General features: G+C 37.5%; 1 protein-coding gene across 2 annotated transcripts; it reads left to right on the top strand.

The window, feature by feature from the left end:
• Window positions 1-38,663: 38,663 nt before the first annotated feature.
• LOC149146749 (large ribosomal subunit protein eL43) lies at window positions 38,664-59,543 on the top strand. Of its 2 annotated transcripts, XM_089446555.1 has the most exons (5): window positions 38,664-38,782; window positions 58,372-58,411; window positions 58,513-58,601; window positions 58,943-59,025; window positions 59,170-59,543. In XM_089446555.1, exons 1-5 carry the CDS (start codon window positions 38,780-38,782, stop codon window positions 59,231-59,233), a joined length of 279 nt encoding a protein of 92 aa, XP_089302681.1. In that variant the 5' UTR covers window positions 38,664-38,779; the 3' UTR covers window positions 59,234-59,543. The 2 variants fall into 2 exon arrangements, with proteins under 2 accessions (XP_089302681.1, XP_089302680.1); XM_089446554.1 differs by lacking the exon at window positions 38,664-38,782 and having other exon boundaries at window positions 58,348-58,411.
• Window positions 59,544-72,089: the final 12,546 nt, after the last annotated feature.

Here is a 72,089-nt window from a genome sequence, read left to right as displayed (position 1 = left end):
AGTACCACACAACTCTCTCCGAGCTCCATCAACTTTTCCTCTTTCCCAAACAATTTCCAATACTCAAAATAGAAAAGGCAATACGGGAAACAACAACAAGAAGAAAACCATGAAAACCAATAACAACACGACACCACAAACAAAGCGGTATGGCCATACTCTAGACATAAATAAAGCTGCAAATCAAGCGCAAGCAAATAAAAAAAGACCAAAAGCACAAGACTAACAACAAACACCATGACTCAATCCCCATGGTTCCCAGGGAAACTCAACTAGAGCCTTCTTCAAGATTTCATGGCAACCTCTCTTTGCCATGCAATCCCCTACATCATATTCCCATAAACACATAATTATCAGTGTATAAATAAACATAACAATACATCATTTACCTTGTCTTGTTGTGCCAAACACATTGCTTGTAACTGAACACATTCACGCCATCTCTCAAGGGACTCCAGTCCTTTTACAGATCCACCTGCAACTAAAGACTAACTAATATACCTGTCAAGTACATTTTCATGAATCTAACACACATCCTCACAATGTCAACAAAATCAAGGTGAAGAAGACTCCTTATATGCAAAGCACTCGTTCATTTGGAATTATGGTTTCCAAACATAACCAAATGGATTCTTGTCCAATTCCTTCCTTTTAACGTTTTACCTTGTTGCAATCGAGACTTACTATGTACTGTCACATCACCTTGTCACGCTAATAACTAGCATGCTTCCTGCAACTGCTTACACATGTCAACCACATGTTCCAAATATCAAGGCAATCATATCCATCAATTTGAGATCAACTTTTACAAACAATAATGTCATAATCCATAGTCAATTCATAGTCATTAGACATAATGCTACAATTATCACCTACTACACTCAAGCACATATCAATTGTATCAACGCGTATGTGTTAGTAAAACCATCTTAAAGCAAGATCATTGGAACACATACTCATATTATGAAATTCATCAAACATTCAACCAACTTGCAAACATACCATGTTAAATAAATCAACTAGGCACCAAAAAATCAAACACCAAATAGATGTCATAATCAAACAACCAAGCACCAAATAGACGACATAAGAAAACTCATACCTTAGTGTATATCAGGGGAGGCTATATTGTCTACACAATAAAGCTAGGTTAGCACGATACAACTTCACAACATATCAACTCAAACATAAATCATAATATCCATAACAGTAACTAACTAACATGTTCACGTCATAAGCTCATAAGCATTTGTCTCTCATTTATAACAATCACATATGTACAATCAATTTAGATTAGTATGACACTATAGCACAAATATGTCGGCTCATACCTGAATATTGCAACCATAACCGTTTGCATAGGTCAAACCAGGTTAACACAATACATATAACATCAAGATCTTCAATGCAATGAACATAACCATCATGCATATGACCAATCCAAATTATAACATCAAGATCTCAATGAAATAAACCTAATCATCAAGTTAATAACACATAACAATAATAAGTTATCTACCATGCCCATCAACAACATAAAACCTAATCGTCAAGCTAACTGTCATATAGCAACAACAAGTTAACCTACAACATACTCATCAACAACATATCATATAACATAATCATCAAGTTATCTAACCTAACCAACAATAGCAATGCATACAACCACAAGTTACTACCATCCTTGACTATACGACACATGTGCATATAACTGCATTGATCAACTAACATCTATCATGAATGTAACCATAACATCAAAAGACATGTACATAAACCTAATGCACATAAATATCCTTAACTTAAATACATGCATGCCAAACATACCATACATGTATGGCGGTCTGCTCTTACCCCAAAGTATAATGTTGGAACCTCACTTTAATGATATGCATCTCCTGTTCTATCTCAGCCAACATATTAACATCATAACAACCAATAGCACCCTGATGACCTAAATTGCATACCATGACTTCATAGGAATATTTGACCTACTATTGATGCATAACTATGACCAAGCCCATACATACATAACAATTGCATATATACATATAACACATGAGTACCAAACCATATACACATCATTCTAGGCTAGAGTCCAATCATCAATGCATGACCATATCAAACTACACAAAACATGATCTCATGCATGACAACAACAACCATGTCATGTTCATTTGATAACATGTGAACACTGACATGCATAACAATGCATAATCAACCATACACACCTGAAGACATACTCCATGACGACACCTTCAACCTTCACATGGCGACATCAATACAACCATGATCAACACTATGCAAATGGAACAAGCACATGGACTACATGCTTAAGGAACACATATGCACCCAATCATGAAATCATGATCAACACGCAGCCCAAGGAGAGCACAACCACGCTCTGATACTGCTTTGTAACACCCTCCTCCCATATCTACCCAAGCAACTGGCCAGTTGGGGTAAACATGAAACGAGAGGCCATTATGAGATGATTTGACCTCCTAAGTAACCTTAAGGAAATGAAATCAACGGAAACACACCATATAGACATCCCTCATGTGCTTCAAGACCCCTAGGAGCTAATCCACCACTACAGGTGCCCAACCCTTGAGTTAACCTAGCATTTCAATGAATTAGACCTAGAGTTTCTCCCATGACAAGGCATGAGTGCGAATTTAAACCTATAGTTGATCCCACAGTGCCTGCAAGGGAGAGACTGCAGTCTATATCAACCAGTTATGTGCCAGAGACTACGAGATTTAAGCCACTTTTCAAGGCTTGTCTCCAAACCAATGCCTAGAACTTGATGAGACTCTCCAAGACATTAAATGACACCAAGGCAAAGTCTCTAACACAAAACTTAATCAAGGGCTTGACCTAACCAAGCCTAACCATGACAGACATTTTTTCAAACACTTAGTAAACATGCAACCTACAGGTGTAAATAACAGATCTGAGCATAGGGGTCTCATACTTATCTGAGATTCGCCATGAAGCAATGTCTCTTTATCACATTAGCTGTCATTTCATCCATTAGGTCATGGATACATTGATCATTCAATAACAAGTAAGAACATGATGAGAGCCAAACATAATTGTTGTAATAAAATATATACACAACCAACATAATAGGGACAGAAATATCAATGAAATCACAACCATATACACCACATATAATCCATCATAATACTGATAGAAATACAAGGAGAAATAACCTTTCACTAATGATGCAAAATCCAAACCCTGGATGGGACTTCCACGTTCCACTTGACCATAAAATGGCCGAGCCAAATCTCTCTTCAGCCATTCGCCCTCGTGCCATATTCCAAGCATGAATGTGGGATCTCATACAACACATCAATCAAAACTCATCCAAGGCTTCCAGAGGCCACCCACCTCAACCCATCAAACAGTGATTCCACCTCACAGCCAGACATCACAAAACCATCATCAAATTGGTCTCCATCCAAGCCTTCCAAGGCTTCCAGAGCATTTGTCCAACCAAGGCTTCCAGAACTAGTAACTCAACCCACCAAGGCCTTCTAGAGCATTTTTCCAACCAAGGCTTCCAGGACTAGTAACTCAACCCAAGTTGTTAAAAGGCTTCCAGAGCGTTTGTTCAACTGGGGTTTCAAGGACTAAGAACTCAACCTAAGCTAAGGAACATGAGAACCAACCAAAAACAAACAATGAAAGTAAACACATAATCACCGTGGCTATCCAGGAAATGGCAAGGCTAGGAAATCCACTGTCGATCCAGGCAATCCTCCATGCCAATGACAGATCACAACCCAAAATCCACATGCATATGCCATGCATTCCAAAACTAGTGAAGAAATCATACATGAAACTCGGTACCTGCAAGCAAATTTGATGTAGTTGTTGATCCCGATGCCCTCTTTCACTCTCCTTCTCTTCCTTTGCCTTCTTGCTCCAAGAATCCAAATACGCCACGACCTCCAAGAGTGCTCCAAGAAAACTCTCAAGTATCCAAGAGTATGAGAGAGAGCTCCAACACTGAACTGACCAAGTCCTGCCCACTAATCCTCATAAGCCTTTTTATTAATGAGGCCTCTATTTTCTTCAATTTCCATTATTTTCCTTCATTTTCCTCCTCACATGCAACCTTCCTTTTTTCCTAATATCCATTATTTTCATAAATAAAATGCCAATAAATGCCTCATGCCTTTCCAAAGCCTTTGCCATTGTCTTTGCCAATTTCCTTAGCCATAATAAACCAAATCAACAACCATTAGGATGTTTCCCCCACCATTCAAATTGGAATATATGTCCCATCACCATGGCCTTATATATTTTTATATTATGTTTAACTAGGGTTGTGTTGTGGTAAAAACACAACCCCCCATTATTGACGTCTTCACTTCAATATAATGGGGACCCTTTCTATAAAAAAATTTGGCTAAGCACCTTTTAAGATTTTTATTTTATTTGATTATCCTACGCGATTGTTAATTTTTCATTTTCTTTGGATTCTTGTTTTGATTGCTTTGTTAAAATCGATTTTTTATAAGCTTCCCATTGACACTTATTTCGCCTCATTTGGTCAACTGGTTTGAAAATGGTACTCCTTTGAAGTCCCATCATTTATCTAGTCTAGGTTAAAAATGTTATTTTTATTTATTTTCGGAGTGGCTATAGTTTAGAAAATTTCATAACTAAACTAAACATTCATAAAAACAGAACCAAAATAAAAAATTTATATTTAGTGTTAAATCTTAAATTAATTAAAATGTGTAAAATATAATTAATTTAATTAAAATAAAATTTAATACATAAAATATATATAAAATAAAAAACATATAAAAAGCAGAAAAAAAAAACAAAACTTAATCGCATCGGGAGTTTACATCGCATCGGGAATCCTTATCGCAATTTCATTTAAACCCCGATAGCCCTCGTATCCCCGATCGCCGATATGCGATGAGGACTCAGGACATTAACCTTAGTTTTCATAAAACTTGCATTCATACGAATAGGTGAAAAGGTAATGGAATGTTAAAATAAAATGATTTAATATTAAAATAAAAACTAACAATACAATGGATGCATCGCATCGCAAATTTCTTATCGGAACATTCTTGAAAGAACTACGATAACCCTCATTCACCGATATGTGATGGCGATAAAGTGAAAAGGCATGACATTAACTTAGGTTAGTTTTTTTTTAAGTTTTTTTTTTAAGTTTCAACACTCATACGTATGAGTGAAATAGGACAGTGGTAGGTTAGTTTATTTTTAATAGTTTAAATATTAATATTTAAATTAATTAATATATGTAATATAATTAATTTAAATAAATTAAAATGTAATTATTATTTAGATTAATATTATATAATTCGTAAATAATTAATTATATATTAGTTAGTTAGATTAATAAGTAATTTATTAAATAGTTAATTAAGTTTATTATTAACCATTAAATTAGTATTAAATATTAAGAATTAGAATACTAATTCAGGATTAGATTTTTAATTAAAATTCTGATTTTTAACCTAGCAATAGAATTCCAGACTTACGCCAGTTTTAACTCACCAACTTTGGAGGCCCATAGATTGAGTTTTACTTGGCCAAATGAGGTCCAGGACAGCTCATTGGAAAGATGAAATCAAGGAGAACATTTCTGAGGAGGTTTCACTAACAGATTTGGTCATTTATTAGGTCGAAAATCATGCAGAAGATCAAGCTCCGAATTTCTAAGAACAAAATTAATTTTCTGAGTTATTTTTTGCATTTTCATTTGTCCAAGCCTCTTCTAATTGCATATCCATTCGTCAATAATATCCTTGGCCAATTAAACCATCCCAGGGATCAATAGAGAGCTTATATTTTATTTTCAATTATTTATTTAAATAGAATTTGATTGGATTTGTTTTAATGCCAGAAATGGTATTTTGATTTTATTGTTACATTTTAATTCATTTTTATTTCTTTTTGCAGGAAAACAGTAGAAAATATATGGAGAAAAATATCTCAATCAATAAGAATGCTCCACCAATTAAAGATGGAAATTTGGAGCAAAAAAAATGGGATTGAACAGATTTCTCTTCAACAAACTTTCATCTCAAGAATTCTTTTGCAAAAAATTATAAATAGCAGATTGCAGAATGTAATAGAGGCTGCTCTCCTCTGCAATTCTGAAATTCTAAAAGCACTTTTGTAATAGGGATTTAGAGTTGTAGGTGGGAGGAGTGGAATCTCAGATCTGGAGATTATTGAGGTTTTTCTTTAACATCTTGAGTTATGTATAATAAACAGAGTTTGCACTATTGTAGCTCTGCTTTTGAAAGCAGAAGCCCAGGCATTGTAAAGGACTATTAGAGACCGGAGCTGGAGAAATGGATTTAATAAACTGGTATTTCGAATAATATTGTTTTAAATGCTGGTTTCATTTTATGATAACAGGAATGGTGTCAATTTTCTTACATATTTGTGCACTTTTGTCGGTATGGATAATTTGCTTCTATTTTATGTTGTTAATTATCTCTGCTCTTATGAGCCGAACTCTGATTTTTGAGTAACTATTTACCCATAAATCTGTCTTTTAATATTGGATGAATAAATAGTGATATGTTGTGAACTTCTTCCGCATATTATTGTTTAATTATTCAAGTTAATGATTAAATGATCAAGATCATTCTGTGAACTATTTCCTAAGTGTTGTTAATTGATTATTTCAGTTAAAGGGTCTCAATAGGATGTGTTTGGTATCCATAATGTCAGTTAAATGAACTACTTCATTAACTTTTCATTCATTATAAACGACATATTTCAATCCCAATATTATAAATACCTGCTCTTGTTTAGGTTAGATCTATATCTGCCTAATTAAGATAGAATTAGGATAGATTCTTTTGCTTGCATCTTAGAACAAGTTTGCATTTAGAGTAAATTTTACATACTTTTAAGTCCTCTTCCCAAAGAGGCAAACTTTAGTAGTGGATTGGCTGAGCCCTAAATCAGCTTAAGGATCACTTTCTTGCCTGATCAGCAAGAAGGACGATCTGATGTCTCTTTTCCATTGGTGAATGAAAGTCATACTTTGAAGCCATTGGAGATTGAGAGAAGGTAACTAGACCTAGTTGAACCAGTCAGAACCACCATTCCAAACAGAAAAGGAGCTGCTAACCAAGGTCCGGACCGGGTGGTCTCCCCCATGTTGTTGCAACGATTTTCGAGGCTTCAACATAATGGCGCTAGAAGGAGGGCCTGAAACTTGTTGTCTGTTGGAGTCTTCTCAATTTTAACATTGTATTTAATTATGATGGCTCCTCTTAAACTTCTAATTTGGAGTTGTATCCATGGACGTGCATCTTCCAATACTCCACCCGAAGTGGTAAGACTCTTGTCTCATGTAAATTCAATGGTAAGAGAAATTCTTCCGCTTTTAATCATGTCCTTCAATTTATTCAGAATGTTTCAAATTATGATTTTCAAGGAATTGATGAAGGCATATTATGCTTTTACTTTCACATTTGCGGCAGAAGCTAGAAACTGGTGTAGAGCTCTTCTGGTTGCCTCAATTCAGAGCTGGGATCAATTTGTTACAATTTTCATTTGTAAATTTGACCGCTATGATTATGATCAGGTATGTGATGAAATTGAATATCTACGAAATGAAAATGAGTCTGTTAGAGATTTTAATATTCGATTTCATTTGAATTGTTTAAAATTTAATGTCAAAAATGAACCTATGAAAGAAGAATCACTAGGTTGGTTTGAACATAATTATTTTATTCCTCCTATTCCCGATCCATATGAAATTAGTTCAAGCTTTGTTCCATCCCCTTCCAATATAAATGAGAAATCCAATTCGGATGTGGAAATAAATTGTGATGAAGAGGTTTCACAAAGCTTGGAAAATATTTCTGATCAAATACAAGAAGACAATAGCAGCAATTTTGGAGAAAGAGCCACCTTGAAATCTGAAAGCTACTTTGAGGTAATTTCATAAAATCAAATTGGAAATCAGCAAATGCAAACAGCTATACAAATTTCTGAATCTTTCCATGATGAACAAATACCGAAATCAGAGCAACAAAGCAATCTTCTTCAAAAGAGCATGAGCACACAAATGAATGATCTGGAATCTGAAATTTGCAATGATCAAGCCTTCATTCCTGTTCATAATCATAATTCTCTTTTTAGTTCACAAGTTGGAATTCGAAATTACTCAAATTCCATAATTCTGGCCAATCCTTGTGAAAGAGAAATTATTTCAAAACGATCCCAATTGTGCTGTAACATTAGTTGTACAAATAGTGATTTCATTTTATTTTTGTTTCCTCACTTATTTTGTATAAAATCAGATTTTTTTTTTTTTTTTTCAAATATTTGATACATTATGGTGGCATATTGAACACTTTACTATCAAACATTCAATTGATGCATTGCCCTGTTGGAACATTGAAGTTTTATATTATAATCATGAGCATCAAAAGCTATTTCAATCTCAATTTCAATCAATGCTAATGTTTTATCAAAAGCTTCTATCTTCTCAAAGGCAATATCAACAAGAGAATGTATTTTTAGAAATCTGCCAGCAATCTAATTTAATTAATAATTTTCCATTTCATTTGAAAGATTTCCATCCATTTTTCATTAATTCATTTGAAAAATATTTGGAAACTTTTCCTTCATGGAAGATTGTTAATAGCTTAACATTTACACATAACACTAACAGTTTCTTCCAGGCCTTTGAATTTAAAAGCTCATATCCACAATCTCGCCTGTTATCTCTTCCTTTGAACATTTCCCAATCCTTAATAGAAATCCATCCAGATTTCTATGATCCAATTGGTATTCAATTAGAAAGGAAATTTCAAGAGAAAGAGATTTTCAGTAAATTGCTAAGAATAACTGTGCATTCTACTTACAGATTTAATTTTTTCAGTTCAATAAGATTTCTACTTTTATTACTAACAGTTAAATTGTACATATATGCAGGAATAAAAATGAGAGAATGGTTACATTGGAAATATGACTATACCTAGTCATTTTTCATGTATATGGTTAGAATAGGAGTAGATTTAATGTAGTTAATTTATTTTTAATAGTTCTGCAGATTAAAAATAAAGGAAGCAATTAGCCCTTCTCATATCATATACATGTTCAAGGAAATATTTGCCTCTCATCAGAAAATTTCTAATTCTTCCTTCCCATTTTTAAATCAAAATCTCTTGCAGCAATACCTCTACCCATGAATACATCTCTACCTATTTCGAATAATGTATTGACAGAATATGCACCTAGCACACATCTAAATCTTTGTTGATATTCTTCCACAATTAGTGGCTTTATCCTATTCGGTCCTTTAGTTTATTATCTGATGTTGTAAAACACATCATATTTGTTTACTAAAGGCATTATTGAATAGTCACTATAACAATACAGATTTTTCTCAAGATTAATTCGGAATGAACAAAGGTAATAAATTGCTTTTTCAAGTCAAAAGGGAAGACTATTTTCATATTTATTTCTGCTAAATTTCAGATTTCCTGAACATGAATAAACAAATTTTATTTAGGCTGATTGCACACTCCGATTTAGAATAAATAATAAGATGATGTTGAACGAAGTCAGAATTTTGATAAATCCAAGGAAAGATTTGAAGATTTGTGAGGTAAGATCTGCAGACAATTTCCTTCAAGGTATGCATTTACAAGCTCGTTCTCATCTCTTATTAAGTTTCTCTTTTCCTTAGTTTATTTTTTATTCTTGTTCTGTTTTATTTACAGATTTTCATTTGTTTTCTCAAAACTTGAAGTAAGCAGCAAACCCATTTTAAATTTGCAACAGGTTCAAGGAAATTTTATTTTTGATTCATTAGAATTTGAACATTTTTAACTTTGCTTTCAGCCATCAGAAAACCCAATTGAAATGTCAAGCAATATCATAGCATTCAACTTGATTTTTGTATTGTTGATACTTCAGTGAAAATGTTTGCAATATTCTCAGCCCGCTCATCTTTGTCAATCACATCATCCATATCGCATTTTGCATATCGGAGGTTTGCAAGTGAAGTATACTTCCATTATCATGAATCGTCGATCTCCGATAAATGACTTTACCGATATTGTGATGACCACATAATTTCAGATCCGATATGAAATTCAAATCAAATTCATAAAAATATCGCGTCCACTCTTCATCGCATATCGACGTATTGAGAATTGTTACATCGTGCGCTTAAGATTGCCGATTGCGATCGCCGATTAGCCACGTCATTCATTGCATATCGGCATCGCAGGAATCATATTGTGTTATATCGGGTGCTTAAAATTGCCGATCGTTGATTAGTTATGTCATCCATCGCATCGCCAATATCACAATCGCTTCCTTGCATTTTTATTTATGGCCATATCATTATTCTAAGTCTGCGATGCGTGATATGCAAAGTACAAATTGCAAGATACAGTGTGCGATGTGCAATTTGTGACATAATTGTCCCCGATCCCTAATGTAATATTTCTTTAATAATGCGATCGCTTCATTCCATTGCACATGTTCTCATCGCATGTTTTCATATCGGCAATTTGCCATTGCAACATCCGATGCGATAACTTCCAATGCATGCCTTTGAGCTATTAATGTTTAATCGATATATGGCATAGCAACAAAGGTGAAGTCTTGCTGATTAAACTTGAAGCATGGTAAAGAAACATATGATGTGAATCATCCAATACGGCGATGTGTTAATTTAAAGCAAGCTTGGGTAACCACTATGGTAAGAAAGCAATTAATGACCAATTTGCAACATATTTAAATCATTTTGATTTCTCATATATTTCAGTTTTAAATATATAATTTCATAATTAAATAAGAAATTCAAGACCTTTCTATCTTCATATTTAAATTTTATCATCTTGGATTTGGTCTTGATTCTGGACAATTTACAAAATCATGGAGTTTATATGAAACTTATAATATTTTGAGAAATAATCATTACTGCCAATTTCCATTCTCATTTCTAATGCATTTGTTTTAATTTCGATTCCCTTGAACACTAAGCATTCCATTTTACATTTTACTGTTTGCTTTAGTGTAAATAAAATAAATAATGATTTTGGGTAGTTTGACTTCTTCATGTTTTCAATGTTAAGAAGTCAGCTAGTTTGGAGACACTGATACCTTTCAGGTAAGATCAAAAGTAATTATCCAATGGTAAGATTTTTGTACCCACTTTCATTAATTTCCATTTTGTTAGTTTAGTTTCAGTTTTGTTTTTCTGATATATAAATCTGTTTTGCAGCTCTTCATAAAAGCTTCCAATCCTCCGCCAGATCATATTTTCGAAGTCCATACTCTTCTCCTGGCTTAATTTCAAGAAGCAGCAATAATCCTCATTGAAACAGCTACACCAGGAAGTTTCTAAACCTTTAGTTCGTTTCTTTAAGCATTCCTTTCATTAGAAAATCATTAAGTTGATGCTTTGAAACAAGAAGATTGATATCAGACAAAAAAAATTCGTTGTGGCTGAATTTATCATCACTGCTATCCAAAAAGCCTAAAACACTTACAACCCTGCAAGGTATGATTTTTCTAAATCTCGACATAAGAAGGATTGATTACACGATTATTTTCTTTCTTCATATTGTTGAGACCTTGGTATAAACATTCTTGTTTGAGTTTATCTTGCGAGACTTGGATTTTCCTTTCACTTTTCAATTTTATTATTTTTGTTTGTTGATTTCTTTCTCATTTTAGCATAAGAATTCTTTTCCTTTGGTTTTCAGTTTTGATTTTGGTAATTTTGCCATGATTTATATGGAAGGCCTTCTTGTTACCTAACAATAGTCAGCATACATGGAGAAAAATCGTTAATAGTCATCTATTAGCTTTTTATTAAATCTCTTAGTAAAGTTTGATTTTCTTATTATAAAGGTGGACATACTTAAGGAAGAGATTACCAATCAAGAGAAGTTGGCAAAGTATCATAAAATCTGGCGAAATTTATTTTTCATCAAAATTATAATCATTTTGAAATTTCAATATTTGATTAGGATCTTTTAAAGTTATATTATCAGTCAAGAAAAGTTATTTTTAACCAAGTAAAGACACTTTACAGCAAAGCACCTTAAACTCTGAAACTGTCATTCTTAACTCTTAAGGAGTCAATGATTCTCCCTGTCCCAAAAAGTCTTATTTTTGTAGAGTGTGATCCAGAAATATATTTAAACTTAAAAGACAATAGGTCTCATCATGAGCCTGCTTACCATGATCATAGGGGAAAAATAGGCTGACATTACCAACACTGCTAAACATACCAGGGTAATGGCTTATGATTGCAAACAATTATAAGACAAGGGGTCTCATCACGAGCCAGCTTGTTCAGTCCAATTATAACCAGTGAATGGCGTTGTCAACTATCTGGCTACCAAACCAAAAAAAAAAAAAAACATATATAGATGGATTTATCTCTAAGTTAATAATTCTTAAAGAGATGGGATTCTGAATCATTGATGATTAAAAGGTAACCCTGTCAAGACTATAGATGTTTGCTGGCAGCAGTGGCTCTACCTGTGACAAATGAGTATATTTTAAAAGCTAAGCTGTAAAGTGACCCCTGCTTTATCTCTACAACTAATTAAAGACTGATATAGAGTTTTGAAATATTTTAATTTATGAGAAATTTTAAGAAAAATTACAGTTAGATGATTCTTGCTTTTATTCAGACTAATGAACCTAGTCAAGCATGTCAAGCATAATTCTCTCTTCTTTAATTATTTTACTTTGATTTTAGGAAAATCTTATTCATATCAAATAGAGATAATTGGTTCTTCTCCCGTGTGTCGCCATTGTTGTGGTAAAACACAACCCCCCATTATTGACGTCTTCACTTCAATATAATGGGGACCCTTTCTATAAAAAAAAATTGGCTAAGCACCTTTTAAGATTTTTATTGTATTTGATTATCCTACGCGATTGTTAATTTTTCATTTTCTTTGGATTTTTTATAAGCTTCCCATTGACACTTGTTTCGCCTCATTTGGTCAACTGGTTTGAAAATGGTACTCCTTTGAAGTCCCATCATTTATCTAGTTTGGGTTAAAAATGTTATTTTTATTATTTTTATTTATTTTCGGAGTGGCTATAGTTTAGAAAATTTCATAATTAAACTAAACATTCATAAAAACAGAACCAAAATAAAAAATTGATATTTAGTGTTAAATCTTAAATTAATTAAAATATGTAAAATATAATTAATTTAATTAATTTAATACATAAAATATATATAAAATAAAAAAAACATATAAAAAGCAGAAAAAAAACAAAACTTAATCGCATCGGGAGTTTACATCGCATCGGGAATCCTTATCGCAATTTCATTTAAACCCCAATAGCCCTCGTATCCCCGATCGCCGATATGCGATGAGGACTCGGGGCATTAACCTTAGTTTTCATAAAACTTGCATTCATACGAATAGGTGAAAAGGTAATGGAATGTTAAAATAAAATGATTTAATATTAAAATAAAAACTGACAATACAACGGATGCATCGCATCGCACATTTCTCATCGCAAATTTCTTATTGGAACATTCTTGAAAGAACTACGATAACCCTCATTCACCGATATGCGATGGCAATAAAGTGAAAAGGCATGACATTAACTTAGGTTAGGTTTTTTTTTAGTTTTGTTTTAAGTTTCAACACTCATATATTAATTAATTTAAATATTAATATTTAAACTATTAAAAATAAACTAACCTACCACTATCCTATTTCACTCATACGTATGAGTGAAATAGGATAGTGGTAGGTTAGTTTATTTTTAATAGTTTAAATACTAGCAATTGTCCCAAAAGTTGGGACAAAGAGAGGTCGATAGGATTATTAAATCAGAATTGTTGAATTTTTCTAGAAAAAGTAAGGTGATTAATAACAAATAAAATAATCTTATTAATTTTTCTAGAAGAGTTAAAGTGATTAGTAACAAATAAAATAACTTTACTAATCACTAAACTAATCTAACTTCATTCCTATGCGTCCATCTCATTCCCAAATATTCCAAAACATTTCTAAAAATGGAAATTCGAATTAAATTCAATTGGAATGATTATTTCTTTACATTTAAATACACTGCTCCCGAACTCATAAATATGGCATGTCAGAAGGAGATAAAACTAATATTATATAAACATGTACATGGACTCAATTTTTTTAATATAATAAAAATTAAAATATAACTAAAATCAATCATGTTATAATTTCATTTTAAATTAAAAATTATATAAATTTTAATCTAAATTGATGATACCCTAATTTTAACGTTAATTATGATTTATCAGCAAAGAGGGTTATAGGTTTTGTACTTACCTGGAAAAATTCGATGAATGCCTACTGCACATACAAGTAAACATGTACGAATAAGACATCTCGGAATACTTATTGCCTATTCAATGCTCTCTCCGTTGTAAAAATAAAACACTAATTGCATGTCACAATCGCTTTTATTATGATTTTCATAGGAGCGTTCAATAGACAACCCCAAAAACTGTCGGGAAATGAGAATGTGAAGTGAATTTTCCTGAGAAAAGGAATTGAAGCATAAACGGGAGTTAACAAACATTTATAAAGGCTTTCTAGGCTACCTCAATTATTCTCTGCATCGGAATCAATCATAAAAAGCTTCCATTATTATCGTGGAAATTCTCAGCGAGAATTGGAGCATGAGCGGGAGCCACCAAATACTTAAAGAGGCTTTCTCAGCTACCTCTACTCTGCATTACAAATCAATCACGAAAACCTTCAATATTACTTTGGAAAATTCTGATTACATGTTAAAAATTTTAACAGATCAAACCAGAATGAAAAGTATCCAGCCAAAAAGGACAGATCTGATGCTGCTTGAAAAACGGTCATTGATTTGAGGTTCAAAGGCGAGACAAAGTGTAAAGCCCGCGTGTTGAACACTTTCCACGATAATGAGCTCTATTGTAGAGTTGAGGCTTCTGTGATCCATAACAAGTTAATGATAGATTTTTCGGCGAAAATCACATGAGAAACCATTTGTCGACGCGTTTCGAACCAACCAATGTGGTTCATCGTCAGGACAAGTTGAAAAACAGATCCAGCTTAGCCTATTTAAATAGCTAGAGCAGAGACACCAACGGTTACCTGGGCAAAAAATTGACTTAAGGAGCAAGGTCAAATTTAGTTATATTAGGTAAAAAATAAATAAATAAATAAATAAATATATAAATATAAAATAAATTATAAATGGTATCATTAGTTAGGTAAAACAAAGGGAAGTAGTTACGTAAGGGAACATTTCTTATAATATATAAATATGTAAACAAATTAATGGGTAAATTAGTTAGAAAGGCTAAACCCCCTAAGAGCAACCTTAGCAAGGAAGAGTTAGCAGCTCTCAGATCCTTAAACCAGAACAAAGATATCATTGTTCTTAAGGCTGATAAGGGTGGTGCTGTTGTCATCCTCAACAGGGCTGATTACCGCAGCAAAATGTTGGATCATCTTCTTAATAGTGGTAGCTACAAAAAGCTTCCCAAGAATCCTTTAAAGAAGGTTTCTAGGAATGTGGCTCTTGCCATTAAATCCATTAATTCGTTGAGTTCCCTTCACCATAAACTCATTGAGAGCAACCCTATTACTCCAAGAATCTATGGTCTCCCCAAGATTCATAAGGAAGGAGCTCCTTTGAGGCCCATCGTCAACACTATTGGAGGTCCTACCTACCTTCTCGCTAAGTTTCTTGCGTTAAAGCTTAAGCCCCTAGTTGGTCATACGGAGTCCTTCGTTAAAGACTCGGCTTCCTTTATTGATGAACTTAAGGACATTAAGCTTAACCCTAGGGAGAGACTGGCTTCGATGGCTTCGATCCACCAATCACTAGGGGGATATAACCTTCCATGCCGGCTCCTGGATCCTCCACCTTCGAATCCCACACAGATCTGCAGGAAGATCTGCCACCTACTGCGCAGGGGGGACCATGATCACAACCCGCTACAGAACCAGAACCCAAAACAGGAGAACGCAGATCGGAAAAAGGACCGGTTCCATCCGAGGTAGCTGCGATCTCCAGAGAAGGGGAACCAGAGATCCCACCTGAGCACTCAGATAACCATTCCTTGAGTGCTGAGATTTGGCCTGATGAGACACGGCTACGGCAAACCTCACCTAAGGATCTAACAGAATTACCAGCAAGCCTTTGAAACTTAGAAGCCTGATTCAGCTTTCGAATCTCCTCTAACCGAAGGGATTTCAGAGCTGAACATGCATCTATTCTGGCCCAAAGGGAGGCTGAAAATAAGTTCCCAAGATCCAGATGCAAATCTAACAGAAACCGAGAAACCTGATTCAAGGACTTTCTAACCCTGCTGATTTCTACTCGTAATAACGCCAAGCTCGCCTTGAGGAAAACCTGTTGGCAGTGAGCGGAGTGGGACTACTCCACTTCAAACCCTTTGGTTCGGTTCTGGGAATGGTTTGTTGGTCACCTGCCAGGCCACTCTAAACCTATCAAGATAGTGGTCACGAGAAACGAGAATCTCACAAAAATGAATAAGAAGAAGATTAGGAATACGTGAGAATGACGATAAGAATGGGATTGATTGATATCGATCAATCCACTTGGAAATTCAAGCATATTTGATTAAAAAACAAAAATGCTAGAGACCAAAAAGGCGTAAAAATGAAGATCCCAGAGACCAAGACCAGGGAAAATGATATGCAATCCATGTTAATGAGAAAGGGCATGTCAATGCGCCCTGTAATGCTTGGGGGTGGAGTAAACACTGCTCATAACCTAGGATTCGAGGTTAACCGTAAACGTCGAGGATCCTAGATCTGATGACCTCAAGCTTTCTAATAATGGTTGCCAGCTTGACTTCAAGATTCTCAATTTTGGTTCCGAGCTTCCAAAATGCTTCAAGAAGAAGCCTGAATTGAAGGAAATTGATGAAGATGCTATTCTTCATGACGACGAGGCTAAAAATGCCTCAGTACAAGTGCACAAACCTGCAACAACCTTTTCATTTCTATTATGGAAGCAATTTCATTCCTATTAGGGAAAGCAAGACAGTTAAGCAATATGGCTAATAGAAAATAAAAAAATGTTAAACAGCCGGCCTAATTAACGATAAGCTAGTGCTTGCCAAAAGCCAGCGAAGATAGAAAAAACAATGAAAATATCTTGCCATGTCAAGAAGGCAATTTCACTGATATTTGGAAAAAGTTGTAAAAATATCTTGCCATGTCAAGAAGGCAACTCAACTGATATTTGGAAAAAGCAGTCACACTTCAAATCAATGGTTGAAAGTGTCTCACTTGATCCAACGGAGGAGGATGAAAGTGTTGACAATTGTTGATGCATAGGAAAGGCCTATCGGCCTAAAAATAAAAAATGTTAAACAGCCGGCCTAATTAACGATAAGCTAGTGCTTGCCAAAAGCCAGCGAAGATAGAAAAAACAGTGAAAATATCTTGCCATGTCAAGAAGGCAATTTAACTGATATTTGGAAAAAGCAGTAAAAATATCTTGCCATGTCAAGAAGGCAACTCAACTGATATTTGGAAAAAGCAGTCACACTTCAAATCAATGGTTGAAAGTGTCTCACTTGATCCAACGGAGGAGGATGAAAGTGTTGACAATTGTTGATGCATAGGAAAGGCCTATCGGCCTAATTAATATTTAAATTAATTAATATATGTAATATAATTAATTTAACTAAATTAAAATGTAATTATTATTTAGATTAATATTATATAATTCGTAAATAATTAATTATATATTAGTAAGTTAGATTAATAAGTAATTTATTAAATAGTTAATTAAGTTTATTATTAATCATTAAATTAGTATTAAATATTAAGAATTAGAATACTAATTCAGGATTAGATTTTTAATTAAAATTCTGATTTTTAGCCCAGCAACAGAATTCCAGACTTACGCCAGTTTTAACTCACCAACTTTGGAGGCCCATAGATTGAGTTTTACTTGGCCAAATGAGGCCCAGGACAGCTCATTGGAAAGATGAAATCAAGGAGAACATTTCTGAGGAGGTTTCACTAACAGATTTGGTCATTTATTGGGTCGAAAATCATGCAGAAGATCAAGCTCCGAATTTCTAAGAACAAAATTAATTTTCTGAGTTATTTTCTGCATTTTCATTTGTCCAAGCCTCTTCTAATTGCAGATCCATTCGTCAATAATATCCTTGGCCAATTAAACCATCCCAGGCATCAATAGAGAGCTTATATTTTATTTTCAATTATTTATTTAAATAGAATTTGATTGGATTTGTTTTAATGCCAGAAATGGTATTTTGATTTTATTGTTACATTTTAATTCATTTTGATTTCTTTTTGCAGGAAAACAATAGAAGATATATGGAGAAAAAGATCTCAATCAATGAGAATGCTCCAGCAATTAAAGATGGAAATTTGGAGCAAATAAAATGGGATTGAACAGATTTCTCTTCAACAAACTTTCATCTCAAGAATTCTTTTGCAAAAAATTATAAATAGCAGATTGCAGAATGTAATAGAGGCTGCTCTCCTCTGCAATTCTGAAATTCTAAAAGCACTTTTGTAATAGGGATTTAGAGTTGTAGGTGGGAGGAGTGGAATCTCAGATCTGGAGATTATTGAGGTTTTTCTTTTACATCCTGAGTTATGTATAATAAACAGAGTTTGCACTATTGTAGCTCTGCTTTTGAAAGCAGAAGCCCAGACATTGTAAAGGACTATTAGAGACCGGAGCTGGAGAAATGGATTTAATAAACTGGTATTTCGAATAATATTGTTTTAAATGCTGGTTTCATTTTATGATAACAGGAATGGTGTCAATTTGCTTACATATTTGTGCACTTTTGTCGGTATGGGTAATTTGCTTCTATTTTATGTTGTTATTTATCTCTGCTCTTATGGGCCGAACTCTGATTTCTGAGTAACTATTTACTCATAAATATGTCTTTTAATATTGGATGAATAAATAGTGATATGTTTTGAACTTCTTCCGCATATTATTGTTTAATTATTCAAGTTACTGATTAAATGATCAAGATCATTCTGTGAACTATTTCCTGAGTGTTGTTGATTGATTATTTCAGTTAAAGGGTCTCAATAGGATGTGTTTGGTATCCATAATGTCAGTTAAATGAACTACTTCATTAACTTTTCATTCATTATAAACGACATATTTCAATCCCAATATTATAAATACCTGCTCTTGGTTAGGTTAGATCTATATCTGCCTAATTAAGATAGAATTAGGATAGATTCTTTTGCTTGCATCTTAGAACAAGTTTGCATTTAGAGTAAATTTTACATACTTTTAAGTCCTCTTCCCAAAGAGGCAAACTTTAGTAGTGGATTGGCTGAGCCCTAAATCAGCTTAAGGATCACTTTCTTGCCTGATCAGCAAGAAGGACGATCTGATGTCTCTTTTCCATTGGTGAATGAAAGTCATACTTTGAAGCCATTGGAGATTGAGAGAAGGTAACTGGACCTAGTTGAACTAGTCGGAACCACCATTCCAAACAGAAAAGGAGCTGCTAACCAAGGTCCGGACCGGGTGGTCTCCCCCATGTTGTTGCAGCGATTTTTGAGGCTTCAACAGGTTGTTACAAAGAGATCTTACCCAGTGGTATTCAATCATATTAAGGGAAAAATATCTATGAAGCGGATTGAGCTCGAGACAAAAGGAGAGGGCCTTTAAAACAAAAAATTTAGCAAAGAGTGATGATGATTTAAACATAAGTGAATGACAAGAGAGAAAATTTGCAACATATGTATTTAGGAAGGGCCAACCAAACATCTTTGAGGGAATACTTGGTCTGAAATGAGGTTGAATAATGCCTATGCCAAGGTGTAAAGAAATATTGGACATTAGAAGGCCAACAAAGTCTATGGTATAAAGGGCTATAAGTAATAAACTAAATCACCTTAGCATATGGGCATTCCAAAAAAAGATGGGGCACAATTTCTTCATGCTTTTCACAGGGAGGAAATCTCAATGGGCCATAAATTCCTTTCTTCCTGAGGTTCTCTAAAGTTAGAATTTTTTGTGAAGAAGCAACCAACAAAGGATGTTGACTTTAGGAAGAGCGTTAAGAGTCCAAATTTTACTCTAGAGGGAGGATTTGGGAGGAATTTGATATTGGAAGAGCATATCCATATAACCCTCCTTGACTGAATAAGATTAGGCTTTCCATCCTAATTTGTCCTAATAGTATAGATTAATGGGGGCCCTTCTAACCAACCTTCTTTTTAAGAATTCACCAGGGGTCTAATGTGATTAGGGAGTTCCCCCAAGTTCTAATCAATCCAAAACCCATGAGCATTCTAATTGGATATTTGGGCCAGAGTATCTATTTCTTAAAGATGCATAAGATCCATAAAGGGACATAATTCTTCCACCTTCACTATCAAGGGATGATGAAGAATAAAATTTTCCCACAATTTGATATTTCTACCATTGTCGGGGATCCAAGTTAGATGGGAGTTGATCAAAGAGGAGGTAGATGAGATAAGTTTCCAGATAGGAGAACACTTCTTGGGATGATGATCATCCTTAGGGGATTGAAGGTATTTGGCCTTCAAAATTTGAACCCACCAAGAATTTGGTTTAGTCTTCAGCTTCCAATCTAATTTTTCCCTAAGAAAAACATTCATCAAATCAAAATCTCTAATACCTAGACCCCCATGGAGCTCGGGAGCTCAAATCGTGGCCCATTTTACCAGATGGAACTTTTTAGTGGAAGTCTTACCTCCATCACAAAGAAGTTTTCACAGATGGATTCCCAGCCTATGTAGTATACTTTTGGGTTGCATGAGAGTCAAGAATTGAAACAAAAGGGATGGAATACAATACAACTTTAGATAGGACTATTCTTCCTACCAAATAGAGCCAACGAGCTCCCCAATTCTCCATTTTGATTTTGATCTTGTCTATTATACCCTGCCATGATTTTGAGGGAGGATTTTTTAAGCAAATTGACAATCCTGAGTATTTAAATTTTGTCCAATCCTTAACCATTTTGAAACCAAGCACTTCTTCAATTTTTGTTTGGCAGATTGTGCTGACTTTCTAAGAATAAATTTGCTATTTCTTATTAGTAATCCTCTTGAGGCCGCAATAAAATTATCCAAGACCTTTTTATATCTTATAGAAATCACTACAAAGGCTCCTCCCAAAAGAATCGTGTCATCCATGAATTGTCGATGGTTGATGCTCATGATCTCTGCAAAGAATCAAATTCTGGTAATGCAATCAATGCTCTTTTCAAACTCCTATATCCTGCTCGAAGGATCAACCATTATGATATACAAGAATGGAAAGAGGGGGCAACCTTGTCTTAGCCCCCCTGGAGGCTTTGAAGAAACAAGTTCCTTTTCCATTAATAAGGGGGGTGATCTAAGTTGAACCAATACACATAGCTACCCATTGAATAAATCGGTCATGGAAGCCCATCTTTTTCACCACCTTGAAAAGGAAGCTGTGTTGAACTCTATCAAATGTGTTTTCCATGTCTAGCTTTATAACCATACCTTAATCTCCCCTTTGCCAACTAGAATCCACTGCTTCCTGAATCATGATAACATTATCAAAGACTTTTCTTCCTAGAACAAATCCTCCTTGGTTCTTGGTAATGACGTGAGGAAGATTTTTCTTGAGTCTTAGAGATTGAGATAATCTTGTAGGAGATGTTACACAGTGAGATTGGTCAGAACCTCGCAAAGGAAGAAGGATTATTCTCTTTAGGAATGAGGGCTAAAAAGGAGGAATTGATTCCTCCTCCTAGGCAGAGCTGCTTGAGCGAGTACCCTATAATTTTGTTCAGTTCATTATGAATAATATCCCAAAAAAGATGATAGAAGAGGGCTGGAAATCCATCTGGCCCCAAGGTATTGTCTGGATGAAAGGAAAACATCTCATGCTTTACTTCTCCTAGAAAAGGGGGAACAATGAGAGAAGCATTCATTTATTCTAAAAACAGCTTAGGAATGTGCTCCAACATATATATAGTTATCTTCCTATTCAGTTTACTGATTAGGGGCCTAGTACAATCTTCTACAGTGATTGATTATTGCCTCTTGAATCAACTAGGAGTCTTCAATTCTTTGACCTTGATGTTAGATTTGTGATATGTTGTTTTTTCTTTCTCTATTTTTGGCTTTATTATAGAAGTATTAGTGTTCATGTCTCCAAATTCTAACCATACACTCCTTGATTTTAACCTCCAGTGCTCCTCTTCATGTCTTAGGAGCTCATGATACGACTGGAAGGTTTTAACTTCTTGGTGCATAAGCTCCTTTGTAACGTACTCAACTTCAATCTAAGATTGAATATGTTCAACTTGATTCTCTAATGTTAGAAGCAAAGATTGATTTGTTGATCTCACCTTATTAAGCTAGAGTTTAATTTCTTGTTTGAGCCTTTTTACTTTGGTCTACCAAATACCAATTGGGATACCTTCAACCCACTGACCCTAAGAAGTAGCTACTACATTAGAGAAACCAGGAGATTGGAGCCAGAGCGTGGAAAATATGAAGGGTATTGGACCATAATTTTGAGGCATACTAATTTTCAAAGAGATGGGTCGCTGGTCTAATCCATTCTAGGGAAGAATAAAAGAGTGGAGTATGAGATTCAAAGAGAGAAGGTTATTGACAACAGAAAACCTATCCAGTTGAGCAACAATGTGTCCTGGTCCCAATCTCTTGTTATTCCAACTGAATATCATCTTAAAGGGCTTGAGGTCAATCGAGTGGAGGGCACTGATTAGGTCCTCCATAGATTCTTTATGGGGATCCCTGACCAGTGATCCTCCCCTCTTTTCCTTTTATGAAGGGTCGTATTAAAGTCTCTGTCGATGATGCCATTAGTGCCAAAGGGTGAATATTTTAGCTCCATTAGGGATTTCCATCAATCTTTCTTTTCATGAAAAAAATAGGCATATAGAGGTAAATTATGGTGCATACATGATTTAAAGCCTGGATACTGAAAGTAGTAGCAATCCAATGTTGTGTTCTCGTGCTTTCAATTAATTTAAACTATTTTGGATCCCAAAGAGTGCATAAGCCCCTTGAAGCACCCAAAGGACTAACCTTAAGATGGATACTATTATTCCATGTTTTACTGTGCTTGGATGAGAAATACTTCTCGTCAAGTTTGGTCCCCTGGAGGAGGCTACTGTTGGAATTTATTTCATTATCAATCATTTTTCTTTTGCGCTTCTCTTGGTAGAGCCAAGGGCCCTACAATTCCAAGATACAATATCCATTACTTACTTTTTGAGTGAGTTTCCCATTTCGAGGGGCTTGTTGTTACTCCCTTTTTTCCTTCTTTGTTCCCATGATCTGCTAATTGTCGAGGTATTGTGTTTTGATACCCTTGTTAGCACTCCTCGGTTTCCAAAGGCTGAGAAAGGAAGCCAAGAAGGTAACCTCATAGCACTTTGGACTTGGCAACTAGCCCTACCAAATCAGAGAGGGTTCTCTCTAAAACAACCTCACAGTCAATGGAAGTGACTGGAGAATATATGGATTTTAGGCTAGATATTTGACACAGTGGGGTTTGATTTAGGGTTTGCTGGATCAAGGTCATAGATCTAGGAACTAGGTCAGGGTTTTGAATAATTAATTTCAGGGATAAAAATGAGGCAAGGTAGGTATGTGTAGTGACATATTTGGTGTTATGAAACCAGCTCAAGAAAAGATAGAAAAGATAGATCAACGCCTTAGAATTCAGCCTCTTCGAGGGGGAAACCTCCTTTACATTACATAAATGAACAATTCTTGGATGATACAAATGACAAAACCTCCTTTCTATATATAGGAGTCTAAGGAGTCACAATATAATCCAGCCGACCTAACAATAATAACATAAAGCCACAAAAATAATAATAGAGGGATTCTATGGGGCACAGTAATAACAATATGGGGGCAATAGGGGCACAACAATATTAATAAGGGGTATAACTACAATATTAATGGGGTAATCACTAGTATTATAGGGACCCAACATGCCCCTCTCCTTCAAAAAAGTGTTGTCCTCAACGCTTGAGTAGTTCTGGATACTTCTGCATAAAATTCTCATCCTCCCATGTGGAATCTTTAGCGGATAAGTTCTTCCACTTGATAAGATACTCTGAAATTGATCGATTTCGTAGCTGTCGAGTTCTTGTTTCTGTGACTACTTCCGGTTCCAATATAATTTTTCCTTCCTCGTCAAGTTCTGGCAATATTGTTTGAACTGGGAGCTTGTCGCCTATAACCTTCTTTAAACATGAAACATGGAAAACTGGGTGCAATCGAGAAGCTGCAGGAAGCTCCAATTTGTATGCCATAGTACCAATCTTTTGCAACACCTTGTACGGACCATAATACTTTGGTGATAATTTATTATCATTCTTAGCTTGCTTGAGGGACATTTGCTTATATGGTTGTAGCCGTAGGAATACCCAATCACCTACATCAAAACTTCTTTCACTGCGATGTTGATCTGCCTGTTGTTTCATTCTATTCCGTGCCAACACAAGGTTATCCTTTAAGAGTTGGAGGACTTGTTGTTGATGTTCGATGTGATGTTCCACTGCCTGAACCTTAGAATTTTCTCTTAAATATGATGTGATGGATGGTGGTTGATACCCATAAAGTGCCATAAATGGGGTCATTTTTGTTGTTGTATGAAAGGAAGTGTTATACCACCATTCAGCCAAAGGCAACCATTTGACCCATTGTGTCTGTTTATCAGATACAAAGCAACGAAGATATCCTTCCAAACATTTGTTTACTATCTCAGTTTGCCCATCAGATTGAGGATGATAAGATGAGCTATGAGCTAACTGAGTACCAAGACAAGAAAATAATTTTGTCCAAAAATTTCCAGTGAAAATGGGATCTCTGTCACTTACAATAATCTTTGGGTTTCCATGTAGCTTTTGAATTGTTTCCATAAATGCAGTAGAAACTGTACTGGCTTTAAATGGATGTGATAATGCACAAAAGTGTGCATACTTGGTAAGTCTGTCAACTACCACCATGATGACACTCTTTCCCTCAGACTTTGGTAAACCTGTGATAAAATCCATTGAAACCTCCTCCAACGTTGGCTTGGAATGGATAAAGGTTGTAATAGACCTGGTGTCTTAATTGTTTCAACTTTATTTTGTTGGGAAACCAAACATTCTGCCACAAACTTTTGAATATCTGATTTAAGGCCATCCCAAAAAAATTCCTTCTTAACCCTGTGGTAAGTTTTTAAAAATCCTGAGTGCCCTCCTAAGGGAGAAGTGTGCAATTCCATAAGAATCTTTTGTTTTAGCTGGGAATTCTTACAGAGGTATAAGCGATCTTTGTACCATAACGAATCATTTTGCCAGTTAAATGTATCAGACATACTGGAATCTTGTTGTAACTTTCGAATAAGTGCCCACACTTCTTCGTCATTCTTCCATTCCTCCCTTGCTTCGTTTATCCAATCTGGTTGGATAATAGAAATGGCGCACAACAATGCTTCCACATCCTCATCCTTTCTTGAGAGTGCATCTGCCACCACATTTTGCTTCCCTTTTTTGTAGATGATTTCAAAGTCATAACCCAACATCTTTGTGACCCACTTTTGTTGCTCTTCAGAGGATAATCTTTGTTCTAAAAAGTATTTAAGGCTATCATGATCCGTTTTTACCTTGAAGTGTCTTCCCATTAGGTAGGGTCGCCATTTCTTAAGTGCATGGAGTATTGCCAACATTTCCTTCTCATAAATAGCTTTGTGTAAAAACTTTCCCTTGATTGGACGACTTTCAAAAGCAATGGGTCTTTCATCTTGCATTAAAACAGCACCAATTCCATTTCCTGAAGCATCACATTCCACAATAAAGGTTTTTGTGAAGTCCGGTGTAGCTAAGATCGGTGCTTGGCACATTGCCTCTTTAAGATGTTCGAAGGCCTTTGTTGCTTCTGGGGTCCATGAAAATGCATCTTTCTTCAATAATGTTGTTAGAGGTGCTGCTATTCTCCCATAATTCTTAACAAACTTGTGATAATACCCTGTCAACCCGAGAAATCCTCGCAGATGCTTTATGGATGTGGGAATTTTCCATTCCTTAATGGCTTTAATTTTGCTAGGGTCTACCTTAACTCCTTCATGAGATACAATATGACCCAGATATTCCACCTCTTGTACTCCAAAGAAACATTTGGATCTTTTTGCATATAATTGTTTCTCCTCCAATAGTTGTAGCACCCTGTCAACATGTTCAACATGATCCTTCCAAGACTTGCTGTAGATTAGTATATCATCAAAAAATACTAACACAAATTTTCTAAGGAATGGTTTGAAAATTGAATTCATCAAACCTTGAAATGTTGAAGGTGCATTGGTAAGGCCAAAAGGCATGACCAAAAATTCATAATGACCCTCATGAGTTCTAAATGCTGTTTTCGGAATGTCTTCAATCTTCATTCTGATTTGATGATATCCCGAACGAAGATCCAACTTGGTGAAGTAAATTGATCCATGCAATTCATCCAGTAATTCATCAATGACAGGAATGGGAAACTTATCTTTAATAGTGAGCTTGTTGAGCTCCCTATAATCTGGACACATGCACCATGATCCATCCTTCTTGTGCACCAATACTACTGGAGCAGAGAAAGAACTTTGACTTGGTTGAATTATACCAGCCTCTAGCATTTCTGCAACCATACGTTCAATTTCACTCTTTTGGGCATAGGGATATCTGTATGGCCTGATGTTTGGAGGAACACTTCCTGGAATCAGATGAATAGCATGATCATGATCACGAATAGGTGGGAGACCTTTGGGAGTCTCAAATACCTTGGAATGATTGTCCAAGACTTTTTGGAGATCTGGAGAAATAGATGATTCCAATGTGGAAACATCTAGCGAACATAATTGTGCAATTACACCTCTTTGTTCCTTTTTTAGAAGCTTTGTCATACCGTTAGAGCTGATTATCTTTCCGGTTTCCCTACAATACCCCTTAATTCAACTTCCTTTCCTTCCACATAAAATTTCATGAAAAGTTCTTGAAAATTAAAAGCTATTGTACCCAAGGATTGTAGCCATTGGACTCCTAGTACAACATCAGCACCTCCCATTGGAATGGAAAGCATTGGGCTAGTCAATACATATTCTCCCATGGATAGCTTGATATTATGGCACTTTCCAGAGCAATTTATTGTTCCTCCATTTGCAACCATCACTTGACACTCTGGTGCTGGATATAAGAAGCAATTCAATTCTTTTGCTACCTTACAATGAATAAAATTGTGGGTACTTCCTGAATCAATCAACACTATTACCTTTTTCTTCTTGATTTGTCCTTCTATCTTGATGGTTTGAGGAGTGGTAATTCCCGCCAATGCATTACAAGATATGGTCGGATTCATTTCTTCTTTATCTAGGCTTTGTTCCTGGAGTATATCCTCTTCTTTTGACCTTTCTTGCTCCTTTTCTTCTTCCTCTTCACAATCTATGTAGAATAATTTCTTCTCAGCACACTTATGACCTTTAGTGTATTTCTATCACAACTGTAACAAAGCCCTTTTGCTCTTTTTTCTTCCAATTGTTGTGGTGTCAACCTTATAGGTTGTGGAAGACTAGCGGCAACAACACTTCCGTCTTTATAGTTGTGAGTGGTATGCTTCTTGGTTGCCATAATTTTGCTTTCCATTTTTCTTGCTAACCTGAATGCCTTCTCTAATGAATCAGGTTCCCAAAGGTGAACATCATGTTGGATATTATCCTTTAAAGACCCTATGAACACATCAATCCTATGCTCCTCTGGAATATCTTTTACCCTTATGTTCAATTTTTGGAACTCCTCAATGTGCTCCATTATTGAACCCTTTTGTTTGAGACTTATCAATTGGCTAAAAAAAGTGTTGCTTTTTGTATCCTCATAATGTGCTATCAATTCTTCCGTAAAAATTGCCCAAGTGATAAATTGTTTACGAGAGCAAAGCCATTGATACCATACAAACTGATTTGGTTCCAAATATAAAGTTGCCATACGTACCTTTTGTGTGTTTTGCACATTATTGAGATCGAAGAATTGCTCCATCTGTAATATCCATGTGGCGGGATCCCTGCCATCAAACTTCCTCATATCGATTTTTGGAATATGGTGAGTCTTCGATCCAACATTAGAGTCTATGGAATCATGATTAACATTTCTTTTGTTCTCATCATGAGTTTCCTTTAGTACCCTTTCACCCTTAGTGACCATTTCTTGTAGCAACTTATTCATATTTATCTTCAATTCTTCCATCTTATCATCCATGCCATCAATTTTAGCGTCCATGCCATTCACCTTAGCTTCCATGCCATCCATCTTAGCTTCTACGCCTTTCTTTAAACAATCCATCTTAGCTTCTACACCCTTCTTTAAACCATCCATCTTAGCTTCTACATCTTTCCTTAAACCATCCATCTTAGATTCTGTTGCTTTTTGTGCAAGTGACACTTGTTCTTGTAATTTTGATATATCATGTAGCATTTCTTCTTCTTCTTCATGGGTCATGCTAGAGCTTTCAGGTTCCTTACTAGGTGTTTGCATTTTCTTTCCTCGGGGCATCAGTTACCGATAATAATTCTCTAATATGCCCTTTGAATTCCTTCAAAATAAATTTTCAAACCAAGCTTAAGCAAAAATTAAAGAAAATCTACACACCTTTTTTCACTTTGTAGGAGCTCGATATTGCCTCTGATGTATCTCTGTACTTTCTGATTATCTAGTTCTGAATTTGTGACCTGTAGTAGCCCTCTGTGTTCTCTTTCCAATGCCACAAGTCTGACCCAAATTGGATTCTCCAAGGAAGATTTATGCGAAATCTCCCACAGTGACTTGATTATAGACTAGTTCAGTAGAGCGAACTTGTACGACGTGCCACAAGTCACTGTTTCGACCTTTGGATCTGAAAAACACCCACAAGAAACTACAGTCCGTCCTCTTTCTGTAACTTCTTACAAAACTTCAATCCGATCCCTAGAGAGAAAGTTATGACGATTTTCCCCAGGTCACCTGTTTTGAATGTAATTCAGGAGTCTGCAAAAAGACCAACTTCCTCAAATAATATCTCCGCAAATATCGCGTGAAAAGCTCTGAAATTCAGACCCAAGGTTCAGCGCGATTTCTTCTCAAATGGCCTTTTTTTTGCGACTTCTGAAACGTCACAGAAAAAAAGTTATAGCGAAAATGCCACGATGACCTGTTTGGAGCAGCGAAACCCTAGAATCCAAAGCTCTGATACCAAATGTTATGAAACCAGCTCAAGAAAAGATAGAAAAGATAGATCAACGCCTTAGAATTCAGCCTCTTCGAGGGGGAAACCTCCTTTACATTACATAAATGAACAATTCTTGGATGATACAAATGACAAAACCTCCTTTCTATATATAGGAGTCTAAGGAGTCACAATATAATCTAGCCGACCTAACAATAATAACATAAAGCCACAAAAATAACAATAGAGGGATTCTATGGGGCACAGTAATAACAATATGGGGGCAATAGGGGCACAACAATATTAATAAGGGGTATAACTACAATAGTAATGGGGTAATCACTAGTATTATAGGGACCCAACATTTGGGTTGTCATTGCAGTACAAGGTTGAAAAATGAAGGATAAAAATGAGCATATGACTATGAATTCATTCATCAGAAGAAATGGAACACAAACATGAAGATCTCATCAAAACATAGCATAAAACTTATGAATTCTTCTTAAAAACTAATGAGATGATCACATGAAAGCATACATATGGTTGCAAGGAGATATAAACATTCAAATTGATGATAAAACTAAGAAGAAACATTGTTAATAAGCATACCACAGGAATCTCGAGATTATAACTACCACTGTCTTTAATATCATTGTAAAATGGTGTACACTAGCTCCACACTATGATTACCAGGTATCCAACCCACTCTATGAGTTCATTCTAACTACATGTAGATGAGACACAACATTCCCCCTATCAGGGATCGAATCTTGCTTCCTGGGAACTGATTTCCTAATCCTACCTAACCATTGCCACATCATGAGTAGTTAGAAACCACTTTCCTCCTTTACACTAACTGATTTGAATATGACTTTGAAGGCAATTACAAGACATTCACTCTAACCATCTCTAGAATAATTAATTACATCATTTAGAATCATCTCAAGACTAATTACATCGAGAAAAGTCAACTCTTGACCATGAAACTAAGAAACAAGCTTTCTTCCACAGAAACGCAGCGTGCATAGCAGAAGCGCAATGTGCATGCACAAAAGCGCAACGAAAATTTGAAGGCTGATTGAATGACTTTGGTGCATCTTTAAGTTGAACTGAAGACTGATACTAGTAGCTGGGGATGTCATCGATATCACTGAAGCTTAAAATCAGCAAAAACACTTCTCCAAGACCATTTAAAACTCAATTTACCACAACTACTCCAGAAGCGCAACGTGTGACCAAAAATAGTGGTAGAAAGGTGAAATTTTAGTGGCTTTTGACCTTTTCTTGCAAATCCATGAGCTGACAAGATACCAAAAGTAGATTTTTGAAATATACTAACCATAAGACACATGTACATGTTTGTTATTTGGAGGTCCTGGGAAAAAGCGCAGCGTGGCCACGCTACGTATTTTAGAGTTACCCTTTTGACTGTGTGCAAAAATACTCAAAAACTCAAAATTTTGATGCCTTTTCTTGTTTTTTGAGCTAGTTTTATGCCACTAAGGAGGCATCAACTAGAAGGTCTAAATTGTCCCTCTTCTTGAGCTTGCTTAGGGTCTTCTTGAGCTTCTTCTTCATGTTCTTAACCCTAATCTTGCACACCATGTTTCTTATGTAATAATGCCTTGTCATATGCCTCTGTTGGGTAGTGTCTCTATTTGCCTTCTTCAAAAGCTTCTCTAAATGCTCATTCACCTTTTCAAGCCAATACTCCCTATTCTCTTCAATTTCAGCTGCTATGGTGTCATCAAAGGTTTTTAGGGTTTGAGGAAGAGAGGGATTTTTTGCTTGTTGTCCCTTCTTAGCCATGGCTTTGGTTGTAGGTCTCCTTGGCTATACTTGTATGTCTTCATCCTGCTGTTCTACATCAATGACTGCCTTACCTTTGTCCTTAGCTGCCTTACTGGATGATGGAGTCTCTTCATGTGATTTACCTTGCTTCATTAGGCTTAGTTTCATTTGCCTATTCTCTTGTTTCAAGAAAGCCACCATGAAATTGGCTTTAGAAATGTCATCTTGTAACTCTTTGATCTATGTTTGTTGCTCTTAATGATGTCTTCTGATGTCTTGTCTCCATAATCAATCATACCTACCTCTGAATTTACCTCTTCATGATGCTGCAATAATGAATCTCTTCTATCCCTAAGTGAGTGCTCTCTCTTGGCTTCAATTGAACTTCTTCAATAATAACCTCCTTAGGCACTCTTTTTTCTTGAGCTCTGGTCATAAATCTAGGAGTAGGTATATCTCTTTCTATCTCAAGGGAAAAAACTAGCCTCTTACCCTTCTTGTATGTTTGTGAAACCTCTGCCCTAGGCTATATTTTTGTCACTGATGGTATGCTAGATGGCTCAAGTCTTTGTGGCCCAGATGATGTAGGAGTACTGTGGCTTTTGGATTGATGAGAGATAGAAAAGAGATCAACTGCCTCCAAGAATGCTTTACATGACATATTGACCTATGTGAGCTGGTGGAGAACTGTGATTTTGATCAAAGCATGATGGAATAAGCTTGCTTGATGATCCTTCCCTTTATTCTGCACCTTTTCAGTCATCTTAACCAGGCTTCTAAACAAGTAATTGGGTAGGTTTAGTTGTTTGATGGATGTGAAATGCATCAACAACCTGATGTGATACTGATATAATCTGATGAACGTGCCTTCACAAGTGAAATATTTCATAATCATCTTCATCAAAGGAGTATATTTATCCAATAATTTCTTGCAAGGAAAGATATGAGATGGGGTTTCCTTATATTATGGTTTCAGGAACACTTTGTAGTTTTCAATGTCCAAATCCATCCCCTTAAACCAAAATTCTCCTTGATTGGGGATACTAGTGGCTAAATCTATAACCTCTGTTGAGACTAGGAAGTCCATCCTTGCTATGGTGGTCTTCTTCCTCTTGAAATTGGTGGCAAATAGACTAGTCAGCTCACAATGGTAGCCCACCTCTTGTACTTTCTCACAAAACCATAGGCAGTTTGGTTGTTCAAATGACTTGTTGATGAACTCTGAAGCATTGATCTCTTGCATATGAGTTGGCTCATATCTTGAGACCTATCCCCCCTTGTTGTATTTTTTCTTTTCACTGGCCATGTTGTTGGCTTTGCTTGACTGAAAATCCTAGTTTGAGAGGAGAAAGGATAGGGGTCTAGGGCTGCAAAACAGGGGAAATAGAGCAACTAGTTTAGGGAGGGAAATGGAGGGGATAGGAATTAGGGAAAATTTAGGTGGTAGGGATAGATGTCAAGGAGACAGGGGTAGTGAAATTTCTTAGAATGGGAAAGGGAAGGAAGGGAAAAAGTGGAAAACATAGGGAAAACCTAGAAACACAATAGAAACACAACGTGGGCTTGGGTTTTGGGGAAAAGTGGCGAGATAGGGAAAACAGGTATGGGAAATGGTTGGGGAGGGTCTGTCAAGTGTATACAAGGGTGTTTAAGCAGAAAACATAGGTATTTTCTCCTTGGAAGAAAGCAAAAACCATGAAATCTTAAAAATGCAGCATAAAACCCTAAGAGAGGGATTTCATCATTTTTTGAAGAAAATCACTTCGTGAGAGGGCTGATGAATGCTTCACTTACTTGTTTAGGAGTGTTGAAAACTTATTGAATGAGAAATAACCTGTTGCTTGCTTTCTTTGACTGTCAAACTCAAAAACACAACGAATGTCCAGAAGCACAACGAGTTGATGGGCAAGGTGTTCTGACGATGAAATCGATGCTCTGATGGTTGAGATGAAGCACAATGGTGGAGAAGAGATCTTGGAGGATGAAATGAAGTTGTTGAATGCTTGAATGGTATTTTAATAGCTTGAAACTCAATTTTTTTCTTTGGTGGTAGTGTGACATCATGTATTTTTGAGAAATGATATGCTGAGGTGATTGTACTGCATCATAATTTCTTCACAAGGAAATGGTACCTTGATTCCTTTTGTCCCTAAGCTGCTAACTCCCATGATGGTGAACCAAATGATGGACATGACTCTCTTTTTGCTTTTGATGACTGACATTATGATGACAATCAAATGTAAATCCTAGACCATGACCTATATGATGGCACATTATCTCTTTTGATGACCTAGGACACCTAAATGATGACATGACCATGATGAGTGATGATGACCTTGAGCAAGTGAAGGGAGTAGTAATGACCTAGACAAAAACCAATGACTATTTGACAACCAAGAGGTATCAAATTTTATTTGGAAACATAATAATTTGACCAAAGATTCTATCAACCACATGGCAAGAGTACATTTGATCACTAGAACTAATGGACACTAACAACCCCAACTCTTTATCTTTCTTGGCTTGTGTTGTGCAGGTTTCCCTATTGGTTTTCCTTCCTGTGCATCTCATTTTCCTTTCCAAATATTTGGTTTTTTTCGGTTTCTGATTTTTCATCTGCTAAATTGGGCATTATAGAGGGACCCGTGGCTTCATTTGATGAAAGGTAAGTGTCTTCCTCTTCCTCTAATAGATATACCGAGACATTATGAGAGGTTTTAGGGATTATGTTTTCCGCTTCTGGAACTCGATTAGGGATTTGAGAAAATTTCTTTTGAAGGTTGGCTTTGCATATTTTTTAGATGTTCGTTCCTCTTCATTAAGATCTATTAGCACTTAATATTTATTCTTTTAGCCTTAATGACTACCAGATTGGCTAATACCTTCCTTATTGTTACTGGTGTTATTAGGATTTTTCATACCATTAGTTTTTTGAGTCGTCTTCCCTTGTGTGAGGGGGTTGTTGTTTGTTAGGGACCTTTCTCCTTTTGGATTGTTGTCATTGCTCCCCTTGATCTCCCTAATTTTCTTGGTTGATTGGGGATTTAGTGCAATTTCTAGAAAAATGTCCATATTCGTGACAAATCCAACCCTTGAAGGGGAGTTGATCATAGTCTACTTCCTAAATGTGTGTCAGGTCATCCATGCATAAATTTATAGTTACTGGTAGTCTTTTTCCAGATCTAATTCCACACAAATTCTAGCACAGGCAAACAATCCTTCGATGGGTTCATCACAGTCGATGTATTTTTCAAGAGAGTTACTAATGAACCTGAAAGTGGCATCATTCCGACAGTGGAGAGGCAAGTACAATAACTTTACCCAAACTAGAACCACCATAGGGATATCATAGTTTGGGTTAAAGTTAGGGTTCCATCTATCCAAATACAACCCTTACGGGCCCATGAAATATGGTCCACTTATGAATATAAGATCCATGTCCTCCTTGAGCTCAAAATAAATGGTGAAGAAACCCTTTCCCACAAAGGAGGAAACCACTTCTCCTTTCATTTTAGGTTTCCCATTAGTCTCAATCCATGATCTGATTGATTGAGGAGAAGGACAAAAACAAGTGAATTGGCTAACCACACCCGATTCCCCAGTTGAAGCACCCTAGTTCAGGCTTATGGAGCCATTTGCGACCAGATTATTAAAGGTTGCAATATCCTGAGAAATATACGATTCATGGGAGGATTGGCCATGATGGGTCACCTGACTAAAAGAAAAAAACCAGAAAACCCTAAAACTTACCTATGTCGAAGAGATAATTTGCCAATGAAATTAGACATCGAGGTTTGCGATCAGAGGGATGCAACCACTAGGAGAGTTGTGAACGCTTGGTCCACTGTGAGATCTAGATAAATCGAATCTCGTGCTCAGATGCAGAGGCTAGCACGCGACACAAGGTCGTAGATCCTAGGGATTCAACAAATGCTTCCTTCACCTATCCCAAGCGAACTACAAAGCTAAAATAAACAAAGAAATTTAATAATTACTATTATTATTATTATTAATTAAACCATCCTAGATCCATCTTAACTCTGGATCTATCAAGCCTCGAGAGGGATTAAATCTCTAAAGGGGCAAACATTTCCTCAAGTTTTGCACTAAAAAAAGATGTTTGCATCTGTTGATAATTTTGCTTAAGTTAGGAAAGCTAGACTAGTCAACTCCTCAAATCTAGTTATCACAACAAGATAATGAGACATATTGCTCAAAATATACAAAGTAAAGTGAAATTGTTTTGGTGTTTTTTTAATATATTTACATTACAAAAATATCTAACCAAAGAAAACATAAAATTGATATATACATATGAAAAAAAAAATATTCACAACGAAACAAGTGGTCAATATAAATTAAAAAAAGGTAGAAAATCAAATTTAAATTAACAACAAACTAGTCAGGATTCTAGGTTGAAAGCTTGAAACCCTGTAGAGCATAAGTCGTGAAAAAAAATAGTGAATAAATGTAACAAAATACAAGAGGCATATAAAGATATAAATTGTATAGAAGAACAAGTTGATTTTATTAAAATAATCGCTGAATATTAACAACAGGTCTTTGCGAAGACCATTAACCAATTCTAAGACTTAAACTACTGCAATGAACAAACTCATATACAACAGTTAAGGAAATCCAATGGAAATGGCAGCATATCGATCCTTCAAGCAACTTGTGTAAATGGGCAATGTGCTTTCTGCATAAATATCATTGTTAGCATTGATAAAATAAAAATTAGACCTTTCAAACAACAAGTAAATGATCAGAAAGAACACATGATACCTTCAAAAATCCTTGAATAATTGAAGGAAGTCATCTTAATTGGTCTCTTATTTAGAGATAGAATTGTTGTCACCATTAAGATCAACTTTCCAATTTATAGAAAATAAAATTAGAGGAGTAAAGATCCTTGAAAGGGCAAAACGATTTGAATGGAATTTGATTGGTCTAACTATGGGATATCTAAAAGCAATTGAGCTTGTGATATTGGGCTCTTGCAATTTGATTATGAGTGTTAAGAATAATTTTGACTAGCAAAACTTCAAATATTTAGGGTGATACATTATTGCTTAGGATGACGAGTGGTATTGGTTTGAAACTTTGTTTTGTGGAAAATTTATTTTGATCCAACTCTGAATTCTTCACTCTAGTTGTATCCATTTGGGCGAGTGGGTTCTATAGAAGATATATATTTGCTATTGGGAAGTGAGCTTTCGAATGGCGAGATTTTTAGCGAGCTCCTTAAAAGGGAAACACATTTTGAATGGAATTTGATTGGTCCAACTATGGCATTCACATGGGTTTTTTTCTCAAAGCCCTAAGGCCTTAAGAGCTCCGTCATGTGGCTTGGTATGCAAGCTTAAATATGCATTAGGTTTTAATTAAAGGTAATGATAAGAGGGTCATTTGGTTGTAAGCATAAACGATATGGCATTTTAAACATAACCTGAATAATCCCAAGAGCTAAGCCAACAACTCCAAACGAAAAATAGATTTGTTATCAACTAATTAACGAGGGAATGGCTAATTAACGACCATGGCCATCATAACTAAGCTTGTAAATTAATGCCAGACAATATAAGCCCAAGGACCTTGAAGCCTTCAGGGCTTTAAGTCATAATGCACAGGGAAAACATGGTTAATGGTTAGGTAAAATTCATCACCGAAACCAAACTAAACATTGTTTTTTCAAGGGATGAATTTAATCACCAACCCAGATGGAAACTACACATATACATTTGCGTGCAGACACCAAAGGAACAAGGTAAAAACGAGAAAAAGCCAGTGTAGTCCACAAAGAAAACAAATGAAAACTGTTTTGTACATACTTGGTGAATAAAGGAGCTACAACAATGAATTGAATCTACACAGACGACCTCTAAGTTGCGTTACCAAGCTCCAAAAATAGTAAACCCTTACTGACCATCAGAATTCACTTGCAAAGAAACAAGAATTAATTACAAAATGACAAGAATGACAACATTGGAGGGTTTTGTGAATTGATAAGAATCAAAATGCTCAACTCGAGGTGGTGGAGTAAATGTAGGCATATGAAACATGCAGATTCATTAACTGAGTAATATTGCTAATATCACGTTTATGCATGCCAATTGTGTGTGTTCGAGTAGAGAAAAGATGAGGGGGATGAACACTATGCAACAATTTTATAATAGACATGAGCCAGATCAGTTCAAAGCAGTGAACCAACCAATCAAATAGGTAGAATAATGCCAAGTTGATTGCCAACTAATCATATTAACACAATTCTTAATCAACCACGTGAAGGCTCAAAATTCATGCCAAATAGGCCAGAGATCACATTGTATTAATATCGTTGCGTAGGTCTAATCACATATAACAATATAAAGTTTCCAGTGGAAGCTCGGTGATATGTTTTAGGTCATGTAATTATATCGACAATGCTCATCGAACATATATTAATCCCTGAAATATGAAACTCAATTGTCGAGGAATCATAACCCTACAACATAACACTTAAATGCAATGAATACCCTTGCTATAATGTTCAAGGTTAGTCAAGAATCAAATCAGTGCAATGATCCCACGTAACATATATGCCGAACATCAAAACATACCATAAAACCACAACTAATAATCACATGTAATCAATAGTCTGCACCATAAAATGTCTATCCATGGCCATGGTACATATATAAACAAGCTATAGTGTAAAAAACAACATCCAACCACAACATATGGAGCAAAACTTAGGTTATAACATTACATCATCCCACCTTGCACTTGGCCATTTTCCACATTGCACATATGATCAAATATTTATGTTTTTTTTGAAACCTATGACAAGCAACCTTAGAACAACCATCTTTATACAATGATTGTGAACTGAATCCTCTTCAGAAAAGCTTAATAGTTTATGGCCATGAATTCTCAAGAGGGATCCCACCTATTAGGTCTCTAAGAAATGATTATAGGAGGGCTTAATTATTGTAATGCACAATGGTTTGCGGGCTTAATTAGTGTTGCCCATCGTCAACAACATCTTGAGAAATTTGATCCCTCTCGACACATATAGATCCGAAGTTAAGATGGATCTAGACTAGTAGTAGTTTAAAATAAAGTTACAATTATTAATTTTATTTTTTAATTTATATGTAGTTTGGCCGAGTCAAATATTTACATTACATAACACCACATAACATAAACTTACAACATCTCTTCCATACTCTTTGGGCACAATTATAACTTATTTTAAACCATTATTAGCCTAGATTAATCTTCCATATTAACTTCAGATCTATAAGTTTATATCCTCACAAATTTGATCCTCTAGAGAGATATCAAATCTCTAGAGGTACAAACTTTTTCTCAAGTTACACACACAAAAAGAAATTTGCACCTTCAGAAATTTAATCTTTTAAACACTTTATAAATCCATAGTTAAAATAAATCTAAACTAATTTAATTAATATTTATAATTTATATATATATATAAAATGTATTATTTTTGATATTTATAGTGAATTAATAGCCACATTTAATCTTTATCACTAAAGTAATATATTGTAAACCCTCAATTAATTAATGTAATTAACTCAATTTACAGAGCATGATTTCATTGTGTAAACCCTTGCCAAAACCTTAAAATACACATTTTTATTCGTATAAAAGCCTTACCGGCTCCTGTTAGTCTTTCATTGAGCGGCGATTAACGAAAGCACAGAGGAGGACGACGAGATTACTAACGGCTCCGCGTCTGCATCGTAGCGATGGTACTGCTTCTCATTTTATTTGTTTATGTCTCTTTGTCTGTGTGATTGATCTTTCGATTCTCTGAATTTTAATGAAAATTTTGTGATATCTCCTTTCACAGACTCAGAATATTACATTACTGATAGATTAGGTTTTGCCCGAGCCACTGTGTACCGGCGAAAATAACTGCACGCAATTCGAACACGCGATTCCACACTCAGGCCTAGTCGATGCTTGTTTGCTATGCCGTTGTTGTCCCCAGAAATACTCTATAATTTGTTGTGATTTTAGGGCTTCAAGACGGTTGCTGCTAGAAGCAGTGTGCTAGTTGTTTCTATGTTAGTGTTTCAGAAGGTACGGCAAAATGGGAAGTCCTGGCGATTTTGAGCATTATCTTAAACTACATACGGCCTTCCTTATTTACTATGTTTCTATGAGAAAAAACAATGTTAATTTTACCAACCTAAATACACAAAACCGGAGGCGCTGGTGTACTGCCTCTTTTGTCATTACTGTTTTACCTCTATGGACAACTAGAAACACGCTGAAATTCAATGATCTGCGTGGGCAGCTCTTAATAAAATGATTTTACAGTAATGAAACAAAAACTACAAATCAGATTTCAATAAATGCATGACAACTGTTCACCCTCCTTACTAAATAGAGATAAATGCTCAAAACAGGATATATACATATAGTATGTTTTAGCAGCATAAATAAGTTGTCCTATAACACAGGAGACCATTGATTTCGAACAGATTATTCAGTGGACTACGCTACGTTGGTAATGAATGTCAAATCAAACATCCCGGTAACAAGGAAAAGAACACAAGGAAGTATTGATGGCCTTTTTCAGCACTTGGACGCGGATTACACTAGCGGGCTGTTCCCAACTTTTTCTTATTGAAGCGTTAGGCATCTGCCAGCAGTTTGTTTTTTTTGGCATCCTTCTCTCCTGGACCTTTAATCCTTCTCGCTTACCACAACCATCATGAATTTCTTGCCGTCACAGTTCTTTGGAAGGAGCTTTGGATGCAGTGGCCAACAGTCTTCATTAGTGTGGCCAATCTTGTTGACACCTAATCCTCAGGATTAGGTGAATTCATGTAAATAATTAAATTAGGAATGTGAACAGTCATCAGGAGATGAACTGAACAGTCATCAGGAGATGAACTGAACAGTCACACCCTTTTGTATATAACAATAACATACTTGATGGAATAATACGAATCATCTTTTCTGCATAATGGAGTTACTGCCGGCCTGACATGGTATCAGAGCCAGCTCCTTGTTTTTTGCTCTTATGCTCCTGTAACTCCTCTGTCTGCCATATCCCCTCAGGTCTGACATGCTGCCTTTGCCATATAACGCATCTGTCCATATTCCTTTCCAGCGCTGCCTCTATCCATAACACATCTGTCCATATTCCTTTCTGCTGCGCCACTGCGATCTGTCCATAACACTCTCTGCTCTGTCCATAACGCTCTCTATAACGCATCTGTCTCTCATAAGCCGCAACTTGTCTCTGACCGCATTGGAAACTGAATAGTTGAGGTTCTGTGGGAATTACTCCACTTCTCGACTGAATTGCACGTGGTTTGGTCGCTGATCAGTTGATCCACCAGCGGGTTCCATGGATCTACACACCATTCAACTGGTAGAAAGGCCTTCGGCTTGCGAGGATGGGAAAAGCTAATACAGTGCTAATACTCACTGATTTACGGTCTTCCCTACTCCTCCCCAGCCCATGGCCTTGCCTTCACTGAATACGTCTATGCTGTTCTGCTCAATGAAAATTATCTAAATCGCGGCTCAGGTTTTTCATACTAAATGATTCAGCTTCTTATTCTCGGTTGTTTTACTGTAGCGGATTCTCCTTGGATTCGATGGCTTCATAGTTCACGCTGCTGGCCTAGCACACTGCAAAATTTAACTCCATGCTATGACAGCCAGCGTTGAGTTCTAGAGCGTTTATTTTTTGTGTTGAAGGGGTCGTATTTCTATTGCGTTGGGGTATTGTATTGCTGCCTGTTGTAATATGTGAACGCTGTCTATATGTGAACACTATCTCAATGAACGCTGCTCTTTTGTACGCTGTCTATTGAACGCTGTATTTTGGTACCAGAACGTAAGTTTTACGCACAGGCCCATTCCTCTTGTTGTTTGCGGTGGAGGATTTTGGTACCAGAACGTAAGTTTTGGTTTACGCACAGTCCCATTTTGGTAGAGCAAGTGTTGCACTGACATCTTTGAGGAGTGTCCCTGCTTGACAGAGCAGCTTGTGAGCCTAGACTTTGGTGAATTTTAAACTCGTGTGAAAGGATTGGGCATCCCATGCTGTATACTGCGCATGCATTGAATGATTTTTATTGGTAGCTGTGTACATTTTGAAAGTCATTTTCTGTCTGTGGATTGAAGTTGTGATGACAGTGATTCAATGGGTACATGAAAATCTTATGTTAGAAATTTTAGTGGACGATAATACCCTTTGAGAATGACCTTTTGAGTACATTTTTACTGTATATTGGCAGAAGTATTTTTTTTTCTATCAGCAAAAGTTTTTTTACAGAATGCATTCAATCATATCCATGGTAGGAATAGTTCTCACTGGTAAGGAGACCTATCCTAAATGGTCCCGGATGATAAAACACACCCTCATTTTCAATGAGTTGTGGAAAGGAGTGTGTGTCGGAGAAGGAGACAATGACCCAGTACAACCTACCTCAGACAAAGAACTCGTTATTTGGGAAAACAAGAACAACAAAGCTTATGCATTAATCGCAGCATCTGTAAATGAAGAGGTGAGTCGCCATATTTCGTCATATTCCACTACCTTTGAAGCCGTACAAAAGCTAAAAGAACTCTATGACTCACATTTTGCACTTGAAGTTGTTCAACTCATGATTAAACTCTTCACTCTTGAACTGCAAAATAATGATCCTCTTTCTCTTGCATCTGAAGTAAAGTCTATAATGCATGATATCAATTCCACTAAGGTTGAGCTGGATATCCCTCTTATTGCTTTTCTCAAGGCACTTTATCCTACTTACTCCAATTATCTTGAGTCTTTGCAAGCAAATGGAAATCTCAAAGATATAACCTTTGACTCTCTTGTGAAAAAGTTTGCTGAAAGAGAGAAAGCTTTTGGAAAGAAGACAGCCCCTGAATCTTCTGAAGAGACTGTGTGCCTTGCTCATAAAGAAAGGCATCCTGCTCAAGATTCTACAAGAGGAAGAGGTGGACGAAGAGGAAGAGGAAGATATTTCAAAGGCAGGGGGGGCAGACATTCTCAAGGAGAAAAGGCAGATCTACACTGCATTCGCTGCAAAAGAAATGGATCACATGATGCCTCTACATGCAAAGCTACCATGGGACAAAACCAACAGAAAGGTAAAGCTGATGATACAGACAAAGGTAAAGCACCTGAATCCGCTCACTATGTTGAGGCACAATGTAACATTGGAGTAAATGAAGATTTGTTTAATGCTTCACTTGTTTCCTGGAAAAATGATTGGTTGCTTGATTCAGGAGCAACCTGTCAGATGACTCATAGAAAAGATTTTTTTGAAGATTTTACTGACAATGTTGATGGAGCAGTATACTTTGCAGATCAATAAAAAATCAAGCCATTAGGGCTTGGCACAATCAGGCTTAAACTGCCTGGTCTTCCAGACTTTCTTCTGGATCATGTTCTATATCTCCCACAGCTCAAGAGAAACTTGTTGTCCTTGGTCCACATCCGCCAGCAAGGTCACTCCATTCATATGTTTGATGGCAAGCTTGAGGTAAGAAAAGCATCTGACCACTCACTTGTCATGAGGGGAATGAAGAAGAAAGGCTTCTCAAACTGCAAGGAACCTCTACTCATGCACAACATTTCTCATACAATTCTCATCATGAAGAAGGTACACTTCCATCAAGTTTATTATGGCATGCTAGATTGGGACATTTGAACTATGACATTCTCCGCTTATTGAAGAAAAATGGTGTTGCTGGTTTGCCTACAATTCCTAGAAAACTTAAGCGATGTGATGCTTGCATTCTAGGAAAGCATAGCAAACAGTCTTTTCATGATTCACATTCAAGAGCACATAGGAAACTTGAACTCATTCATTCAGATTTATGCGGTCCAATGCCTGTTCCTTCTGCAAATGGAAATAAATATATTATGACATTTATTGATGACTACACCAGAATGTGTTGGGTTTATTTATTGAAGAACAAATCTGATGCTTTTCAAACATTCAAGAATTTTCATAAATGGATTGAAAATGATGCACAATCTCATATTGGGTCTATTCGCACTGATAATGGAAAAGAATACACATCAAATGAATTTGAAAACTATCTTCGCCAACATGGGATCAAACATCAAACAACTGTGCCTTATAATCCCCAACAGAATGGTGTGGCTGAAAGAATGAATAGAACAATCTTGAATATGGTACGATCCATGCTTTTCTTCAAAAATGTAAAGATAATGTTTTGGGCTGATGCTGTTCTATGTGCTGCATATATAAAGAATAGATGTCCATCTAATGCTATAAGAAACAAGACTCCTTATGAAATGTGGTATGGACATGTTCCTTCGGTAAAACATCTCAGGGTCTTTGGTTCCACCTGTTATGCTTTGATACCAAAGGTAAATAGAAACAAACTTGGTGCTAGAAGTTGTAAGTGTATCTTCTTGGGGTACTCAAACACCTCCAAAGTATACCACCTCTATGATGAAGTAAATAAAAAGTTTGTTGTATCTAGAGATGTAATTTTTCTTGAATCATCCAAATCTGACAATGTTGTTGAGCGGCAACTTGATCGCTTGGATAGATTCGCAAAAACAAAATCATTTCAAGAATTTGATAATCAGATTCCACATCTTGAAGGGGGGATTCCTATTCTAGATCAACATGTGGAATCTTCTTCTGAAGAACACTCTCCCCCGAATGAAACTCCAACAACGGATGATGCTTTAAGTGATGTAATTGATAGAATTGGGAGACTCAATCTTGATTCAGTCTCAACTCAATCAACAGAGCAGCCTGGACCATCTCAGAAAGGTCCCCCAAAGTGGCTGACGAAGACACTTGAAAGTGTTCATCCTGATGAAATTGGAAAAACAGGAACCAAAAATTCAAACTGGCAAAATGGAGGTGATGTAGATGACTCTAATTCACCTGTTGATATGGATGTTTCTTATGATTGTGAATTAAACTTGTCTACAGATTTTGAACCAACTTCCTTTAAAGAAGTTGCTTCTCATGATGAATGGAAAGAAGCGATGCAAGAGTATGATGCCCTCATAAAGAACGACACTTGGAAGCTAGTTGATCCTCCATTAGGAACCAAACCAATTGGCTGCAAGTGGGTCTACAAGAATAAGTATAAAGCTGATGGCTCACTTGACAAGCACAAAGCTAGGCTTGTGGCAAAAGGTTTTGCACAGAAGGAAGGGGTCGATTATGAGGAGACTTTTGCCCCCACAACAAAATGGGCCACCATCCGAACACTCTTTGCACTAGCAGCTCAGAACGGTTGGAAAGTCCATCAAATGGATGTAAAAACTGCGTTCTTGAATGGAGATCTAAAAGAAAATGTTTTTATGTCCCAGCCTGAAGGATTTGCTGTGAAAGGACATGAACATAAAGTATGCAAACTTGTGAAGTCCTTGTATGGCCTCAAACAAGCACCGCAAGCCTGGTATGAAAAACTAACTGAGCATCTTTTGAAACTCAATTTCAATCATTTTGATCTTGATGATGCAACTTTATTTGTCAAGAAAGTTGGCAAAACAGTTGTATATCTTGTGGTATATGTAGATGATCTTTTAATGACAGGGAACAATGAAAGCTATATTGCATCCATAAAGAAGGAATTGGGAAAAAGTTTTGAAATGATTAATTTGGGCTATGTTCATTACTATCTTGGCATTGAAGTAACCCAACATCCAAAGTCCATATTTCTTTCTCAAAAGAAATACATTGGAGATTTGTTGAACAGGTTTGGCATGACAGAGTGCAATCCTCTTACTACTCCAATGGAACAAAACTTGAAGCTCACATCTATTGAAGGAAAGGAATTTGAGGATGCAACAAAGTATAGACAACTTGTAGGAAGTCTTAACTACCTAACTACCACCAGACCAGACATTTCATTTGTTGTTGGAATCCTCTCCAGGTTTATGCAAAAGCCTTGTGAGGGACATTGGTCTGCTGCAAAAAGAGTTCTAAAGTACTTGAAGGGAACTCAAGACTTTGGAATCAAGTACACACAGGTGGATGACTTCAGTTTAATCGGATACTCTGATTCAAACTTCGATGGAGACAAAGAAACTGGGGTATCTACTTCAGGATATGCTATGAGTTTTGGATCAGGAGCTGTCTCCTGGAGATCACACAAACAATCAGTTCCAGCAGATTCCACAACAGAAGCAGAATACGTGGCAGCAGCTGAAGCAACAAAAAAAAATGTGTGGCTCAGGAAAATTCTTGAAGATTTGCAGGTAAAACAAGTACAATCAACTCCACTCATGATTGACAACACCTCTGCAATAAAGTTGGCCAAAAACCCAAAGTTCCATGATCGTACAAAGCACATCAATACTAAATATCATCTGATCTGACATCATGTTGAGGCCAAAACAATCCATCTCTGTCATTGTTCCACAAATGAGCAAATTGCAGACATCTTCACCAAAGCGCTTGGAAGAGGAAAGCTTGAAAGATTCAGAATGATGCTTGGACTCACCAACATCCCTTCAGATTAAGGGGGGAATGTTGACACCTAATCCTCAGGATTGGGTGAATTCATGTAAATAATTAAATTAGGAATGTGAACAGTCATCAGGAGATGAACTGAACAGTCACACCCTTTTGTATATAACAATAAAATACCTGATGGAATAATACGAATCATCTTTTCTGCATAATGGAGTTACTGCCTGGCCTGATAGCAATGACTGCATTGTTTAGGAGCCATCTCTCCATCTGCACGTTGCTTTGCCTGGGTTGTATGGAAAGGATTCTTTTGCTCCCTGAATACTTGCATGTTCTTCCCTTTCATCTCAATATACAGGGCTTAGCCTTGTCTAATGTTCGTATATAAAGTAATCCCAGTTGTGTTGGATATAGCTGCGAGGGCCTCCAATGTGTTTGATAAGCACACTAAGTTCATCTTCTGAAATGTTCAGTAAGATAGCTAATTTTCGGAATTCGGCATTGTAATCTTGTAGACTGTTCATGACGTTGCCTGAGATACTGCCATTGAATTTGCTGTCCTCTGACATACGCAGCTAGGTAAAATTTCTCGCAAACCATATCTTTGAAGTTTGAAGTTACTCTACAGCTACATTCCTTTGCTGTTGCGAATGTTGGCAGTAGGTCTCCCACCACAGGGGAGCATGCTACAGACAGTTTAAGGCACACAAAGGTAATTTTTTGCACATCATTATATTCTTTGGCTGAAATAAACCTCAAGCTGCCTTTAACCAATTATTCAGTTTTTCTTCCTATACTTTCCCGTCAAATTGCTGAATTTTGAGCTTTGCCCCCACTGTAAACAGGCTTAGCCACACTTGTTTGGAAGGAGTCTTTCAAACCAAGTCAGAAGTCCCCTGCTGTAGGGCTTTGAGACTTGCTTCCATCCAAGTGAGTTTTACATCAGGAGATACATTTTCTTCCTTAATTGGAGGCGTCTTCTTAACTCATTTGTTCCAGTATTTTTTGGGGCCAGAAGGACAGGAAGAAATACAATGTATTCACTAAAGAGTGACCGAGACAAAATCATTACAGATTAGAGCCTTGCAATCTGGCACCACCAGCAATATCCCCCTGCTCTGCTTAGGCCTGTGTCCTCCTGACTACAGCCACTTCCTTCTCTGCCTAACCTACTTGTCTACCCCTACCAGTAAACTAGCTAACCAAAAGTAAACACCCAATTGTTTTGTTCGAATCTGATTTTGACGATTCATTATGTCAAGGTGTCTTCTGTTCCCACATGGCTGAAACAACAAGATCATTAAATCTTAGCATTTATAATCTGGCCTTAGCAGTTATAGTCGTTTCTTGACTTCAGAAATTGCCGTTGATTCTAAATGCCCATATGGAGGGGCTGCATGGATTATGCAATATCTTAACAGTTAGCCCATTGCCAGTTTGTGCAATGGTTAACCAGAAACAACTGAAAGTTCTTAAATTTACTGACCAAAAACCTCCAGATTAGCATACAAAGCTGAAAGCAACATTATCTTTACTACTTTGGTATTGATGGATCTTTAACTGTTGCTTGGGCTGGGATCGACTTCCCTGGCTGTGCTGTGCTTCCTTGATGTAGTCTGGTCTATTGCCTTTTTGAGCGACATGGATTGTGCAACATCTTAACAGTAAGCCCTTTGAAAAAAATTGTTCAATAATTAACAAGAAAAGACTGAAGTTTCTTAAATTTACTGAATATAAAACTTTCAGATTAGCATACGAAACTGAAAACATCATCATTTCTACTTTGGTATGGATGGATCATCAACTGTTGCTTGGGCGGAGATTGGCTTCCCTGGCTTAGCTGTACTGCTTGATGTAGTCTGGCCTATTTCCTAGTAGCTTGCCCATGCCCAAGGATATCTGCCTTTTTGAGCTTATAGATGACAACTCTGGTAAGGGATATTACTGAGTTTATTATTTTTTGGTCCATTATCTGTAGAAGTATTTTCAGTTTGTGCCGGTTTCTCTTCTGCAATCTCACTCATACTTGCATCTTTGCTATCCTTCATATGCCTGAAATCATCTTGAAAGGACTCAATCAACTTACGTTGGTTCACCTGGTCCTCTTCCAGACTGTGTACAGCTACCTCTCAGTTTACCTCCATTTGTTTGAATGCTTTCCCTACCCTTGCCAAAGAATGGTCTATTTCTTACTTAATAAAAGTGGCAAAATGAAAGTGCTCATCCTCTGTCTTGACCATCCAGGGTCCTGTCACATTGCATGGGACCTAACCTTTGCTCTCCTTCGACCTGCCACAAAAGTCTGGTATGCTTATTCTACTTCTGTGGCTGGCATATCTGGATCATATGTGTAACTTGGGCCTAAGCCTGCTCTCCTCCCATCTGCCACAAGAAGTCTGGCTTTTGCGTGGCTGCTGACACTTCTGGATAATTGGGCTGTAATCCCAGCGTGGTGAGTTGCTTCCAAAGTAGGGATTGTCTCTTCAACCTCTACCTCTGGCTCTACCTTTACCCTGTGTGCTCATTGCCATTGGTCCTCAACCACTTCCCACATTTTCTCTCTTCTGCCAGCATTCACAGCTGTTGCTCAAACTCCCAACATGGTTGAGGTGTAGACGGGAGTGCCTTCCATTGCTAGCCTGAGAATGATATGTCCCCACTGAAATCAGCACAAGGGAAGGGTTGGTCTTTCACCCACATTAAAACCTGGACGGAGTAAAGTTTTGATTGACATTTATTCTTGGGTGGCTGTGCAGGAATGATATATGAAAATTATAATGATGATTATAATGTCAATTCCATTCTAGCTAACCTCCCCCTAAGGTGTTCTTAATAAGTTCCTTAACAGAGACTATTTTAAAATTGATTTTGCCTTCCAATCCTCTGCTTGCTTCATACTTTCTAGGGACCAATGTTCTGAACATGAGTTCAATTCCCTGTCTTTAGAGGCCATTTTTGAAAACGAGTCTGCTACCTGATTAACTCCCCTTGTTAAGTTATGGTATGTTGTTCTATGCTTAAAGCAGCTTACTTCTTTTTATTATTATAATCCACAGATTAGCAATCACATGTACATTAAATAAAGTGCAGATAGAACATTAAACAATCGACAGAAAACAAGCCAAGACAAGAGACACAAGATGTGGCGGTTAGCCAAGGACAAACCCCAATATGCGGGAGCCCTTTGATCAAATCTTCCTTTATCTTCAATAATTCAGCAGAGAGAAATAGTACATAAATCTGATTTACAACAGCAGTAGCAAACCCTAGATCAGCTCTAAACTAGGGCAGACAATATTTTGCAAACCGACCATCTGATCGGCTTGATTCCTTAACCAAAAATGCGGCCTTCTGAGGAGAGTCAGTTCCACCTACAGCGTAGTTCTGAGAGAGAGTTTGATGGTCAACGCTGGTCAAACTTCCGATCTGCAGTTGCAGCCCTAAATTTTGCATTTTCCTTCCACACGTGTGAGAGAAGAGTCCCTTTTTGCGCAGTAGGAGAAGAGCCTCTTTTCTGCGCAAGAGATAGAGAGAGATGTGATGAGATGTGAGTGACAAAATGATGAAAAGACCTCCTGTATTTATATACAAATGTTGATGATGAATAAATGCGTCTGTTGGGCTTCTGAGCCTGCATGAGTCGCTGGTCGGCTTGATAATTATTCCATAATCAAAATAGATTCATATCTCCATAAATACTTATCGAAATCGGATGATATTTAGATCAATCCTACACCTCTTGACGAGAGGAATCTAATAAAAATATTATCAGCCATGAATAAGATGACCCACATGGAGTTTGGCCCTAGTTGCCAATTTTAACACTCCCTCTCAACTAGGGAGAACTCCATTAACAATTCGTCTGTTGGTCGCTACTATTCATGTATCAAATGCACTGCCCTGTATAGCTTGACCCCTGCTCTGCTATGCTCTATTCTACTTGCTCTGCTCTGTTTTGTTCTGCCCTGTTCTGATCTGCTCTGTTTTGCTCTGCTCTGCTTTGTCTGAATTATGAAGAAGAAGAAATGATCAAGGATGTATCATACCATCCTCCACTGACTCAAAGTCAGTCTCAGAGTGTGTACCACTGGTTCCAGACCAGTCCTCAACCTACTCGAAGTCAGTGTCGTAGTGAGTACAACTCCTACCACTGGTCCCAGACTAGTATCATTGATCCCAGATCAGTGAAGGTCATCCTAACATAGGGAGTACGGTAGATACAATGATGCGTCCATCGGTACTACTATGGTCCCTATCTTCATTTCCTTGCTCATTGATTAGATGAGAGGTACTTCCCATGAGTCCCATACTGCATGGGTAGGATGCCTTGACAGGAAAACTAATCAATCCTGTCCACAGGAGAGCGAATCATCTTGTCCCACAGGAGAGCGAATCATCCTGTCCACAGTCGCCATGGAGAACACATCATCCATGCCTCACAGGAGAATTAATCATCCTGCTACACAATCGTCATGGGGAACACATCATCCAGACCTCACAGGAGAACTAATCATCCTGCTACATAGTCGCCACGGGGTGGCACAGGGAAAGTTTTGATTCTTTTACCTTGTACACGTACACTACCAGGGAATGGTGGGTCACCCTGTGGTCATATGTCGCTCCAAGAAGTACCCCATGCCCCCTCAGAGCTGCCAGAGCTCAATACATCATACAGGTCCCTCATCAGAGGGTCTTTGAACGACACCAAGTCGTTCTCGGAAAGTCAGGAATTTGACCTTCCCTAGGGGCTTTGTCAGAATGTCGGCGACCTGTTCATCTGTACCGATATGTTGGAGCCTTATTGCTCCTCGCTGCACCATATCTCGAATATACTAGTACCTGATATCGATATGCTTGGAGCGATCATGAAATACGGGATTCTCTGACAAATGAATCCCACTTTGGTTGTCACATAGGATCACGGTGGTATCCAATGTAAATCCAAACAACTCACTAAAGAGCTTTCGCAACCAGACTGCCTCATAGGAGGCCATGCTAGCAACAATATACTCTGCGTCGACGGTGCTCAAAGCCACCGACTTCTGCTTCATGCTCATCCATGATATCGAAGCAAATCCCAAGGAGAAACAACACCCGGAAGTGCTCTTACGGTCCACCACATTGCCTGCCCAATCAGCATTAGTGTATCCAAGTAGTCTCACATCTCCGGCAGTGTATCTTAACCCATAAGTAATTGTGCCACGAAGATATCTTAACAGATTCTTGGCACCAATCCAATGTATGTGGTGAGGTTCAACCATATGTTGACTCAATGTGTTGACTGCGAAGCATATATCTGGACGGGAGTTCACTAAGAACATTAATGCTCCGACGAGTTGACAATACTCGGTGGCATTTCGTAAAATAGGTCCAGCAACGCTACTGCTTAACTTCTTAAAGTCAAGCTCCATCGGGGTAGTAACAGGCTTGCAGTCCACCATACCGAATCTTTCCAATATCTTCACCACATATTTTCCTTGAGATAGGAAAATTTCCCTTGGCTTCTGCCAGACTTCAAGTCCTAGGAAATAGTGCATCAGTCCTAGGTCCTTCGTTTCAAATTCAGAAGCCAACTCTCTCTTACATTTGTGAATGAGAGGGTTTGCACTTGTTAGAAAGAGGTCATCCACATACAACACTAGTATGAGGCTTGTCATCTTCAACCTTAAAGTAAAGGTTAGGATCGACTTCACTCCTAGTGAAGCCCAGCTTCATCAAGTAGCTATCGATCCTCTCATACCATGCTCGAGGTGCTTGCTTTAGCCCATAGAGAGCCTTCTTCAACCTGCATACATGAGATTTTCGATCATAAATCTCAAATGGTTGCTCCACGTATACCTCTTCTTTGATCGAACCATGCAAGAACGCGGTCTTGACATCCATCTGATGTAGGTTCCATCCTTGTGAAGCCGCAAGGGCTATGATCGAGCGGATGGTGGTATATTTCGCAACAGGTGCAAATATCTCGTCATAGTCTATACCTTCCTTCTGGGAGAAGCCACGAGCGACAAAACAAGCCTTATACTTTTTCGTACTTCCATTTGCTGCATGCTTTATCTTGTAAAGCCATTTAGAAGTGACATCTGTCTTGTCCTGGGGTCTGGGAACTACTTCCTAGACATCATTCTTCATAATAGACTCATATTCTTCGGTCATAGCATCCTTCCATACTTGATGCTTGACGACATCTGAGAATGATGAAGGCTCATTTTGTATGATCGTGCTCATGATGGTTAGGTATCCCTAATATTTGTTAGGTTTCTTACTTTCACGGAAGGTTCCTCAGGGTGCAGTGTGTCCTTTAGCATCATCGAGTAGCCCCCTAAGCCAAGAGGGCCTCTTCCTAGAAAAGGAAGGCTCAGGTGGATCAATGGGAATCCATGGGTTCATCCACATCGGGGCATTGTTACATCATCTTTTTCTTCTGGTTCCCTGGTGTCAGCTTCTTGAGAGCTCCTTAAAGTAGGAAGATTGTTCACCTTACTGAGAGCCATGTCTTCGTCAAAGGTGACATCGTGACTAATCACGACTTCCCTTTGACCGGCTACATAGATTCTATAGCCCTTAGTATTTTCACCATAGCCCATGAAGATTCATTTCTTTCTAGATGCACCCAATTTATTCCTTTTCTCTTTCGGCACATGAAAATATACAGGGCTTCCAAAAACTCTAAAATGAGATACGTCAGGTTTCTTATCGGTGAACATTTCTTCAGGAGTCTTGGAACCCAATGCTTGATGAGGGAATCGGTTTTGTACATATACGGTGGTGTTTGCAGCTTCGGCCCATAGAAACTTCGAAAGTCTTTGATCATGGAGCATGGCATGGACAGCTTCCACAATCGTACGGTTCTTCCTTTCCGCCACACCATTTTGTTCAGGAGTGTATGGTGTAGTAGGTTCCCTCTTAATGCCAGCTTCTTTACAAAAGTCATGAAACTCGTTAGATTCATATTCGGTCCCATTATTAGTCCTTAAGATCTTGATCTTCTTTTTGGTTTGATTCTCGATCAAGGATTTTAAGTGTCGAAACCAAGAGAACACTTCATCCTTCTTTTTCAAGAAGTATATCCAAGTCTTTCGAGAGACTATCTGTAAAAGTAAGGTAATATGAATATCCTCCCAAGGAGTTCACAAGCATCATACCAGATATGTCTGAGTGAACCAACTGTAATATATTGGAGGTCTTGCTTTGGCTTGAGGGGAATGGTCCCCTTTTTAGCTTTCCTTCGGCACATCCCGAACACACACCTTCTTTCTCTACTCGGAATTCAGGCATCCCTGTCACCATTTGTCTTACATCGGGTAGAGCTTTATAATGAAGGTGGGCAAACCTCTGATGCCAAAGTTCGGATTAAAGAGATGTGTCACATGACACCTAGCGGACTTCCACCGACCTGATATAATGAATCAACTCGAAACCCAAGAGTAAAGGCATCTTTAACATTGCTTTTCCATACACGTACCTTGCCATTGCTGAAGGTCACCTTGTAGCCTTTGTCTTCCATTGCTGAGATGGACACCAGGTTCTTTTTGAGGTCAGGTACATATAATACATCCTGTAAGTGGATCGTATTACCTTGATTCAATTTAAGAGAGACATTGCCTACACCTTTCATGGGATATTTCATATTATCTCCAAGGACAATTTCTAGGTTAGTTTCTTTCTCTATCAGATTATGGAGAACTTCTTTGTAACCAGTGAAGTGCCTTGAGGCACCACTATCAATAAGCCAATTTCCCAGCGAGTCTGGAGGAGCAGAGGTAGATAGAGCAACTGGTAGATAATATTCATCCTGTTTATTGTCAACAGTGTTAGATTCATACCTGGAATTTCTAGCCTTCTTGAATGGTTGTCCTCTTCCTTGATTTCCAGCACTCCTTTTACCTTTGCTATTAGATTTGCCATTCCTTTGATTGCCATGAGAGGGATTTTGATCGTCGTCCTGGTGAGAGTTCCTTCTATCAGGGCATTCCCTTGCATAGTGACCTGCTTTATCGCAAATGTAACATCGTCCTTTTCTTCCACCCTTAGGTCCAACCTTTCTTTTTGATTTAGTCCCAGAATTATTTCTTTTCTTAGCATGAGAAGAAAAGGCAGCAGGAGGACCTTTAGGCATGGGCATTTCTTGCTCTTCTATCCTTGTTTCTTCTTGAATGCATCTTTCCATTAATTCCTCGAATCCAGGAATTATGTTATTGTTGAGAAGAGTAGTCCTGAACACGTACCATTCGGATGGTAATCCTCCAAGAGTCGTGAGTGCCATTTCCCTATCAGTAATAATCTCCCCAATAGATAGGAGATCGTTCTTGATCTCAGTGATTCGTAAGAAGTGTGCTTGCATACTCTTCTCTTTGCCCTTCTTAATTTCCTTCAGCTTATTTCTAAGAAACAAGACTTGATTTGCATCATTAACTTTAAATAAACTCACCAGTCTATCGTAGATTTCCTTGGAGGTGTTCAAGTTAGAGATGTAGGCCACCAAACACTTGTCGATAGAGTCCCAGATAATCTTCTTTGTTTTGAGTTCACCGATTTTCCATTTGTCCCTGGCAGCAGCGGGTGCATTTGATGGAGGCTCAACAATATTGCCTCTCACATGGTCCAACACTCCTTGATCTTTTAAGGTTAGATCGAGAGACATCTTCCATCTGTGATAGTCAGACTTCTCACAGAGCTTGTCTTCGGCAGGGAAGAGTGTTGAGGACCCCATAGTTCTTTTAGTATAGCCTTGCCAATTTTCTCTTCGGTGATTGCTCTTGCTCTTGCTCGGGCTTTGTCTTCACCTCAACTCTGATACCATGTTAAGTTATGGTATGTTCTATGCTTAGAGCAGTTTAGTTCTTTTTATTATTATAATCCACAGATTAGCAATCACATGTACATTAAGTAAAGTGTAGATAGAACATTAAACGACCAATAGAAAACAAGCCAAGACAAGAGACACAAGATGTGGCGGCTAGCGAGGGACAAACCCCAATATGGAGAAACCTTTTGATCAAATCTTCTTTTATCTTCAATAATTCAGCAGAGAGAAATAGTACATAAATCTGATTTACATCAGCAGCAACAAACCCTAGATCAGCCCTAAACTAGGGTAGACAATATGTTGCAAAACAACCGTCGGATCGGCTTGATTCCTTCACTAAAAAATGCGGCCTTTTGAGGAGAGTCAGTTCCACCTACAACGCAGTTCTGAGAGAGAGTCTGATGGTCAACGCTAGTCAAACTTCTGATCTGCAGTTGCAGCCCTAAATTCTACGTCTTCCTTCCACGTGTGAGAGAAGAGTCCTTTTTTGCGCAGTAGGAGAAGAGCCTCTTTTCTGCGCAGGAGAGAGAGAGAGAGATGTGATGAGCTGTGAGTGACAAAATGAGGAAAATACCTGTATTTATATACAAATGTTGATGATGAATAGATGCGTTTGTTGGGCTTTTGGGCCTACATGAGTTGCTGGTCGGCTTGATAATTATTCCATAATCAAAATAAATTTATATCTCCATAAATACTTATCAGAATCGGACGATCTTTAGATCAATCCTACACCTCTCGACGAGAGGAATCTAATAAAAATATTATCAGCTATGAATAAGATGACCCACATGGAGTTTGGCCCTAGTTGCCAATTTTAACACCCCTCTTATCTAATTGAAGTTTTAATTGTTTCCTTTGCTTATATTATCTGACCTTTCAAGTACCATGAGTCTTTATCAACGTTTCTCTTTTCATTATATCTATTAATTACTTTGAATCTCCCTCCATTATCACCTTCTTATGTTTTGCCATTTTTGCTAGTCTGATGGTTTCAAAGAGACAAGAAGTCTTCCCCTAACTGTTGGTTGTACATCCAATATTTTCAGCTAGTAAGGTTATGAAGTTTTTATTCATCAATTCCTTACTAGCCCACCACCCCTCCCTTAGTTGGGTTACCTTTTGAGGCTTCATCAAATTTAAGTGTAATTAATCCCATAGGAGTTGTGGTCCAATACTTATAAAGCCTACATGAGGTCTCCATTGGTTGTCTTTATTGGTGTCCTTAGTTACTACAGTGGCTGCCTCTTAGAATTTGTGGAAGAAATTACACCAACGTCGATGGAAAAATATTAAAATTCTTTAAAGATTTTGCAATTACTTGTCTTTTTGAGGTAGTTTTTCATTGTTTTGCCTTTGATGAAATTTTTTAATTTTAGGTATGTTCTATGCTTAGAGCAATTTAATTCAATTTTCATAGTTAGCTCAATGTCTTTTCCAGATTAGCAATCACATCAGCATTAAAGTAAACTACAGATAGAACATAAACATAAATCACAGAAGACAAGCCAAGACTAGAGGACACAAGATGTGGCGCTAGCCAGGGACAAACCCCAATGTGGGGAAACCCTTGATCAATTCTTCTTATATGTTCTTCAATAATTCAGCACAGAGAGAGAGAGAGAGATAGAGGTAGTACATTTACAACAGAAGTCAACATTTTGACTTATCTAGATAAGAGCATAGATCATCTCTAAGATGTTACATGAGATCAGTTGAAGACATGCTGCTTCAACTTATTCTCCAAGGCGACTCCTTCACCTATCATTGTGCTAAATCTCGTCATCATGCTGCACCTCACCGTGCTGCACCACGCTGCACCCATCATCACTATGTTGCATCTCATCATGCTTCACCAATCATGACTGTACCCTGTACTTGCTGCACCAAGCATCATTGCTGTCCCAAGTACTATTGCTGCACCTAGCTGCACCATGTACTTGCTGCACCTTGCTGTTGCTGCTATCCCATTGTGCCACTGCTGCACAATGTCGTTGCTGTCCCATCATAGTTCTGTCCCAACATGCTGCTGTCCGATCATTGTTCTGAAGCTGATCATGTTGCCACACAACTGTCCCAAGTGGAATGCTGAACCATGTTGACACACAACATGTCTCATGTGCTTGCAGCACCATGCTTGACTTAGCATTGCTTTGCTATCCCATTTACTATATAGCTGTCCCTTGCCACTGCTGCCTAGATATATAGGTGTAACTGCTGTCCCTAATAGTCATGCTATACCTTTCTGCTGTCCCCTTAGCCTTGCGATACCTGCTGCTGTCTCATGTGTCTTAGCAGCACCATGTAGCCCAGCTGTCCCATTTATTAGCATTGCTGCCCTGGGATGTTTGAGTCCTCAAACTCTCATGCTGTCCTTGTTTTGAGAGTCACCTACAGCCCACCTTTTCAGCCGTATTATGCCTGCATCTAGGGCACCGTAGGTTAGCGTTAGGGCTCCCTTTAGACTGCGTTAGGGCTGCCTTTGGACAGCATTTAGGGCTGCCCTTTAGACAGCGTTTAGGGCTTCCTTTTGGACAGCGTTATGGCCTCTCTTTGCTGTGATAAGATTCCTCCAAGACTGTGGTTAGGGCATGCTTCCTTGACAGCGTTTTTGCCTTCTTCTTTGACAGTGTCGAGGGCTAGGGCATCTCTTCTAGGGCAACTCCCTTAGTCTTCTTTCCTCCAACGTCTAAGGCTTCCACTCTTAGATTTCTCTTCCACTAAAATCCAAGACAAGTGGTGAGAAACCAAAATAGAAGTGTGTGTGAGAAATGACTTTCAAGTCATTTCCTTTTATACTAAAACGTTGAGCACATGTGGGGTTTATTTGGTTGCTGGTCGACTTTGACGAATTGTCTTATAACACAAATAAATTCATAACTTCATGAATACTTATTGGAATCGGATGATCTTTAGATCAATCCTACACCCCTCAATGAGAGGGATCCAAGAAAAATATCAGCTGCCATAAATAAGATGACCCATATGGAGTTTGGCCCTAGTGGCCAATTTTAACAAAATTGATACTCCAGTTTTGTGTCAAACAAATGGAAGCCAACTGGCCCTTGCTTGAAGTGAACTTGGATAATTGAAAAAGTGCAAATCGCCACACGTGACTTATGAACAGTTAGCTTCGGAACCTGGGTAATGCCAAGTAGTAATTTCAGCCTCGCGCAAAATGTGTTTAGGGATTTCATGTTTCATTGATGGTGGTGCTGCTTGACCCCATAGGAAAAATTGGGGGCCAAAGTGACCAGACTTAATTTTTGCTCGGGCCCTGTTTTGGTGCACCAGTCAGACTTGACACAGGACATGTGAAAGACTTGCCAGTTGATCCACAATAACTTGACACACTGTAAAAACATGAATTATATATTTTAATGAAAATTTATGTTTTTTTACATTTAATTTAGATAGGACATCAACATCATAACACTGAATATAATGCAAAATTAACATATTGAAGTACACAATTTAATCAGATCAACATATATCAAATCACCATTGAGAACTGAATGAAGTTACGGAACCAAAATGTGCAAAGTTCAATCCATCCTATGTCAAGAGTCAAATCTGATATCTTATGACAAAATATTATAAGACCATAATAAATATATCAACCTAGGAATTAGTGCCGATAGAGCCCTCCTGTCCATTACCTTGCTTCATTGGTTTTCTCCAATCACATTAATTCATACCTCAAATTTTTTGGCTCAGCAATCACACAGAAGATGCATTGGTATTGTCCATGTCACTGACAGTAAAATCTGCTGCCTCATATATGAAATGAGTTAGAAATCAGGTTTGAACTTTGAACCGTTAAACCTAGCTGGGTTTTTATAGAACTGATTTGATCAGCTTGTGTGTGACTGGTTTCATGGTCTCCATGGGGGAGGAGTGGGGATTTGTTTGATAGTCTGTACCCAGGAAAATGTGAGGGTTTCAGTGCCAAACCAGCTTATTTATTTATTGGCCTTTTCCAGGGATGGGATGCTAGTTTAGTTTTCCATTGGATGCCTTCCTGTTTATTTGTTTTGTATGAATATTATTGTGAATACTTTCTGATCATTTCATGGTAATGCTGCAGACAAAACGTACTAAGAAGGCTGGTATTGTTGGCAAATATGGTAACTACATTCACCCATTGCATTTTTGGGTAGGTATGTTAATGTATAAATGGAAGGTCATCATCCATGACATGTGCATTTCTGCTGCATTCTTATTGTAGGTACTAGGTATGGTGCCAGTTTAAGAAAACAGATCAAAAAAATGGAAGTGAGCCAGCATTCCAAGTTTTTCTGTGAATTCTGTGGCAAGGTTAGTTCTAATTCCGAGTATTTTGGTGAATTATGTGTTAAGGTACCACTCATTTATGATTCGTCTTGTGATTTTTATCTTAGTATGTTTGTTCAGCATTTCCCTTTTGGTATTGGATGCTTAAAGCTATAATGACTTGGGAATGTGTACAAAGAGAGTTTTCAAAGCTTTGTAAATGCCAAAATGGAATTAATCTTGGCAATAATAAAATCTCTTTACAGCCAAAGCATATAAATAATTTTGTAGTTTATCATATTTTGTGCTGACCTTCGTTGGGTAATTTTAGTTTGTTCGAACCTTGTGTAAATGATATGGAAGCTTTATATAATTATATTGTACAGTTTGCAGTGAAGAGAAAAGCAGTTGGCATTTGGGGATGCAAGGATTGTGGGAAAGTGAAGGCAGGTGGTGCCTATACATTGAAGTAAGTAAACATTTTGTATCAGGCTTCTTTAACTGTATCAGTTACCATCTCACATTTATGTGCACTAGCCATTATGATTATGATCTTCAAAATATGCCTTGTGGGTTTTCTTAATGTTACTCATGTACTGTTTTCTTGTTTCAGTACTCCAAGTGCTGTAACAGTGCGCAGTACTATTCGGAGGTTGAGGGAGCAGACAGAAGGATGATCTTTTGTAGTTGTTTTACAGCGTCTGATTTTGAACATTTGTGAGCTGAAACATGAAGTAAAAAATATTAACCAAATCTTTTTTAAAGAGTTGATTTTATCATTGAGATGTGGGGTACTTTCAAGCTAATCTGTAATCTTTTACACCTATAAATTTTTCTGTTTTCTTTTTATAAGTAATAATGAGAGGTTGAGGGAGCAGACAGAAGGATGATATTTTGCAATTATTTTTCAGCATCTGATTGTGAACATTTGTGAGTTGAAACAGGAATTTAAAATTATTAACCAAATAGTTTAAGAGTTGATTGTCATTGCGATGTGGGGGCACTTTCAAGCTAAGCTATAATAATCTTTTACATCCATAAATTAGTCTGTTTCTTTTGAAAGTAATAATCAGATCTTGAGAGTGTTGAATGTGTTTTGTTTTCATCTAAAAAAGTTCGGCTGAAAATGAAATTGTGAAATTTTGTAATATGATAGTGAAAACTCAAGCTAGTTTCCGGATTGTTTATTCATCTCAATGCAGGTTTCTTCAGTAAGGTTTGAAAAATTAGCTGTTAACTTGATTATTTTGGAAAGTCTCTTTGGTATCTGCCTGAAGTTTTTGCTTTCGTGCCTTTTCTTCATCGGATGTGTTCCGTTCATGTGTTTGTTCAGCCAGTTTGACATGTGATAGACAATATCTGAACCCTTTTTTTCGTGTATCTTCATTATATATCATGTTACTATCACTAAGAATGGTGTCTAGAGTAGAGTTAAAGCTGCTGTTTTAGTTTGTTGTCTTTTTTTTGTCTTTTAGAGTACGGATCTTTCTGGTCTCCTGTGCCAAAGCAGTATGGCCTTTAAATATTCAAGGCATATGTGAGCTAATATAAGATCATATTGTAATCTTTGAAATAACTTGATGAACTATTTAGCAGAGTTTATGGTGCTGGATTGATCCGGATGTTTATTTTTGCATGGATGAAATCCTGTACGTCTCTGTAGCCAATAGACAAGGTTCATTAAGCATTGTTGCAAGTATGTTATTGACATGTTGAAGTGCCATTGAGACTTAGAAGATTTAGACTTGTATGTCCTATCTTGGTGTGATGATACCTGTGGAGGTAGGCAAAATTTCCATTTTCTTTAACTTGGATATATATTCTATACGCTTTTGAGAGAATTTATTTCAACCTTTCAAATAAGATAGCAATCACATTCACATTCATGACATAATAGTAACACTTGGATTCCCTGATATCACGTGGGTCAGAAAGTCATTGAAAACTATGAATGTGTTTGTTCCCATGGTTTTGGAGATATCACTTATTATTGATTTGTGGGTGACTCAACAAGTGTAGCATGTTGGCCTTTTTTTTTGGTTGATATGTTATTGCTAGCTCAAGAAGTGGAGAGCTATTTCTTCTCTTCATTTCTATATATATGTTTGTTTTCTCTCTCTATACATATATAATTATTTTTTTAAGAAATAAATTAGTCTCTTCCAACCCAAGGGCCAAAGTGAGGTTGCGGGTACCAGGCTTGTCCACAAGAATGTTAACTTTCTGACCCACAAGGTGTAGGAATTTACAGGGTAAGTTCCTCAGAAAGAATACCAAAAGGACACCGCTCACAACCAGATCTCAAATCAATACACCAGTATTTTTGACGTGGTTAAAACCCTCAGAGTGCAAGGAGGGAAACAGTCCACGGCCTGTCCCAACGTGGGTACAGACAATTTATTAATCAAAGAATGAAAATTTACATAAGCTTCTCTCATGCACGGATTGCCCGAACAATGACCCTCCATGCGCTTTAAATAGAACTCATGGACCAATCGGGTGTCAAGCCACGGATCAAGTGTCGGTAATACCGAGGTGAGAGTGAACCGTCGGATCACTACATATCGTGACCGTCGGATTGTAAGTTACAAAATGTACAACGGTAAAGAAACACACTTTACCTAACTCTAACCTAACTCTATGCTAGACCAAGTTGAACTTAACTATATCCTATGTGTCGGAATATCCTGACATCCCCCCTTAAGAACAACTTGGGATAGGATTGAAGGATTTACAAATATGACACAATAGGAGAAGGAAGGAGGCACTAGAGCCTATCCCCCCTTAGTGACAACTTCCTGAACTCCAAGCATATATCGAAGTTTAGTGAACTTCGCCTCTGTGAGAGCCTTTGTGAAGATGTCTGCAACCTGATCATCTGTTGGACAATATTGCACTTCAAGAACATGGTCATGAATGAGCTTTCTGATGAAGTGCATGTGTAGTTCAATGTGTTTGCTGCGCTGATGCTGGACTGGATCTTTGCATAGCTGAATGGCACTTTGATTATCACACCAAAGTGTGGTTGGATGCTGCTGCTCAAAGCCAAATTCTGATAGGATCTGACGAAGCCACAAGGCTTCCTTACTAGCTTCCACGGCACCACGATACTCTGCTTCTGCTGACGAAAGAGAAATGGCAGCCTGTTTCTTACAAGCCCATGTAATAGGTCCTGAACCAAGAGTGAAGACATAACCGGCAGTAGACTTCCGATCATCAAGGTCACCAGCCCAATCAGAATCAGTGAAACCAACTAACAGAGGAGCTGCTTTGGCACTGTAATGAATCCCAAACTGTACTGTACCTCGAACATAACGAAGTATTCTTTTAGCTGCTTTCCAATGACTTTCACGGGGGTTTTGCATAAAACGAGCAACAAGGCCAACAGCAAAGGAAAGATCAGGACGAGTATGGGTTAAATACAAGAGTTTTCCGACAAGTTGACGGTATAAGGTAGCATCAACTTCAGGAGAAGTACAAGAGACTGAAAGTTTGACTCCAGACTGAAAGGGAGAAGGGGCTGGCTTACAGTCTTCCATGTGAAAATGACGAAGAATATCACAAGCATACTTGGACTGGGAAAGGAAAATACCTTCTTGGGATTGCAAGACTTGAAGACCGAGAAAATAGTGTAAGTGTCCTAAGTCTGTCATTTCAAATTTCTTTTTAAGGCTGGACTTCACATGGTTTATAAGGTTGGGATCACTACCAGTAAGAATAAGATCATCAACATAAAGAACAAGGATGATAAGAGAGTTGCCCACTTTCTTGGTGTAGACAGTATTGTCAGAATGACACCTAGAAAAGCCAGATTCTAAAAGAAAGCTATCCATTTTGGCATACCAAGCCCGAGGAGCTTGCTTGAGGCCATAAAGGGATTTCTTAAGTCGACAAACGAGGCTGGAGTCTGTTTGTATGAAGCCAATGGGTTGTTCCATATAGATTTCTTCCTGCAAGTCCCCATGCAAGAAGGCAGATTTAACATCCATTTGATGGACTTCCCATTTTAAAGAGGCAGCAAGGGAAAGAACAAGGCGGATAGAGTTCATTTTGGCAACTGGAGAGAAGGTTTCAGTGTAGTCAATGCCTTCAACCTGTGAAAAGCCCTTAGCAACTAGACGAGCCTTATGTTTATCAACTTTCCCATCTGGTCCATACTTGGTTCTGTAAACCCATTTGCATCTAACAAGTTTGCGTCCCTTTGGTAGAGGAACAAGATCCCATGTATCATTTGTCATCAATGAATGATATTCTTCATTCATAGCTGCTTCCCAATGTGGATGGCCTGAAGCTTCTGCAAAAGTGTCAGGATCATGATTTACTGGAGCTTGAGCCAGTAAAGAAGAGGCTCTTTCAAACTGAGAACGTGTACGTCGCTGATCTGTAGGATCACCGGCAAGATCACCTGCTGCATCCCGAGTAGCACGGACCCATCTTGGAAGTTGAGGATCCTGAGAAGGTGGGGGAGGATTATCATCCTCGCTTTCATCATCAGAAGAAGAAATGTTTTCAAAGATAGAAGAGATAGGAAGAGGTGGCACATCCGCCGGACTAGGCTCGCAGGCCGATTTATTTTCATCAAATTTTACATCTCTTCTAATGATAACATTTTTGGACTTAAATGGAATAAGTCTATAACCTTTTACATCTTCAGAATATCCAACAAAAGTACATTTCTCACTCTTAGGTTCTAAAGCTTTATGCTTTTCATCTGGAATATGGGCCCATGCTTCACTTCCAAACACACGAAAGTGACTTACATCTGGTTTAATGGAACTCCAAGCTTCTTCTGGAGTGATATTCTCTAGAACCTTAGTAGGAGTGCGATTGATTATATAATTTGCACAATTAATTGCTTCGGCCCAAAAACTAAGACTGAGTCCTTTAGATTGCAGCATACAATTAGCCATTTCCTTTAAGGTGCGATTTTTCCTTTCAGCTACACCATTTTGTTGTGGAGTGTATGGAACAGTATGTTGCATTTGAATTCCATTTTCGGTGCAAAAGTTGATGAATGCGTTTTTAACATATTCTCCACCATTATCAGTTCTTAGCTTAAGAATTTGATGTCCAGATTGTTTTTCAACAAATGCTTTGAAGGCCAAAAAAGTGCTAAATACTTCGCTCTTGAGTTTTAAGAAGTATACCCAAGTGCGTCTAGAGAAATCATCAATGAAAGTTAAGAAGTACTTGCAGCCAGAGAATGAAGCAACAGGAAGAGGACCACATAAATCACTGTGCACAAGCTGTAAAGGGGCTGAGGCGTGCCAAGAGGCACGTTTGTCAAAACTGTCCCGATGATGTTTTCCGAGTACACATCCGGAACAAACACCATCTTTGCAAGATACCATAGGAAGACCTGTCACCATATTTTCTTTACATAGATGCTGAAGGGAGCGATAGTTTAAGTGACCAAACCGCTCATGCCAAAGTTTGCTCACTTCATCATTATGAGCAACAAATACTGAGGGAAGATGGGATGACCCAAAGTTGTGAAACTTATACAACCTTTTGGAATCATCAGCAAGACCAGTAGCTAGAATCTGTTTAGGATCTTTTAGATCCTTGATTACAACATCATGAGGTGAAAATTCAACAATTTTACCTTCACCTGAATGAGTTATCTGATAGACAGATAGAAGGTTGCAGGATAAGTTTGGAACACATAATACATCATTGAACTGACCATTGTCTAGATGAACAGTTCCAGTCCCTACAACATTAAGAGATCTATCATCACCAACATATATATTTTTGGTGTTACAATCATTTAAAGAAGAAAACATGGCTTGGTTTTTGGCCATGTGACAAGAGGCTCCAGAATCAATGAGCCACTCATGAGAATGAGAAGAAGAAGAAGATACATTTAATGCATAACCAGACTGAGATGATTGACGATGACATGCAGAAAGTGCCGTTCCGGAAGTTGAAGTTGAAGTAGGCTCCAAATGGATGTTATGTTTCTTCATTGCGGCTTCCAAGGCTTCCATCTTCTTAAAGCATTTAGATTCTAAGTGGCCATCTCGATTACAAAAGTTACAATGTCTGTCAGTCTTCTTCCATTTGTTTTTATTGGTCTTGTCATTTTGCTGAAATGATCTTTCATCTTGAGGCTGAGTTGGTTTAGGACCATTCCTTTGAGGATAAGACTTCTTAGGATTCTTTGAATTTGGTTGCTGCTGGGCGGCTAACGCTTTCGAGGAAGAGTTTCCAAGATTAAGAAGACCAAGGTGTAAGAGTTTTTCTTGTTCTCTTATTAAGGAATCACAAAAGGAGTCAAAGGAAGGGGGTTTGTAGTCTTTGCCTTGACAAATGAAAGCTTCCCTTGTAGAATGGAAAGTGGAAACAAATACAGAGTAGGCTGGTCCCAACTTAGTAAGGATGGAATAAATAAGGTTACCATCTTCTTTTTTAACTTTAACACCTTCCAAGAGATATCTAAGGGTCTTGAATTTGGACAAGAAATCTTCAATGCAAGAAAAATTATTAGGATCCAAAGTAAGCAACTCATTCTCAAGTTGATGGGCTCTAATTTCATTTTTAATCCCAAAAACTTTAGCAAGTTTTTCTAATGCTTCATGAGGAGTTTCAATTTCTGCAATGTGGAATCTAAGATCAGGAGAAACAGACATTCCTATCAAACCACGTGCTTGATCTTGTCTATTTTCCCATTTTTCGGCCTTGTCTTCATCTTTGGGTTTCTTCTCTTGGTCTGTGGCTATTCTGAAGAGACCTTTACTTCTAAGTAAATCTCCCATGTAGGCTACCCATTGGAAGTAGTTAGTGCTGTCAAGAATGACTTGGCATGGACTTTCCATTTTTTGAAAAAAAAACTGAAGCTGAAGATGCTGAAAGTAAGTGGTCCAATGGATAGATCTCGAAAAAATAGGCGGTTTTAAAAAAAACGGCTCTGAAAAAGGCTTCCGGATGAAGAAGTTATGGCTTTTTGAAAAAAAATTGTTGACGTTGCCGGCAAAGTGCGCGAATGTGCGGGAATGAAAAAATCCGCCCCCACAAAATGGAGACTTGAACCCAAGACCTCTACTCTCTTAAAAAGTCTTTGAACCAATTGATCTATACAAAATATTTGAGAGAGAGAGAGAGAGAGAGAGAGAGAGAGGGGGGGGGGGGCTCGATTTGCGTGCTTGCCTTGGGAAGGCTCTTTTCCCCTACAAAACACAAAACACAAAACCCAACACGAATATGCAAAGAAAAACGAACCTTACGGCTCAAAGTTAGCTTTAGCCAAAAAACTAGAATTTAAAAAAAAACTCAAAGTTAGCTTTTAACCGAAAAACTAAATATTTTTCTCAATGTTTCTGATTTTCCAAGATCACACTAAGGTGCAGGGAAAAGAGCATACGCATGAGAAAAATCCTTTCTTTCTGTTTCTGATTTGCCCAGATCGCACAGAGTCGCAGGGCAAAGAGCATACGCAGAAATGAAAGGTATAGATCCGGGAAAAAAAAAGGCTAAATAAACCGAAACCGAAATAAGCAGAGAGAAAATGACAGTAAACTGCAAAAAAACACTGTATACCTCCCGATCTGAAAAATGACGCAGCTAGGGCTACCGGAAACCTTTTCGCGTGAAACGAAAGGGGTTCCTCACTGAAACAGATGCTCCGAACGCAACAGAGCAGTCCTCTCGGCCCGAAAGCAGTCAGAAACAGCAGATCTAGGAAACGACAGCCGCATGCAGTTCTACCGGCTTCAGATTTGGATCACCAACGGACGCGGCCCTCAAATAGCTCTGATACCATGTAGGAATTTACAGGGTAAGTTCCTCAGAAAGAATACCAAAAGGACACCGCTCACAACCAGATCTCAAATCAATACACCAGTATTTTTGACGTGGTTAAAACCTTCAGAGTGCAAGGAGGGAAACAGTCCACGGCCTGTCCCAACGTGGGTACAGACAATTTATTAATCAAAGAATGAAAATTTACATAAGCTTCTCTCATGCACGGATTGCCCGAACAATGACCCTCCATGCGCTTTAAATAGAACTCATGGACCAATCGGGTGTCAAGCCACGGATCAAGTGTCGGTAATACCGAGGTGAGAGTGAACCGTCGGATCACTACATATCGTGACCGTCGGATTGTAAGTTACAAAATGTACAACGGTAAAGAAACACACTTTACCTAACTCTAACCTAACTCTATGCTAGACCAAGTTGAACTTAACTATATCCTATGTGTCGGAATATCCTCTAGGCGAATACAACAATTTCTTAGGCACAAAGCCATGATAACAATAATTATCAACGGATTGTAGTTCATCATGTCACTAGCAAGGATTTGAACTTGGTTGGAGAAGATAATATCCTTTTTGCTCAACTACTCAAGATAATCCCAATTTACTAAGTTTTGGGCATTGGGTATTGCTCAGTGTTAATTTTAGGTATGTTCTATGTTTAGAGAAATTTATCTCAATTTTCACAGTTAGCTCAATATCTTTTCCAGAATAGCAATCACATCAGCGTTAAAGTAAACTGCAGATAGAACATAAACATAAATTGCAGAAGACAAGCCAAGACAAGAGGACACAAGATGTGGCACTAGCCAGGGACAAACCCCAATGTGGGGAAACCTTTGATCAATTCTTCTTATATGTTCTTCAATAGTTTAGCAGAGAGAGAGAGATAGTACATTTACAACAGGGGTAAACACTTTGACTTATCTAGATAAGAGCATAAGATCATCTCTAAGAAGATGATATATGAGATCAGTTGAAGACATGCTGCTTCAACTGATTCTCCAAGGTGACTCCTTCACATATTGTTGTGCTGCATTTCGTCATCATGTTGCACCTCACCGTGCTGCACCATGCTGCACTCATTATCACTACGCTGCATCTCATCACGTTTCAATAATCATGACTGTACCCATCACTGTACTTCATTATGTGCCATTGATGCACCATATTGCCACACTGACCTATGTGCTAGTTGCACCTTGCTTGCTTGTTGTCCTTAGCATGCTTGTTGTCCTTAGCATGCTTGCTGTTGCATGCTAGCTGTCCCTTGCATGCTAGCTGTACCAATACATGCTTGCTGCACTAAGTATCATGTTGTTGTCCCAATATTAGTTTGCTGTTCTTTGCATGCTTGCTGTAACATTGCATGCTTGGTGTACTTGCTACTAAGTACCATACAACTGTCTCAATGTTAGTTAGCTGTCCCTTGCATTCTGCTCTCCTTCGGAGATAGATGCTCCGGTTGAAACCCTGGATAAACACTTTGGCAGCTCCTCAGCTCCAATTTGCCTCACGAAAAACCCCAACGTCAGCGTTAACCTTTTCTGGCCTCTGTGTTAACTTTCCTGGTAGTTCCGTCTATTCCCGGCAGTTTCGGCTTTTGCCCTCTGCATCAGCGTTCGCGGTAGTTTCGGCTTTTGCCTTCTGTGTCAGCTTTCCGGCTGTTTCGGCAGTTCCTGAAATAGTAGTGGCTTTTTGGACTTGCATATTTTCCTGGTCTTTTTTTATTTGGGGTTCATTTCTTCTCATTTTTTCTTTTGACCGTTTTATTCTTTTTTACCGTTTGATTTTTCTTTTAGGGCATACCCTCCTTACATTTTTTACATTTTTTTTTTTTTGATAATATGGAAACCTTTACAGCAAGGAAATGATGAACATATTACAGAGTTTAACCAGTCAATAATGAAATATGACACCTATTGCTATAGGAGTATAACACTGGCTCCACTTGGGGATGGCTTTCCCTGGTGGAAAGTCAAGAACAGCAGGTCAGAGGGCCTTAAGAAAAACTCTTGCTGTGTTCTGAAATCTTCCTTTTACTGGTTTCTTTATTGTATGTATGACAACACACTTGTGAAGCTTAGGGCCTTCTCTTCAGGCTTCAACTGCAGCAAGTTACTATCCAATCTAAACTGTGACATTATTAAGGATAAAATATGTACATGTTAGAGTCAAAATCCATCAAAAAAACTGGATCAAAGTAATGTTTCAGCAATCGACCATTCACTGGTCCTTCTTCTGTTTCTATATCATCCAGGCTCTTCAAAAAGTAAGTATTATTCCCTTGCAATGCATGGATGATAAATGACCCTTTCCACAGGGAGTCAAACTTCCCATGTTTTCCTTTGTATTCTCTTTTGGAATCCCACCTTAGAACTTTGTCTCCAATGTAGAAATCTTCTGCTTTGGTCCTTTTATCAAATATTTTCTTGAGTTTTTCTTGTAACACTTAGGGATCTTTAGTGCACTTTTTCTCTGGTCTGCTGCAAATAGATGGTCTGATTTATTCTCCTTTGAATAGCATTGGGTTCCACCTGAGTTTCTTGTAGTAATTTCATTACAGGAACAACTAAAGATGAAGGAAACACAGCCTCCATGCCATAAACTAGCTCATAAGGGCTTGTTCCAATTGATCTCTTTATAGTAAGTCTGTTTGCCCATAGTGCATTTGTAAGCTTTTTGTGCCAGTTTTTCTTGTTCTCTTCCAACAATTTCTTAATAATATTGATCAGACTTTTATTGGAAGATTCAGCTAAACCATTACCTTGAGGGTAATAGGCTATGGAATGGCCTAAGCTGATATGATATTTGCTGCAGAAATTTATCAGTTTCTTGGATTTGAAGGCAGCAGCATTGTCGGTTATGATCTTTTCAAGACAGCCAAACCTAGACAAGATGTTGGTTTCTAAGAATCCTATAATCACTGTGTCATTGGTTTGTCTAGAAGGAATGGCTTCTATCCATTTGGTGAAATAATATGTGGTAGTAAGAATCCATTTATGTTGGCCAGAAGATGGAGGATGGATTTCTCCAATGAAGTCCAAACCCCATTGCTGAAAGGGATTTTCAGTAGAAATAGGTCTCAGGGGTAAGGGCAACAGTTTCCTTTTGCCTTCAAAAATTTGCCATTTGTGGCAAGCAGTGACAAACTTCTTTATATCAGCGAACAAGGTTGGCCAGTAAAATCCAGCCCTTAGGATTTTGTCTACAGTTTATTTCCAGTAAAGGTGTCCTCCGCAGTCCCCTGCATGAAATTCTTTGAGAACTTTATCAACTTTTTCTTTTATTAAAAAATTCAATAAAATACATTCATGAATTTTCCAAAAAAGAGCATTATCTAAAACGCAGAATTTCGAAGCTTTCATCTTTAAAAACCTTTTCTTTGTTCTGGATAACCCTGTAGGAGCCTGCAGGTTTAATAATACATGAATTATATCAGCGTACCAAGGTGATTCTAAGAAAGCATGGCTGATTTGTGGAGTCGCCATCTTCTGTTCGTTATCCAGTTCATTTATATCCAGGGCTTAAAAGTTTGTTTCAGTCATGAGTTTAGCCAATCCTTGTCTTTTTATCAGCTTTGTAGATTTTATTTCAATGTCATACTCCAATATTTTAGCAATCCATTCACCTCGTTTGCTTTCAATTCCATCCTGAGTCAAGATGTCTTTGACAACAACATTTGGATTTTGTCTGCAGTTTATTTCTAGTAAAGGTGTCCTCTGCAGTCCCCTGCATGAAATTCTTTGATAACTTTATCAACTTTTTCTTTTATTAAAAAATTCAATAAAATACATTCATGATTTTTCCAAAAAAGAGCATTATCTAAAACGCAGAATTTCGAAGCTTTCATCTTTAAAAACCTTTTCTTTGTTCTGGATAACCCTGTAGGAGCCTGCAGGTTTAATAATACATGAATTATATCAGCATACCAAGGTGATTCTAAGAAAGCCTTGCTGATTTGTGGAGTTGCCATCTCTTGTTCGTTATCCAGTTCATTTATATCCAGGGCTTAAAAGTTTGTTTCAGTCATGAGTTTAGCCAATCCTTGTCTTTTTATCAGCTTTGTAGGTTTTATTTCAATGTCATACTCCAATATTTTAGCAATCCATTCACCTCGTTTGCTTTCAATTCCATTCTGAGTCAAGATGTCTTTGACAACAGCATTTGGCGCATAACCTACTATATGTGAGTATAGTATGTAGATTCTGAAGTCTTGAATGGCTTTCACAAGTGCATAAGCCTGTTTTTCCATGATTTTGTAATTTAGAAGTGCATCTCTAAGTGCTTTACTGAAAAAGGCTATGGGTTTTTCACATCCTTGATCATCTTTTTGAAGTAAAACAGCTACTGAAAAAGGCTATGGGTTTTTCACATCCTTGATCATCTTTTTGAAGTAAAACAGCTGCTATGGTGGGTTCTGATGCAAATGAGAAAATTATGAAGTCTCTATCGAATTTCGGACTTGTGAGGACTGGTGATCTGGTCAAATCCAATTTAATTTCTTCAAACGCTTATTTGGCTTCTACTGTCCATTTAACCTTTGAATCATTTTTTAACATGTTGTTCAACAATCTAATTAATTCAGCCAAATTAGGTATGAATCTTTTCAAAAAGTTAATCTTCCTTGGGAAAGCTTGAAGTTTTTTGACATTCCTGGGGTGGGGCATTTGTAGAATAGTTTCTGTTCTAGTAGGATCAATTCTGATGCCATCTTTGGAGATGATATGGCTCTAACAGTTTGCCTTCTTCTAGACCAAACAAAGACTTTTTAGGATTTAATGAAATACCATATTTTCTACATTTTAAAAACACTTGTCTCAAATGATCTAAATGTTGCTGGTATGATTTGGAAAACACAGTGAGGTCATCTAGATATACAACCCGAAAATCGTGAATTTCTTTAGCAAAAGTTATGTCCATTGCTCGTTGAAAGGTTGCCCCTGAATTCTTAAGTCTGAATGGCATTTTGACATATTTGAATGTACCCCATGGTGTTGTGAATGCAGTCTTTTCTTGGTCATCAGGATGAACTAGAATCTGATTAAAACCTGAAAACCCATCCAAAAGTGAAATCCTAGAAGCACTTACTACCCTTCGTAAAATATGATCTATCTTAGGTAAAGGGTAGTTGTCTTTCAAAGAAACCTTGTTTAAATTTCTTTAGTCAACACATAATCTAATTTCTCCTGTTTTCTTCCTGGTAGGCACTAAATTAGATATCCATTCTGAAAATCTGATTGGGGCAATTATCCTTGCATCATGCATTCGTCTAATTTCTTTTTCAATTAAAGGAAGTAGTACATGGTTGATTCTTCTGAGCTTTTGTTTGAATGGTTTTTGATTTTCCTTGAGAGGTATTGTATGTTAAATTACAGAGGTGTCATAAGATTTCAAGTCTTCATAGCTCTAGGCAAAAACATCTTGGAATTCTTTGATCAGTTCAACATATTTAAGCTTTTGATCAGGGGGCAAAGATTTGGACAATTTTATCATTTTCAGATTTTCTTCAGTTCCTATGTTGTAGTCTTCAATGTCTGCTTTTGGAGATTCCATTTGAGATTTCTTTGGAATATCGTTGAAATAAAAAAGATCTTCCAAAGGAGTTAATCCTTTGGGCAAATGATTGTTTTTTAGATTCATAATTTCAGTTTCTTTTCAATAATCTCATCAACATCTGTTTCTTTAAGATCCGATATTTCCTCTTTGGTAAATTTCGTTGTATGAATCATTTGACTTGCGTTTTCTGCTGAAATCTCTGTTTCTATCTGATTTG

The sequence above is a fragment of the Pinus tabuliformis genome, chromosome X, assembly GCF_031772625.1.
Source record: "Pinus tabuliformis cultivar Carrire ecotype Pingquan chromosome X, CPIR1, whole genome shotgun sequence".
Lineage (NCBI taxonomy): Eukaryota > Viridiplantae > Streptophyta > Pinopsida > Pinales > Pinaceae > Pinus > Pinus tabuliformis.
This window is presented reverse-complemented; position numbering and strand designations above follow the sequence as displayed.

What these genes read in the sequence shown, in the direction of transcription:
- LOC149146749 (XM_089446554.1), top strand. Translation starts at nt 58,357, where the DNA reads ATGGTAATGCTGCAGACAAAACGTACTAAGAAGGCTGGTATTGTTGGC. An exon ending in TGGTATTGTTGGCAAATATG is followed by an intron (nt 58,412 to 58,512) that starts GTAACTACATTC and finishes TTCTTATTGTAG; the next exon opens with GTACTAGGTATGGTGCCAGT. An exon ending in TCTGTGAATTCTGTGGCAAG is followed by an intron (nt 58,602 to 58,942) that starts GTTAGTTCTAAT and finishes TATATTGTACAG; the next exon opens with TTTGCAGTGAAGAGAAAAGC.